This window comes from Silene latifolia, chromosome 9 (genome assembly GCF_048544455.1).
Source record: "Silene latifolia isolate original U9 population chromosome 9, ASM4854445v1, whole genome shotgun sequence".
Taxonomy (NCBI): domain Eukaryota; kingdom Viridiplantae; phylum Streptophyta; class Magnoliopsida; order Caryophyllales; family Caryophyllaceae; genus Silene; species Silene latifolia.
Window position 1 is genome coordinate 170,977,992 of NC_133534.1, and position 72,089 is coordinate 171,050,080.

The window sequence follows — 72,089 nt, forward strand, 5'->3', positions numbered from 1 at the left end:
AGTCGCCACCAAGCATTTGTGGGATGCTTGGAACCCGTTCGAAATCCACTTTATACCTCGGTCAAATCGAAGCACAAAGCAGCGTTTGACATAGGTACTAAAGATAAGGAAATCGTCCCTCTTTAGCATCCTATCTCTAGAATGACTCTCGTAAGCCCTGGATAAGGCCGTCCACTATCCAAAGTTTCTGAGTAGGAGGTGAAGGTACGTATTGGGAAGCCCTTTAATCAGACACCCAATCCCACCTGCGGTAGCGGCCTCTACTGATCGATCTTGGTTGGTTGAACGCAAAAGTTGATAAAACGGTTTAAATGCATGAATGCACATCCAATAATTTAAACCTAACATGTGAGAGCTTTCTAAGTTGGTTGATTTAATCCAAGTATCAAGTATAAGATGTTGAGTTGGACTTATGGTTGATTTGCATGTGAGACGGGAATTAAACATCCATTTACCGTATTAGGTTTATGGTGCATAACGTGATCCATTTGTCTTAGTAAAGCATTTAGCAAATGTGATTTTGAATTAGCAAATAGTCATCTTATCCGTCCTATATCCGGGCTAACCGGAGTCGGGATCGTCCTAGACTAATGCTGGAAGGGGAAGAGACCCTGCACCAGGCAGCCATATGAGGCGCGAGCCTGTTGGCGATGCAAGGGGGTCTCCCCTGGTTTTGAAAATGAGAAAGAAGGGGCCTGTTTAGGCGTGGGTCAACCAACGGTTGTATGCCGTGTTCTGACCTTTAAAAAAACGTTTATAAAACGTATTGAAAAATGGGTATTTGACCCGATTTGATTTGAAAGGGTCGTTTAGACCGCATTTGTTTATTTGAGGAACGAGACTCGAATAATCATCATTATTTTGATAATATTCGGTGTCGGGTTCGACTTTGAGAAACTTGACATGAATAGTTTTGAAAATAATTATGAACTAATTGTTTTAAGTTCATTTGAATGTAATTAGTCAATACTCATCATCGTACCCGGGTTAAAATCCGGCATGGTATGTAGAACCAAGGATGACTTTGTGTTGGTGACTAATATGCTTGTTTTGAAAATGTAAAGAAATGATAAAAGGCTTTAAAATACCTCCCAAAAATGAAATAAAAGGCTTTAAAATACCTTTTAAATGTTATTAACCAAATATTATCACCGAAACACGGATTTAACCGTCATGGTATGAGGAACCAAGGGTGAAAAATGTTTTATGGTTAAAACAAATGAAATAAAATAAAAAAGGGTTTGAAAATATTTGAAATGGTAAAAACCGATTAAAAATATGAAAATGAATTAAAGGGAAATGACGACAACAAACACGGTTGAGTTCTGACCTGGACACCCCATTGAGGCGCGGGCAAGCCGGCGAACTAAGGGGCTTCTGTCTCAGGCCAAAAATCAGTTTTGGCTCGTTTATTCCATGTTTTGGTTCATGTTATGCATGTTTTAGCATGTTATAGTCATGAAACGAATAAAAACATGATAAAAGAAGGATTTTTACACCCTCATACTTACATGCTTGGTTATGGCGAGTGACCGACGTAAGTGTAACAACTCGTTTGGTCGGAAAAAACTCGGTTTAAAACCGTTTTGGTAAGTAAAAAGAGTGTTTTAGGATTAGTGACGGTGTAATGGTCGAAGTGGTCGGTCAAGTGATTTAATGCACGATGACGGTACCAAACAATGTGTAAGGCTTGTATTTTTGATCGGTAGGTCGTAAATACGCGTCGGATTGTGACTTAAGAAGACGAGTCAAGAATTTTAAGGGAGAAAAGAGGGGGCGGACACTCGCGTAAGTTCTCAAATGGGGGCATTTGAGGGGTATTTATAGGAAAATGAGTGATTGTGTGAGTTTTGAGCGACGTGGCCACCTGGGCTGCTCAAAGAGTCGCGAGCCACGTCGCGGTTCTTCGAGTTGTCCGGTCACTTTCACACAAGAGCAATCATGATTTGTTCTATCCGAGGATTTGTCGTCATATGTTTGGTACTTGACCATTCATAAATCCGGGAAATCTTAGCATAGAAGGCTTTGAATGTTTTTTTTGTGGTTGACTTGGTTTGACTCGTTGTTGGAGTCGGGATTTGAAATTTTGAGTCAGTTTTTGGTCCGGTGTCACTTTTGACTCTAGTTAGTGTCATTGCGACCCCGTCGTTGTGCATTAAACACTCCAGGTATTTTTGAAATGTTTTATTTTCGAAATCATTTTATGTTTTCCGACGTAAAGTTGCACACAAACTGTCGATCAAACGCTGCGATTTCAAAGCATGATATAGTCCGATAATCATCGGGTGTTTGTTGGAGTCTCAGCAGATACTGGGTATCTACAACGTCTCCATATGTCGCATCATGTAAATTCCAGTATCACGCTCGACAGAGAAACTTTTATTCGGAACATACTCTTTGGCTACTACAAAATATGTAGCATGCAGCTTTAGAATCATGGAAGAAAGCTTTGCACTTAACTGTTTCTTCTGTTAGACAAAAGATAATGCCAAGCAAATAAGTCCAATATATAAGAATTAAATAAGCCATTTAACATACTTATTGCCAAACGGTGTGAAAACATATCATATATTGAACATTGACATTAAAATCTACACAACCTGGATCACACGGGTGTATAATTTCATACAAGTTATGTTCAATATCAAAACAATGAAGAAGTGGGCTGGGTGCAACAATAGGGAAAATAACCTTCATACAAGCTACCGCGGATCCGCCTAATCCAACCCTCAACCCTTTCCTTACTTTTCATACATGTAGAAGACTGTTTAATGCACATACTCTGCTTTGTCATGTATATACACAGTTGTTTAATAAACATATGTTGCCTCAACCCTTTCCCTTCTCACTTTATCGGCCGCAAGACCGAAAGACACCCTAGAGGGGCCGAGTGAACCCTTTTTTTGAGGACGGGATTAAAGGTAGAGGGCCGGGTATCCTAAAACGGGACGGGAAAGGGTTGAGGGTTGAATTAGGCAGACCTCTATCTTTAATGAATGCAGATCAAAACTAAGTAAAATTATGTTGCAAAACAATGGTGAAGAGCATAACACAACTTCATGAATACAGATCAAAACTAAGTAAAATTGGGAAATGAAAGAGCATTGGTCAGAAAATCAAAAAAATAAATATATACATATATATATATATATATATATATATATATATATATATATATATATATATATATATATATATATATATATATATATATATATATATATATGTCAAACCAACATTGCATAACAACTTCTATAATCCAAAATGCCAAAACTAATTACATAATTATTAGTAAAGCCTGACAAAAAGGAACATTTAAACCTTAACATTCAATACCCTAAGTGCCCTAAGTACAAATACAGTATGTTGGCCAGAAATTTGTACAAACTTATGATAGACCTACGTCAAATCAACGACTTCAACATAAGAGAACCTTCAACGAGCTAGTAAGGGTGTTGCTATTGCTTTCGCTTCTTCATGTGACAAAGGTGGCATATCCCGCAACATCTCATCAACTTGTTTAATTTGGCTGTCATTAAGTGGATTAAGATGGGTGTTCTGAAAAATATTTCTTCGTTGGTGAACATGCATGACGAATTTGGCTGCCATATTACCCGACATAAAACACTTGCATCTTTTGGAAATTAGTCTACCACGACTACGCACTATCCTCACGCCATTAATATCATTAAATCGTAAAGTTTGCAGGTAAGCTACCAGAATACCAGGTGAATACGGGAAGAAAAGAAAGAGTTTAGCCCACAATTTACAGACACTGGCCATGCTTGCCCTATCCGAGCATTTATCAAGTTTATTGAAGATTTTTGTCACAAAATCTGCATCAGTTAAGACATCATATCTTGATTGTTTGCGAAGATCATTGAACTCCATTTTGGTAACTTGACCAAGGTAACTCAAAGAGTGTTTCTCTTTGACATAATGTTGGATAAAATAATCTTGTTCTACTTCCTCGCGATTGACTACCCAACCTTTGCACCAATTTTCCATATTTTTTTTTTCTGTATGCAGAATTGAAAAGAGGGAATACTTTTAAATGGAGGAAATATGTAAAACTTTACTTGGCTCAGTATAATAGTTACTAACTTTAGTAGCTTTACTCACAGCGCATATGCTACTTAGTATGCATTGTTTGAACTTGATATTTAAACAATTTCAGTAGAAAATCAACAACAAACATCAACAACAACATGGGAAATCAGGGTTTGATTATTGCGTAATTAGGTTAATTAGCAAAAATGTGAAAACAAGACTACGAATCTAAGAATCTGCCATATAAGGACAATGAATTACCTAATCAGCAAAAATTTTGGAAGTTCAGTCCCTAATTTGATGATTTCAACTAATGTATGTAGTTTCTTAACTTCCCCAACCCTCATTTTCAAGTTTCCCCAATCTAATTCACGAAAACCCTAATTTGACAAACATAATTCATCATTCCGACTGTAACACATTAATGAAGGCTTAAATTCAACTAATATAATCGACAAATTAAAAAATTACAAAGACAAAAAGACAGAAACCCTAATTTCGCAAAAAAATAATCATGATAATCGGAAGTTTACCTTGTTGAATTACCAGGACCTGTTGCTGGAAAAAGAGTCGAAGAATTTGATCGTCGAGGAACTTGATCAAAATGTTTGTGACGATCGAAAGTGGAGGAAGGATCTAGAACGCGATAGTCGAAGAGAGAGAAAGGGAGATGAGTGAAAAACGGGAATTTGGAAAATGAAAATGATGGAAGGGTTTGGGGGGGCGTTAGTTACAAAGTTTTGTTCATCTGACCGTCAATTGTGAGTGATCTAATGGCTGTAAGTGGTTCTCATGATTCTCATTATCTTGATGGTTCTCATAGGATCCCAAATATATATATATATATTGGATCATGTGCGAACCTAAAGTTCGGTGCGAACTGTGCGAACTAAAAATCCCAACCGCTTATTCTCTCACATTTACACACTCCCGTCACAGTTTTCTCTCTCCCTCTAAAACTCACTCTCATTCTGTCTCATTACTAACGACGACGGTGATGGCGACGGATCTTCGACTGACCTTCGACGGTGACGGATCTGCGCCTGCTCTCCGACGGTGACGGTATATATTTTTTTGATCCTTAATGTATGTTTTCCCCCTTTTGCAACCCTAATTTTTCCTATTTTTCATTGTTGAGCTGCATTTGTGATTTATTTTTCCTTTTTCATCACTCTAATACAGGTTAAATTCTCATTTTCACAAGCAATTAGTTAAGTTAGGGCATCTCTAATTAGTTGGTACAACTGTTCTCTCTTCCTCATAGGATTCTCACTGCAGCTGTGATTTAATTTTCCTTTTGCATTTGTTTTTTGTATTACTGTATGTTGTGAGAAAATACTGGGCAAAATCGACATTGTAATTTACTTAGACTGAACGAAACAAAACAAAAGCGTCTATATAGATCAGTTTATTGCTGTGCATTGTTGATACAATTTTACTTCGAGTATTTTAAAAAATCTGATTGATTTTAACCTAGGTATTGAAACCCGGAATTTTTTTTTGTCAAGCTAGATATAATCCTTTACGTTGTTATATACACTCATTCGTCACGCTAGATACACCCTGTTACCTTTGTTTAATTCCCCAGGTTTCATCCCATTCTCTTTATGGTGTCTTGGGGGTAGCTAGATACAGTTTTTAATGCTTCTAGAAACACACCTTCAGCTGGCTATATACGCTTTACTCCGTTATTGATAGACATCGCTTACAATGTCGATTGTTGCCTTAATTTTCCTTTTGCATTTGTTTTTTGTATTACTGTATGTTGTGAGAAAATATTGGGCAAAATGGACATTGTAATTTACCTTGACTGAACGAAACAAAACAAAAGCGTCTATATAGATCAGTTTATTGTTGTCCATTGTTGATACAATTTTACTTCGCGTATTTTAAAAAATCTGTTTGATTTGAACCTAGGTAGTGAAACCCAGAATTTATTTTCTCAAGCTAGGTAAAATCCTTTACCTAGTTATATACACTCATTTGTCAAGCTAGATACACCCTGTTTGTTGGAATATGTGTCCTCCGACAATAATGCGATCACGAATGTTGATCATGATGATCACATGTTTAAATCTCATTATATAGAATACAATTGGGAAGTAATTTTGTTACTGTCAACTGGTCAACATATATCGGTAATGATTGGCTGACTAGAGTTTGACATTACTGTCGTGTGACGGTGGTGATCAGTTGACCCCCTAGGTCATACCTATAGGGCAACACTCTTAATTGATTATTTAATTAATCGTATAATGTTACGAGTTAATTAAATTACTTGAAAATTGACGGACGATTTTGGAAGTAAAATTTACGTATCATATTGAAATGTGATTAAATAAGATACGGTCTGAGTAATTGAATTGTGTCATTACTCGGATGAAATAATTGTTTAATGTAACAAGTAAATTGGATGAATTGTTATAAATACAATCAGTTGTAATTTATAAATGGTAAAATATTTTGGCACAAGTAATTATAAAATTACTAAGTCGATTTTTGTATGTGACGTATTTTTGATAATACGTTGATTTTTAATATGATCAAAATTACATAACAAATTTATGTCACATATGACATGTGACATGTTGAAAATTGACAAAAATAATATGGAATCCATATTATGTAAAGTGCCGAAAAATTGGAGGAGCATTAAGCTAATTAATTGTTTTATTTAGTGGTAAACACAATGATTAAAAAGCAAGCCTAGCCATGCAAGCCTATTGTTCATTGTGAAGAACAACTTTTCCATGCATTGGCTCCCCTAATGCCCTCCTCTTACACGGTTTTGAGAAGGCAAATGCTATCATTGTTTTTCTATAATTTTACCTAATAATATACTAAGTGTAGTGTATTATTCATTCATTCCATCCATCATCCAAAATATAATTTTAGAGAGAATAAAAATCCTCTTCTCTTTCTCTCTAAAAACCGAAATATTAAAAGTGTTAAAAAAATATTTTGGTTCAATTTTCTCCTAGATTAATATTATACTAGTACTTATAATATTAATTAGATTAAGTGTTAAGCCTTGGGTATAAAGCTTAGGGAGAGATCTTATACTTAGATCTTGTTCATCCATAAGGGAAAGCTCAAGATCAAAAGAGAAAGGTGATCTCTTTTGTGCCCTAATAACCGAAAATCCACAATGTAAGGACATGATTTCTCTTCTATTATATTATTTGTTTGCATGCATAAAATCCGTTTTAATTTTATGACAAATTAATTTAGACATATATGAGTATGTTAATGTGTATATGAATCTACATTTCCTTCAATTGGTATCAGAGCCACGGTTGTTTGCATGCAAATCGGTTAAAAGTTTTTCCGAGTTATAAGAATAACAAATAAAACTTGTTAAATTTGTGTTATTATGAGATATCACGAAATTAATCCATGCATGTTAATATTTCTGGTCCTAAAATGTTTTAGGATATTTTGGTTAATTTTTCGGATTTTTATTGTTCATATTTTACAATAATGACATTTAAATATGATTTTATGAGTAAAAATGTCATTTTTGGTCTAAAATTAGCTATACTTCGAATTTTAAGTTGATTTTTGGATATGTTGTCACATATATTATTTTGAGATAACCTGTAATGTTTCATAATTTTTGGACTTGTTATGCTCGAAAAATGGATTTCTCATTATTAAATTCGGATTTAAGTGAAAAATAGGTTAATATGAGTTAAATTTCGACTCTGGTCATAGAAAATTAATATGTTGTCACATGCAATTTTACAAGATGTGTGTAAAATAATTGGCTATAAAGAAGTCTTTTTGCATGATTTATGAATTTTTGAAGAAAAATAGCATAAATAGTGACATTATTAGTGGAAAATTAATAAAACGTAATCTATGACTTAGGAAAAACGTCTAATGTTGCATTTTATTATATTTTTCAGATCTAAAATTGAAAAGTTAATGAAAATAATTTTTCCATGTTTTTATGATTATTTTATTAAAAATCGATAAACCGCAACATTGTTTTTCCGGAAAAATTTCGAAATTTTTAACCTAAGATTTTGAACATTATGAGTGTCATGGATTTTTCCAGAATGTTCATGAATTTAAATTTCAAATTTTGAATTTATTTGACGTTTTGTGATTTATTTGAAGTTTAATAGCTTATTTTTGTAATTTTGGTCCATTTATGAACAATTTTATAAAATATGGGTTAATTATGGTCAAATTATTAGTGAAGACTAATTTTTGAGTCCTAAGAGGTTAAGGTAATTAACTTATGCATAAATATGAGTTTATGTATTTTTGTGATTGTAAAATGTTGAAATCACGCAAATTCGTAAAAACCGAGTAATATACGATATTGGCTAATTAAAGGCGATTTAGCATAAAATTGAGCATGTTCATACATATTATAATGCTGCATTTTCTTTATGATTGTCATAATTTTAATTTATGTAATTTTTGAATTATGTAATTTTACTTAGTATGGCCTTAGCTTCAATTGGTATTTCCCGAAATGTATGGGAATATCGATTCGGTTGTAATTTTATTGTGATCTCGTATCACCGTTTTGTAATTTAATAGATTTATTTTATTTTAGTTACAAATGTATAATAGGAAATTATGTAATTTATTATGTAATTTTATTCATTCCGGAGTTCCAAAAGACGGATTTCTTCAAGAATGACGATACATAAAGACGGTGTTACCTCGAGATGCGTGCCACAACCGAAGTTCAAGGGACCAATGGAGTTGGTTTCCGAATATGTAATAGTTAAATAGTTTTTCTATTTTAGGAAAGGCCATACTAGGATTTATTTATCTTTATGCTTGCATTTTATTTTATGTCACATGCATCGCTAAATCGCCATAACTAAACATGCATTGTCTTTTTATCGAGTTTATCGACCGTGTCAATTAGAATTATCGTAGTTCACCGCTTTAGTTCACTTAAAACGTGATAGATAATAAATTGACATGACCTCTCGCTAAAACTATCAATTGAGACATAGCCTTACCAAATAGTAGAAACCATGAAAACCTATTTCGTGAGGGAGTGCACTCGGCCACACCGGGGTACAAACCTTGTTACGTAGGGGAAGTGGGTGATGAATGTTAATCCACCGAATTCATGTTGATGAGGGATGTATCGGCCCCACCGTGCCCAAGTTAATGTGGGTTTGGATCATGGACACATTTATTCGAAATTTGGATTGAACTCAACAAAAGTATTTGATAAGGGATGTATCGGCCCCACCATGCCCTTGTCGATGTGTTTTGGGCTATAGATAATTGTTAATGTAATATTATCGACCAAGAGTTCTAAAAGTAGAATCGATTAAACGTTAATCCACCGAGTTGTATTGATAAAGGATGTATCGGCCCCGCCGTGCCTAAGTCGATATGAATTTGGGTCTTGGAATCATTTATCTAGTTGGGTAGAGGTCACTAGAAAAATGCATAAAACTTGTTTAAATCATACATTTTTACGAGTATTATTAAAACGACAATTGTTTTACTCCTTATATTTTGTTTTGTAGACCACTTCTTTTTCATAACAAATGGCAACATCAACACCAACTCCTAATGCTACACCACTCGCTAGTTCGTCTTGGCTCCGATCCTTTATGGATCGATGTAAACTTGAAAAGAATGGGTCAAATTTCTCCGAATGGGATGCCCAACTCAAATTAGCCGCCGAAGGTGACGACAAGCTTCGTTACCTTACCGAGGCCTCTCCACCCGAACCCTCCACTAGGTCCACCGCGGCCACTAGGGAAGCCTATGAGACTTACCAAAAGGAGTCCGCCGCAATGAAAAATGTCTTGATATTTGCGATGGAGGCGGACCTCCAAAGGAGAGCCTTCAAAATGGGCAATGCTAATGAGATTTACTCCAAACTTGTGACCATGTTTTCACAAACTCCGCGGATCGTCCAATATGAGGCGGCGCGGCATTCTTTGATCTCGACTTCAAAGAGGGCCAAAAGGTTAGCCCTCATGTGCTCAAACTCATGGAGCTTGTCGAGACCTTGAAAATTCAAAAGGTTGAAATCCCTAAAGAACTCATCGTAGATAGGATTCTACACTCCTTGTCCAAAGTCAAGGCATATGTGCAATTCCGGGTGAATTTCAACATGCAAGACAAGGATGTGTCTCTTGAGGAGTTGCACAAGTTACTTGTGCAAGCCGAGAGGGACATGGGGTTAAATGTGAACCCTCTCAAGGATGTGCTTAACATAAGCACAAAGAGTAAGGGGAAGTTCAAGAAGAATGGGAGAAAGGGCAAGAAGCAAGCTCCCACATTCACCAAAGCTAAGTCTTGTGAAGCTAGCACCTCCAAAGTCAAGAAGGGTCCTCTTGATAAGTGCCATTATTGTAATGGCATGGGTCATTGGAAAAGAAATTGTTCCAAATACCTTGGTGATATCAAAGTTGGAAAGATCACTCCAGTAGGTAAATGACTAACCTTCTTTTATGTTTCTAAATTCAACTATGGTATTATAATGCAAAGTTGTGATAATGTATCTCCCTTTTTATTGTAAATAGGGCCTCCACCAAGCAAAGACAAAGGAAAAGAAAAGCAAGCATAAGAAACCATGGAGAAGCTAAGGATAGCTTTTATGGAGCTTTGTTTTTCATTGTCTTATTTTAAGTAATGTTTTGGATTTTAGAACTTTAAGTTTCCGTGTTTGACATGGAAAAGTATTTTGGATAATGAGTTGTATTTTGGATAATGGTGACTTGGTTTGCAACCCAAGTCACCCGTTTTATCATTTATCCTTTTAATGTTCTAAATTTCATCTTTAAAATGCTTGCGTTTTGAAACATAAGATTATTCACTTAAAGTGATCTAATAGACAAATATAATGACGGGTTTCATTATATGTCCACATGCTTAAGGCTTGTGTATGATCATTTACGAAGCGATTTTGAGTCTATGAACTTTCTTAAAGGTATGTCAATCACCAAGTACACATATGAAATCAATTAGTCTATCTATGAGATAGTTCTCCTTATACTTCAACATCATTAATTTGTGTCTCATATGCTATCTTTGAATGTTTAGTGTATTTATTCTAAAGATAGAGTGGAAGAAAAATGAGGACACAACACACAAGGCAAGATAAAATTGTGTACTTGTGTATATGAAGATCTACGCAAGAGAGAATGATTTGAATGAAGGTATATCTATTTACATAGTATGCCGAATAGATGATATCTATGGTCTCTAGTAGGTTCTATATGACTAAAGAGACCAAGTGTAGTAATCATAAGAGAATTTGTGTAAAGATAACTACACGAGGAGACCAAAAGAAAGTTTTGGAAGAAAATGACTAATGTAAAGTCTTAATAAGTTTTTGACTAAGTTTATGAAGAATTTGACCAATAGTTTCAACCTTGAGATTTACTTAAGAGCCTAAATGAATCATAGTAACATACTAGTTATGATCGAGTTGCAAAGATTGATATACCGATGTCTTCAATGGCCAAAGTTTTAACCACGTAGATGTCATGCTTAACCTCACTATGAAATAGTTAAACCTCCTTCCAAAAGGGTATTTGCGAAGGACGTATTCTAGATATTGTTTATATTTGAATAATGACATTACCACACATCATTATGACATGAGTGTGTTGGGGATTTAAAATCCCTTTCCGTAAGGTTGAGATGAGACCACTTCAAAATAGGTATTTTGAAGGGATATGATGGGAACATATATGGTTCTATCTTAATAACTTGGCAATGCAATTTTATATTTCAATTCTTGAATAAATTTCGATTGAGAAGTAAATTTCGAAATGTGTAGAATTGAGTGGGAGTTAGGAAATTCTCATGTGAAGACATGGAATTTAGTGGGAGCTATCATCCTTGAATGTATAAAACTCATTACTCATTAAGGAATGACGAGCTAATACCTTCTTTCATAAAGAAGCATTTGAGTTTTCAATTCTGGATGAAAATGGACAATGATGAATCCAATTACATCAAGGGATGTTGGATTAGTGTTAAGAGATACACATTGTATCAACATTCGCATAGGTTATTCATATAGATGAAAATGGAATTACCATTGGAAGTCATGGTCGTTCATTGAACCTATGAACAGTTGATCTCATGATTATTAGTAACTAATGTTTCCGCCATTAGAATAATCATGTACATGTCCAATTATGAATCATATGCATAAGAGCATGATGATGGATGGTAAGCCATAATAGAAACGTCATGTATTCTCAAGAAGAATCCGATGAGCGATTTCGGTGTTTAACGGAATAATCCATTATGTGATAAGAGGTTGCACATATTGTAGAAAATCCGAGCACATGTGAGGATTTAAGAGAATCCCAATTCTTTCAAGCCTAGAAAGAGAAATGAGAAGTTTTTGGAAAGATGCTTGGTTAAATAAGAGGTTATTCAAAAATCAATCTTTCCTAGTTAAGCTAGGACTTGTGAGAATTGCTAAGCTAAATAATCTTGTCAATTGTTACAAGATTCTACAAAACATATACCTAGTGCATTGTGTGTGGATGAAATACTTGATCAGTACAAGTTATATATTATTCATCACAAATTCGTTCGTTATGTGATAGTCGATAAGAAAGTTCTTTCAAGTTAAAGAACCGATACCAAGGTCGGGAACCTTGATGTGTACTTGGTAAGATTCATGCTATGAGAGAGAACATGAATGTGAAGGAAATTGCAAGTGCAAGAAGTTTGAACACATGGACACATGGGATGTTAAACTTCTATTGCAATCAATAAGTGTTTACACTGACAATATACATCACAAGGTTGTAATATGATATTGACTACCCGAGTGTGATGTCGACATTTGTCGTTTGAGTTATTATTAACTCACCTTGTACATTGTTATATCCAAACGGGTTGTAGAGACAATTGAACCCCGTTAAAGTGAACATGGATTAACATTGTTTTTGCCCATAGTTACTTATATGAGGTGACGTCTCGAAGTGACTAGAGTGTGATGCGATTGATGGCAAGTTCAAGTGCCATAGAGTCATGTGAGATGACTAGTCGATCACATAGGCGATCGTTAGGAACATTTTGTCGGGCCTTATGACCGCTTATAGAGTTTGGCAAATTTATATAGCCTGGTCGTGGCGAGAGCTACTATAGTATTCAAATGAGTCGATTCTTTTGACTAAAGACTATTCTCCTAAGATGGCACGATTTCGATTAACTTTGATTTATGTTACTACGACCTTCGTAAATGGGGTCAAATGGGCATATTTTGGGTTATGATGGTGTGGCTAGTCGAAGGGAATGAGTGCGATAGGAATTGTCCACCCCTAGTCGGGGTTATAACAATATCTCGGGGCCACTCGAGGAGTAATGAATGGAAATGCGTGGCCACGCTCGGATGGCATCCGAGTGGATAAATCCGGTCAATCGCTTATTCTCCGGATCGAGGAAACCACTCTCGATATGATCACTTGCAAGTACGACCTGAAAGACACCTTGCATTGAGTGGGAGATAGTAATAGGACAAGAGAATTGGTGACGCACACTTGTCGAGGACAAGTGGGAGATTGTTGGAATATGTGTCCTCCGACAATAATGCGATCACGACTGTTGATCATGATGATCACATGTTTAAATCTCATTATATAGAATACAATTGGGAAGTAATTTTGTTATTGTCAACTGGTCAACATATATCGGTAATGATTGGCTGACTAGAGTTTGACATTACTTGTCGTGTGATTTGGTGATCGATTGACCCCTAGGTCATACCTATAGGGCAACACTCTTAATTGATTATTTAATTAATCGTATAATGTTACGAGTTAATTAAAATACTTGAAAATTGACGGACGATTTTGGAAGTAAAATTTACGTATCATATTGAAATGTGATTAAATAAGATACGGTCTGAGTAATTGAATTGTGTCATTACTCGGATGAAATAATTGTTTAATGTAACAATTAAATTTGATGAATTGTTATAAATACAATCAGTTGTAATTTATAAATGGTAAAATATTTTGGCACAAGTAATTATAAAATTACTAAGTCGATTTTTGTATGTGACGTATTTTTGATAATACGTTGATTTTTAATATGTTAAAAATTACATAACAAATTTATGTCACATATGACATGTGACATGTTGACAATTGACAAAAATAATATGGAATCCATATTATGTAAAGTGCCGAAAAATTGGAGGAGCATTAAGCTAATTAATTGTTTTATTTAGTGGTAAACACAATGATTAAAAAGCAAGCCTAGCCATGCAAGCCTATTGTTCATTGTGAAGAACAACTTTTCCATGCATTGGCTCCCCTAATGCCCTCCTCTTACACGGTTTTGAGAAGGCAAATGCTATCATTGTTTTTCTATAATTTTACCTAATAATATACTAAGTGTAGTGTATTATTTATTCATTCCATCCATCATCCAAAATATAATTTCAGAGAGAATAAAAATCCTCTTCTCTTTCTCTCTAAAAACCGAAATATTAAAAGTGTTAAAAAAATATTTTGGTTCAATTTTCTCCTAGATTAATATTATACTAGTACTTATAATATTAATTAGATTAAGTGTTAAGCCTTGGGTATAAAGCTTAGGGAGAGATCTTATACTTAGATCTTGTTCATCCATAAGGGAAAGCTCAAGATCAAAAGAGAAAGGTGATCTCTTTTGTGCCCTAATAACCGAAAATCCACAATGTAAAGACATGATTTCTCTTCTATTATATTATTTGTTTGCATGCATAAAATCCGTTTTAATTTTATGACAAATTAATTTAGACATATATGAGTATGTTAATGTGTATATGAATCTACATTTCCTTCACTGTTACCTTTGTTTATTTTCCCAGGTTTCATCCAAATCCCTCTACGGTGTCTTGGGGTAGCTAGATACAATTTTAAATGCTTCTAGAAACACACCTTCAGCTGGCTATATACACTTTTAGTCCATTATTGATAGTCATCGCTTACATACACATTTTCATAATTTTGTGTGTCACTAATAGTTCTATTTCAGTTGTTTCATATTCAAGTATGACAACTTGGTGCAATGGATGTGTTGTCAATCTTCTTGATGAGGATCAAGTATCCTTTCGCGACCATTATGTCACTGAAAAACAATCAGCTATGGGTTTCTCTTTTTTCTCTGTTAAAGGAAGTTATAATGCATAACCGTCACTATCAAGCATATCATTCCGTTTTTAATAATCAAGATCTTATGCATAACATCTTCTCTAAAATTGATCTTTACGAAGATAAAGCACATATGGCGCTCGTATGTCGAAATTGGGCTCAACTGTTTCTCATACACCCAAGTGCACCTGGTGTCAGCATGGCATATTGGCTTACTCTAGACATAAATGATGTGAATGGTGTTCGGATTATTCGTAGGGGTCCTAGAATAGTCTTTCAAACATGCAAATGTTTTCTGACGGAGGATAGGACTGCCAAATTCTTTCTGCATTTTCAGGAAGCAAAAATTCCATCTCAGAGTACTCATCTTAATGCTCTTGATGATGTTGCACTCAGCCAAGTGAATGAGTTATTGCATGCTTTAGCTGCTCCTAGTGAGGAACGAGATATAGCCATTGGCATTGCTGCGGACTTACTAGTCACTCGTCAAAATATATCTTTTCTTTATTTACCTTTGATGATGTATATATAGCCCACGTTTCCCACTGTTGTATCAGTGTAATTAGGGTTTTGCACGTTAAGGTTTTTAACGTTGCCCTTTTGGTAGCCGTTTACTTGTTTATTATTTATAATTCCGTTGTACTGTCAACCTTCTTAGTTTAACATTTTGGATAACATAAATTATCATGTAATCCTGTTCTTTATTTTCAATATCTATGAATTTGTTCTGTATTACCAAATACAATGTTCTTTTCTTATGAGTTTTCATTTAATTTTGTATTTGTTATACTTATGTCTCTTGTTACAATTTTATTTTGTTACATTTATTAGGATACCCGGTCCACCTATTTTTGATCATGTCCCCAAAAAAGGGTTCACCCGGCGCCCCCTTAACTAGATACACTTTTTGATTTTGCTAGACACACACCTTCAGCTAGCTAGATACACTTTCGTCACTTTCATTACTAGCGAGATCCGCTTTAGTCAGTTTCTAGATACACATCTTTGAGCAGCTACATACACTGTTTTGAGCTGCTAGATACACAACTACAAGATAAAGCAATGCAATACGGACATACAAGATAAAGTTTGCTAGATAGCCTTTACTCTGTTGATCTGTTTTAAGCTACATACACTATTTTGAGCTGCTAGTTACACATCTTCGGACAGCTACATACACTGTTTTGCTGGCTAGATAGACTTTACTTAGTTGCGAGATACACAAATTGGGGCAGTTACATACACTTTTCTGAACTGCTAGATACACACCTAAAGTTGGCTAGTTACACTTTAGCCAGTTACTACATGCACATCTTTGGGCAGCTACATACACTTTTGTTAGACCTATTTCTTTGTTTTCCCTCTCAGCCTATTTCTTTTTCGTTGAAAAGCAAATTTAGCTACAACATTAATCATTGTTTTACATATACAGAAATGATGGATTTAACGATCAACAATCATGGTGCGAGTACAAGCAAAGAACAAGCTATTACTGAGACAAAACTACCTAAGAGAACTACTAAAAGGAAGAGAAATGATGATGATGGTGGTGGTGGTGGTGGACAGTGTTTTTTACGGACTCGTATGTCTCGTAAAATGCTGATGTCATTTGTCAACAATGATTTAAGGGAAAAACAAGTATCTGATATTAAAGACATGGGATTCGTAGGCCTTCTCACTCTCAAGACAGATATGGCGCTGGGTGCTCTCGGTCATTGGCTTGTTACCCGCTTTAACTCCGTGTCTTGCTCTTACATGAAAGGTCAGTTTCATATAATAGCCGAAGATATTCATTTGACAACCGGTATTCCAATCAGTGGAAATGAAGTGCAAATAGCTTCCTTAAATGATAAGAGTGAGGAGTTTGTTGAGTTGAAGAGTAGTTGGATGAAACAATTTGATAAAGAACCGGGGAAACTGGAGACTAAGGACATCCTTAGTCTGCTTATCACGCAAAAGGAGGGCGGGGAGCAGTTTAAAAGGAACTTCATTGTATTTGTTGTTTCTACTTTTCTTATGGGTGTAAAGGGGACCCTTGCAAGCCTTCGAGTCCTGAAATGTCTTAAGGATGTTTCATCTATTCAAACGTTAAACTGGAGTGGGTTTACCAGAAAACAGTTTATTGAAAGTGTTGACTCATGGAGAATTTAGAAGAATGATTGGTTTGGAGGTCCCATCATGGTTTTCGTCTTTTGTTATTTAGATAGAGTGTGCTACAATTTTTTCTCAGTTCCTCACTTCTTCCCCTCCCTAGCCACCTGGACAAAAGTCAAAATTTCAGAGAGGCTTAAGAATGAGATGCAAGATGGGTTTGGAACAGGAGCTGTTCTTCCTCGGATTGTCAAGGGTACAGTTAAGGAAATAAGTTTCATTATTCCATCAGCAGTGCCCGAGTGTTCTAATCATCAAAAACAGAAGTCCGGCGACGAACTGAAGGCTTCCTCAAAGGCGGGTGAGACTGACAGTAAGCAGATAAATGCTATCAAGGTTCTGGCAGAATCTGCAACTATTCTTGCAGATTCTTATGCAATATTCACAAATTCTTTGGAAGCAGCCAAAGTTGTTCACCCTGACTCTAAACTTGTACAACAGCTAGCTTTAATGGATGAAGATTTTGGTGCATGCTGTCCTTCATCACAACCAACAGACGCCAACGCTGATGACACTGAAAAAGACAAAGAGAAGGAAGGAGTTTCTAATATAGATGAACATGACAGTGAGAAATCAAATCCATGGTCTAAGCTTAATGTTCAGTCATTTGAATCTGAGGATGAGTTGTGGGCAGCTGTTGTTAAATTAGAAACTGCCTTGGGAAAACAGCCGGTTAATGTTCAAAGTTATGTTACGAAGAAAGGAAAATCTTCTATCGGTTTTTGCCAGTCACAAGAGGAGTTGTGTGAACCGCTGAATTTGGATAAAACAGCTAAAGCTTCAACCTCATTCCATCGATCGCCAAGGTTTACACACCAGTCCCCTTTATTCAAACTTCAAAGTTCAGAAACACAAGAAGATGTTGAGAAAAAGGTACACGAGGATGGTTTACACATTGGAGATGAACATATGGAGAGTAGTGTTCTGAAGAAAGCAAAATCTGTTAACCTTTTGAATTCCAAGGCTCCGAATCCAGACTTGCCAAAGTCAACTTCTCCTATCCTTATGGACTCTCAGTCACAAAAGGAGTTGTTTGTACCGCTGAATTTTGAGAAAACGACACAAGCTTCAACCTCAATCCGTCGATCACCAAGGTTTACACACCACTCCCCATCAGCTTTTACACCACCTTCATTCAAACTACTAAGCTCGGAATCAGAAGAAGCAGAAGAAGATGTTGATAAAAAGGGACATGATGATGGTTTACACATTGGAGATGAAAATTGTGGGAGTAATGTTCTTAAGAAAGCAAAATCTACTAACCTTGTGGATTCCATCATGGTGCGTCTAAAGACAGCAGAATCTGCTGCGTCTGAAAAATTGCCAAAGTCAACTTCTCCTATTCTTATGGACTCTGAGTCACAAAAAGAGGAGTTTAAACCGTTGAATGTTGAGAAAACAGTAGAAGCTTCAACCTCATCTCGTCGATCGCCAAGGTTTACACACCACTCCCCACCAGTGTTTACACCTCCTTCCTGTCCATCACCTGATCCTTTGACCCCACCTGAATTACCACTACTTCTTAGCTCAGAATCACATGAAGATGTTTTGCAAAAGATTGTTGATGATGCTTTAAATATAAATGTAAATGTGGAGCCACTTGAAGTTGTACCACTTTGTTCTTTGCCCCCAAATGAACCCACAAATATACAAAGGACAAGGGCTAAGAGGGTTAGAGTTCAGACAGGAGCTTTTCGATCTCCTTTCCTTCAAAGAAGCATCAGACTTGACGGCAAGGTGAGTAAAAATGAGAGAGAAGCGCTGGACTATGTATTTTCAGAATTTTCTGATGACAGGTTTGTACACTCCTTCAAATTTGATGCTAGATACATTCCAAACAATTCTTCGATTCATATTTACAGTCATTACTTTTCTTATTTTCTTTTCTCATATCATTTTGACTGAACCATTATGTATGCAGTGAGATCCTATTCAAAATTGGTACAGACGTTTCAGTTACTCGGGCAGATTTGAAGATGCTAGTATCAGGTGATATAGTGCCTAAACAAGTGATACATGCCTGGTGTTGCGTGTTGAACAAATGTGAAACAATTGGAGCACATACTTCACCTTCTAGGTTGTATCTCCCACAATCTGCTGAAGTAAGTTCTCAAATTGGTGACAATTTTACGGGGGCAGCTTTGGTAAGTATTTACATGTTTAACTTTTTAGTATGGTTTTGTGATATAGACATTTTTAAGAACAAATATTATACAATTGCAGATCTTTGTACCAATAGTTTCTGAGAAGCCATTTGGAATGTGTTTCAACTTCCTTACAAAGAAGTTGGAAATCTTGCATTTGATGAGCCAGAAACCGTAAATTATGCACCAAGTATTGAGTCTAAGGTATGCGCATTTCAACCTACTTGTTTTTTGATGCTATCGTACTATATTAATATTATTTGCATTTTGAGAAATGTTTGAATTTATATATGTCATATGCAGAAAGAGTTTTTTATTAGATGTTTGCTCAAGAAAATGCCGTCTATAGTAGATGTCCGTGACATGAAGCCAGAGGAGATTATTCTGAGATCAAATCTTGGTAATGGAAGTGATACAGGAATTTATCTCATGCGGTTGTTGGAGAAATACAAAGGAGAAAGAAGGACTTGTGTTTTGGGTCTCCAAGATGTAAGCTGCTTTACATTCGTTTTCCTTATTTATTTACTACTATGTATAGGATAAGTGTAAATCAACCTTCCTTTTTCTTATTTGTAGAACAACCAAGTTAAGGTTTTTGGTACAAGAGCATGCTATGAAATGTTGTCTTTTGTTGGTAATCAAGACATCCAAAATCCGAGAAAGAAAACCAGAGGTGCCACCAAGGATACCCAGCAACGTCAATTGTTAGACATAGAAATAGTGGGTCGGGTAATCAATGCCCGCAAGGATGACAAGTAATTTCTAAACTTTATGATCTACATATTTGTTTGATTTGTGGTCTTAGAAGTTGTGCTAATTGTATTAGTTTGTAGGTATTTGGATGAGATTATCGTGGCCACAGAATGGATAAATGTCTGCCGAAACGCAATGAAAAGTTTGCAAAATCGTCATTGGATAAGGGATACGGTGAGTATATAAACATTTTTCATTTATATCTTATATTCCAATATGATCAAAAATTTGTAACACTATTACATTTGTAGGTGATTCACATGTTTGGTGTGATGTGTACATATAATCGTCCAGATATTCTGTACTTGCCTTCAACAGTGAAGGTAGGTATCTAAGCAATACATTTTGAATTTGTTTTTCAATTTTTCGTATTTAATTCATTTTTTTGAGGAATTATATGCCATCTGAACTATGTTCAAATTGAAAAAACAGATGTCATATATTTGTCAGTATAGTTTATTAACTTATTTTGTTAATTTGTCAGTATGCTAAGCCGCAATTAAAGGTTAATGAGGTAAACTTTGTTTGGTGCCCTCATCTTAAGATGCACTACACGCCAAAAGATGGAGCAACTATTGAGAAGGTAAATTTACTAATGTCCAAACTGTAATAATATATGCATAAAATACTAATTACCATGCATATCCTAGTTACTTACCTATTTAAATCATTTTGCTTTTATGTAGGTTTTTTTCACAATTGGCAAAGATAATAACCATTGGTTAGCTTGTGTGTCTGACCTCAAGGAGGAGAAGAACTATATTTTGGACTATCTCAAGAGATTTAGGAAAAATGATAAGAAAGCTGTGGAGGAATATAATACTTATGTGGAGGATATTGTATGGTCGCCATTATTTATTTCAATTCAGTCTAAAAGTCACAATCTAAAATATTCATTCATATTTTGTTGATTGTTTGTTGTTCACAGATAGTCAATGTTGCAAATCAGATACCCAGCAGCAATGGTTACAAGTGGCTCAAGGCCATCAGCTTGTTTCCTACTGAAATCAAGGATGTACCTCAGCAAGCAAACACATTAGTTTGTTTTATATTTTTGTTTCATTTTGCATAATGTTAATTATTTCAATATCATTTTCAAAATCATACGTTGTTTGAATAGTTTTGACTGCGGAGTATATGTGATGAAGTTTCTAGAAGGTGCAATGTTCAATACAGATTTATGGACGGACAAGAAACACTACAAAGTTTGTTTAATGGACTTGATAATTCATATATTTTTATCTTAAAATTTCTGACATTTTATCTTAAATTTCTGCCATTTTTGTTTTGCAGGACTTAATTGCTTATCGACGAGAAATTATGTTGCGGCTGATAAAATGGGAGAAAAACACTTCTCGAGTACTCCTTTCTCTATTTTTATTTTTATTTGTTTGATTTGTCATCTTAGAAATTACTAGATACACATGCTTGGGCAGCTAGATATATACACGTATCTGGGCAGCTTGATACACTTTTTTGAATTGCTAGATACACTCCTTAAGGTGGCTACATATACTTTTTTTGGACTACTAGATACACTCCTTCAGTTGGCTACATAGCCTTTTTTGAACCGCTAGATACACTCGTTCAGTTAGCTACAAACACTTTAGTCAGTCACTAGAAACACTTTTGTCTTAAAGTTTCTAGATACACCTCCTTACACATCCATAAGTTGCTTTAAAATAATTCAAGCTCATGTCATTCCTTTTTAAATCTCCAGGCGATTTTTCACAATGGTTGATGATGAAGATTATTGTATCAGTTTTTTTAATCAAGCCTCACTTCAAGGGATTCGACATCAGTTTCACATTTTCATTTTTCTTGCAATAGTGGTTTTGTACTTTGAAGAGGTTGATTAAGTTGGTTGACTATGTCTAGTATTTCGAACTTGAAACCAGGATAATTTGTTGATAGTGTATGGCGTAATACTTGTTGTTGATTAAGTTGGTAACGTTTCAATACAAGGGAAATATTTGTTAAGTTGGCTACTCTTCAGGAGGGAAATATTTGTTGATGCTCGGATTTCAATGGTATAGTTGAGGAAATAAGATTGAACATCTCTGAGCAGCTAGATACACTTGTTTGGACTGCTAGACACACTTGTTTGAACTGCTAGATACACTCCTTCAGGTGTTTTAAAAAAGGACGTTGGATACAAATGTCACCTTTGTAGGAGAATTCAGAATTGTGTGTCCATTTTTTCATCTAAGAATATGGAAAATTTAAGACCATAGAAACAAGACAAGCTTTAGCAGTTGGCTAAATTTCTAAAAAGAGATGACATGTTTTCCTAGTTTCTATACACAAGTATACAATGAGGCATTGTGACCATACACTTTTTTGGACTGCTAGTTACACTCCTTCAGTTAGCTACATACACTTTAATCACTAAACCTGATCATTCAAGCACGTCAGCCCATCTCCCTATACTTCACGAGTCCATAATCAGTAAAAAAAAAAAAACAGCAGCCTAAAAAAAACAAATAAGCGATTTGCGTGGAGTAATTTGAGGTTCAAGAGTTCATTGAAATGTTGTTGAATCCTACCTTTTGGCTTTCTCAATTTTTCGGAATCCTATATTTTTTGAACTGCTAGATTAACTTTTTCAGTTGGCTACATACATTTTTTTCGACAGCTTGTTACACTCTTTCAGTTAGCTACATACACTTTCTTGGACTGCTAGTAACACTCCTTTAGTTAGCTACATACACTCTAGTCAGTCCACCTCCCTATTGAACACAGCTTATACACTAACAACCTCCATACTCCACGAGTCCATAGTTAGTAAAAAAACAATAAAAAAAAAGTTGGAAGTTCATACAAAACCAGTCTTACATGAACCAAATAAACCAAAAACCCACTGAAATCAGTTTCAAGTTAGCATAACATTACAAAGAATAACACATACTTTTTTGAGTGACATCTACAAATCTCATTGAAATCAGTTTCAAGGGAGTCGACTCGGGCAATTTCTACTATCATGGTTACTCATTTCACCGCAAGCACGACATTTCCTCAGAGGCTTTGCATTTTCCAAGACTGCCTTTTCCTTGTTTGATGTTATCCTATTTCCCGATCCCTTATTCTTGCACTTCTCTGGTGGTAGAACAGTGAATTCAGTTGGAATTTTTGACCCAAGAAGCATCTCAATCTCAGCTTTCTTATCTTTTGACTTCCCCGACTTAACTGAAATAATCAACTTTTCATTGAAACTCCGGAGCAATTGAAATAGCGCATCAGAATGTTCCTCATTATCTTCAACAAGTGAGACTGTATTAAATACCTCCGACCATAATTCACTTATGTTGTTCTGGCGGCTTTCGATTGACACACAATCAGCTAGGACAGATTTTCCAACAACATTAGAAAGAGGGTGGGAGGTTGCAGATTTGCTCCATCTAAGTGCTAAATACTCTTTAGGTATATGATCAAATCCCCTATCTTTCAACACCCATAAAATGTGCCTACAGAGTATCCCGATTCTTTCAAACATCTTACAAGAACAACAAAACTTATTATCACTTAAATCAACTTTGTATTCCTTGTCTTTCTCACGATCAATTATTGAAATATGATCATTCTCACCAGTTGTGTTTGGTGATGGTAAATGGCCACAAGTATAACATGCTGCTTGGACTTCTACTTGGAAAATATAAAATATGACGATTGTGTAAAATTCAGAAGCTTGTTTTTCTAAAAGGAGAGGGGTTGTCAATTTTGGATAACAGTTCTTATCATCAGCCATTACCTTAGAATATTTCCATCTCTGAGCATCCATTGCTGTTTGGAAACGCATCCAAAACTCGACGAGTGTGACATGTGAATTGGTGAAGTTTCCAAAGAAGCTATTTTCAGACTCTGACCTTGGTGTTGTGCGCAAAATCCCGCCCAAATATGTGTCTCTAATGTAAGCATGAATCCAAAGAGCACGGTGTTTAAACATTTTCTTCAACCACTTGTTATCAGAAAGCTCATATGAGGAAATTATTGAATTCCATTTCGATTCAAATTCTTCTGGAGTGATTTCTACATCCCAAACAACTGAGTTTATTTCCTTCAAAAAAGTTGTGTCTTGGGAAATCAATGGACCAATCTTGTCAGGCAACTTCTTCATTATTTGCCACATACACAGTCGGTGGCGTGTTTTGTCACCAAACACACCTTTAACACCTTTTTTGATGCCTCTACATTGATTAGTTATTATAGTAGTAGGATAGCGATCACCCATAGCCGTTACAAAATTTTGAAACAACCACGAAAATGATTCTGCATTTTCGTTTCGTATCAAACCCGCTACAAAAGTAACGCGACCTTTATGGTTATCAACACCCGTGAAAGGGACAAACACCATTTTATATTGGTTGAAGTTATAAGTAGCATCAACAGAAACAACATCACCAAAAAGGGCATAATTTTTAAGTGATATTGGATCTGCCTATAAAAGCTTAGTTATTCTGCTTTGATCATCCACATCAAAGTCAAAATAGAAAGATGGAGACATAGCCTTTTTTTGCATGAATTTCTTTATTACCATATGGGCATCATATTCTTTGATATATTTCTTAACATCCCTTGAAAATTTTTTGAAATCTTGTAAAGAAGCACCCACATTTTTGTATCCTTTCACATACTGTTTGAACATCCTAAATGTTTGCACCGGACCATGGTTTACATGCGCATTATCCATTATCATTTTTTTGTGAACCAAGTTTAAATCCCTACATGGTTTCAGATGTATCATAGTTGTTAGCGTATTCATAGCATGTGAGTGAAGCTCAATAAAATCATAAATCTCATATTCACCCGTCTAAATTCTTCTAAAACTAACTTTAGCCTGACAACCAATTCGCGTAAGGGTCCTCTTCTTTTTTGTACCCTTGTGATTACTTTTGCCTTGTTTATTACACACACACCACTTGTGTGTAATAATCCCATCGAGCAATTTTGTTGAGTCTAACCTTGTAAGAAACCCACAAACCTTGGCATAATCCTCGTAAAAATGTATGCCTTCTTCCAAAGTTACAAAGTTCATCCACAATGCTAGTTTTAATTTTGCTGAGCATCTCGGCAATCCCACTATTTGATTAACGAAAACAACTTCTGGGGTGGCTACAACAACAAAAAAACAAAAGAAAATGATTGTAATTTTATCCGTTATTGATGTGACCATAATTAGAGCACATTTAGTCCCCGAATTAGCCTTGTTCCCATGCTTTTTAGTGCATATTTGGGTCATTTGTTATCTTTAGTTATTTGTTTTGCATATTCATTGAGGTTTTGATCCCTTGGTAGGAAAGGAGTACAAACCTTGCATTTTCATGGCAAAATGAGGCTAAATTGATTGAATTCAATGACCAAGCATCAAGGAGAGACAAGATTAGAAGGCCTTTGTACATACTATAGTAGATGGGCAATGATGAGAAGAGATCCTTGCATCCCCGAGGAAATCCTCAAGGATTTTATGAAGAAAAAGGAAGAAAAGAAGAAGGAAAGAAACTGTCTGACAATCCGTGCGGATTGCCCTGAAGACGCCCGTCCCCCACTGACAATCCGAGCGTCTTCCTCCAGAAGACGCCCGGGCAAAACCTCCAGAAGACGCCCGTCTTCACCCTCTGGACGCCCGTCCAGGAACGCCCAAATCCGCCCGTCCCGTGCTAAAGACGCCCGGATTCCCAGACAGTTCCATTTCCTCTTCTACAAGCTTCAAGGAAGGATGCGCATCTTTTTCTAGAGACCGGAGTCTCCCTAGAGACCGGCGATTCCTCAACAAGGGACTTAATTGTCATTTAAGCCCTTAGTTAACCCTAATTCATGTACCTAATCCCCACTATAAATACCCCATTAGTCTAATTAGAAGAGCATGTTCTTCTTAGCAATCTTTAGGGTAGTTAATATCAATCAAATCTCTCTTTAATCTTGTAATCAACAATTAATCAAGTTTTAATACAAGTTTTATTTCCTTAATCTCTCTCTTGTTCATCCTTTATTTTGGGTAATTGAAGATTATTTGGGTTATTATTGGGAGATTGACAACCTTCCAATCAAGCATCAAGTACTTCTTTTATTCTTTGCTTTATTATTGGAATCATTAGTAGGTATAATTCTCTTAATCCCTTTTTTATTATTGTTAATCACTTTCATTTATTCATCATGTTTTACTTTGTTGGTATGATTTACAACCTTGCTAGCATGTTCAACATGATAAATGAGTGAGTAGTTTCCTTAGCTAGGGTTAATGGGTAATTAGGGGAAATCAACATGGGGAATGATTCATGCTTAATCTAATATGTTTTCATAATTTATTTGCTTGCTTGTTGTGATCTCAACTTATGCACATGTTATGTTTGATGAAATGTGAGCCTATGAATCCTTGCATTTTTTACCCATCACCTATCTTTTCAATGAGACTTGTAAGACATAAACCAACTCGAGTCTCATTAGACTATGCATATTGTTGAGTAGGGAAGATTAAGTCGACTTGTAGGTGTTGTACAATCTGATCGATTCGGCTCCGGGACCCAAACTTTCCTAGGATTGTAAGACATAAACCAACTCGATCCATCACAACAATAATTGCTTGCTTATAATTTGAGAATATGTTTGTATGATCAATTCTCATGAATCCCCTATGACCCCATGACACCCTAGTGCTTTTTATCAATTGTTTACATCCCTTTTAATTCATCTTGCTTGTTTACTTTCATTGCTATTTAGTTTAGTGACCTTCTACTTCAAACCCCAATTGTGACACCCTTAGACACCACTAGTTTCAATAGAAATCTCATCTCAATTCCCGTCCCTTTGGATCCGACCTTTACTTGCCTCTTTACTAATTGTAGAGTTTTTTGTGAAGTTATAAATTGTTTTTTGGTCTAGGTGCTCTTGACGACAAGTACTGAAAACTAATCCCTCACTAGGGATCACGAGCAAAAATGGTGCCGTTGCCGGGGACGGTGTTAACTTGATTTAGATTTTCTTGTATTGTTATTAGTTGTGTCTTTCTTTACCTTGGGGAAGTAAAACTCCTCAAGGATTGTTCTAATTATTTTCGAGTTGATTGATATTTTGCATGTCTAGAAGGTCACAAGGTGACTTGTTACCCTTTGATCACGAAATTGAAAGAACTTTGACAACCAATAGAAGACTTGCTAGGAGAACTTTGAGAGGTATCGGTGAGGTTGTAGATATTCAACCAAACACTATTGATTTCATCAACCCTTTTGCAAGAGAAGGTGAGGAGAACCTAACACAAAATCCAACACAAAATCAACCCACAATGCCTAAGTTTTCATCACATTCCGTACCCACCGAGGAGAACCTACCCAATGGTACTCCCACACCACAACATCTAACCGGAAATTTTATTGCCAAATCCGCATTTATCCAATTAGTCGAAAGAAGCCAATTTGGGGGGATGCCTAGTGAAGACCCTCACTCTCATATGGAGACTTTTTGTGACTATTGTGATGCAATTTCTCAAACCAGTGTAACTCAAGACCAAATTCGATGGGTCTTATTTCCTTTTTCTCTAATTGGTACCGCGAAACAATGGTTGAAAGGCCTTGATAAGGCTACTCTCGGAATTGATTCTTTGAAGAAGTTGGCTCTAGCTTTCTACAAAAAATTCTATCCACCGGAAAAGACTAACATGCTAAGAGCACAAATTACGGGCTTTAAGCAAAGAGATGAAGAATCTTTGTATGAAGCTTGGGAACGATTCAAGGGAATTTGTCGCTCATGTCCTCACCATGGACTTAGCGAGTGGTTCTTGGTACAACAATTTTGGAACGGTCTTTATGAAGATTCAAGGAACATTCTCAACATGGGATCAAATGGAATGTTCACCGAAGTTTATGACAATCAAACTTGGAACAAGATTGAGGAAATGGCGGTCCATAACTCACAATATAGTAGACCCCGCAAGGCTACTAGAGGAGGAAAGCATGAAGTGGACTCCATTACTCAATTGGGTGCTCAACTTAGTGCTCACATTGATACCATCAATTTGAAATTTGAAAAAGCTATGGCTAGACTTAAAGAAGCCTCAAAATCACCAAAGCATCATGTTAATGCCATGACGGCATCTTCATCAATCCCAAGTGGGATATGTGAGAATTGTGGAACTTTGGAACATGACCAAAGTGAATGTAGGGGAACAAATGAACAAGTGAATGCTTTCCAACCATACAAGAGTGGCACCCCTTATTCAAACTATTACAATAAAAACACCAAATTCCATCCAAATCTCTCATACAAAAGCCAAAATGTTCAAAACCCTCAACCAACATACACCCCACCTCCCATGAGAAACCAAAATCAAAGACCCTTTTACAACCAAAACCAAGGTTACCAAAATCAAACTCCATACAATCAACAAAATGACCAAGGTTTTGATGTTCCAAAAGCGGTCCTACAAATGCAAAAGAATCAACAAGAGTTTTTCACTCAAATGCAAAAAGATAGTCAAGCAAAGGAAATCACCATCAACAACATCCTAACTCACACCAAAATGTTGGAAACCCAATTGACTCAACTAGCATCTTCAAGCTCACAAAGACAAAAGGGGCAATTACCACCTCAAAGTAATCCCCCAAGATATGAATCGGTTAGTGCCATTCACTTGAGAAGTGGTACAAGGTATGAAGCACCGAAGAAGCAAGTTGAGGATGAAGTTGTGGAAGCTAGTGACAAAGAAGAAATTGTGCAAAACTCCAAGGATGGAGAACCATCAAAGAAGAAATTTCAAAGAAAAATGAAGACAAGGTCAAGGAGAAGGAGCCCATTGTGATTAGACTTCCTTTTCCGAGTCGTCAAGCTAAGCCCAAATTTGATGACCAACTTGGAAAATTTATGGAAATTGTGAAGAATTTGGAAGTCTCAATTCCTTTCACGGAATTAATCAATCACGTGCCGGCCTATGCGAAATACATGAAAGACATCCTCACAAAGAAGAAGTCGATCCGGAAGCTTGAGACTATCGCCTTCACTAAGGTGATTAGTGCAATCCTTCAAGGGAGTTCACCTCCAAAACTCAAAGATCCGGGAAGCTTCTCAATACCGTGTACCATTGACGACACCACGATCAACAAAGCCTTATGTGATCTAGGGGCTAGTGTGAGTGTTATGCCGTACTTGGTGAGTAAAAGGTTAGGGATGGGAGAGCTTAAATGCACCAATATCACACTCCAAATGGCCGATAGATCGACAAAGACACCATTAGGGATATGGGAAGATGTTCCCGTAAGAGTTGGGAAATTTTTCATCCCGGTGGACTTTGTCATTGTTGACATGGAAGAAGACTCCAACATTCCAATCATTCTAGGAAGACCTTTCTTACACACCGCGGGGACGGTGATTGATGTGAAGCATGGAGAGCTCACTCTAGAAGTGGGAGATGAGAGCATAACTTTCAATCTTGACAAGACCATGAGAGCTCCCCGTTTGCATGAACCATGCTTTATGGTTGATCATTATAGCCGGAAGGATGATAGGAAGAAGTCGGAATTCCAATGGAAGAATAAAATTGATGATGCTCCATTCAAAGAGCAAGTGAATTATAACAAGGAGAGCTTTAAAAGCTCACCAAAGTCAAGCAATGAAGAGGATGGCCTCATTGGCCAAGACAAGAAAGTGGGAGAGTTGTCTCTATCAACTCAAGAGATCTTTAGTGATCAAGTAGATGAAGTTTGTGGTCTTTGGGACGATGAGTTTGAAGGGATTTTCAATCCCTATACCGGTAATGTTATCGATCAAGACCGACATGAAGCACAACAAGAGCAAAGATCTATTGAAGATCTTTATCATGACAATGAACAAGCTTTTGACTACTTCTTCAAGGTATTGAGCAACATCAACAACACCTTGGACATGCCCCCATGACATCTCACTAAGGATGAGAGTTTGGTGGAGTCCTCCCTAAACCACCATTTGTAAATATTTCTAACTCCCTAACTTGTATTTTAATTCCTACATTGCATTTTTGTCGTTTGTGGATTTTTATGCTTTGATCAAGGTAATTATCATTTTTGAGAAAAGTGAGGGAGGGACTAATGATTTTATTGATGTGTAGTGCTTTAGCTTAGTGTGGGGATAGCATTTGCCTAGGCTATTCACGCCTTAGTAGTGCCCCTACAATGAAGAACACGGGATTTGAAGAATGAAAAAATGACACGGGATATGCAAGTGCACGGATGGAACTGAATCCGGGTAAAACAGGGAGAATCCGAGCGTCTTCATGGGAATCCGCTCGTCTTCAGTAAATCCGAGTGTCTTTGTCAAAATCCGCCCGTCCATCTGAGCTGAGAATTTGAAATTTTGGGACTGTCGAAGAATCCGAGCGTCCTGGTAGAGAAGACGCTCGTCTTCAGAAATCCACCCGTCTTTGAAGGAAAGACGCCCGTCTTTTTGCCAGTGTAAAACAAGAAAGCTCACCGTCTCAGAATCCGCCCGTCTTCAGCAAAAGACGCCCGTCCTGCAATCGATAAATCCGAGCGTCATTGCTGAAAGACGCCCGTCTTTAGGCGAGAATCCTGAACCCATAATAGGCAGAACCCAAGCGTCCCGACGGAAAGACGCCCGTCTTCCCCTGCAGTTTTGAAATTTTCGGGTCTTTTATATACCCCTCCCACATTCATTTCTTCATTCATTCATTCAAAACACTACCATAAACCCCAAAACCCCAAAAACCCTCATCCTCTCCATCACCAAAACAAGATTTCCTCAACCAAATTCAACAAAATCAAATCCAAACTTCCTTTTAACAACAATTAATCACTCCTCTTCCAACAAAAATCAAACCAAGCACCAAAATATTCAACCTTTGAGTCGATTTTTGAAATTACAAAGGCAAAGCCTTTCATCTTAAAATCGATTTGGGTATACTTGGAAATTGAAGATTTTCACTCTTTTCTTGGTATTTTCATCAATGGCAAGAACAAAAGGATCAACAAAGGCACCTAAGGCAAAGGCACTCTCAACAAGACAAAAGTGTCTTCAAGCAAAGAAAGCCTCATTGGCTATGGTGGTAGCTAGTTTAAACTTGGAAGTTCAACAACAACAACCTCCCTTGGAAGCAACAACATCAACAACTCCAGAAATTGCTCAATTATCAAACTATCCGGAGGTAATTTTCATTTCTAACTCCCATAGGGATACATTTGCCAAGTATGCTAGAAAATCCTTTCTACCCACCAAATTCATTTGTGAAGATGCCTTGAACAAATTGGGTGTCCTTGAACAAACAAAAGCCTTCTTTGAAGCCATGGGGTTGGGAAAATTGTTTGCTGCAAGAGAATTGACATACCCCTCCCTTACCTTAGAATTCTTAAGTTCTTTGAAAGTAACTAAGGTAGAGACTAGAGAAAACATTGAGTTCCGCCTTGCTAATGTGAGTAGGCGTATCACCTTTAATGAATTGGGTAAAGTATTGGGTCTTAGTGATTCACCTAGTTATTACAAGAATCACGAAAAGTATGACCCCTCTCCTCTTTGGGAGGCGATTTCCGGGAGGAAATTTGAGAACTATCATGCTAGTCGCGCTCTATTAGTCCACCATCCGGGCATTAGAGTGTGGCACAAGGTCATCGGGAATACTATCATTGCAAGAAAAGACATTAACCACTTTACCAAGCCCGATTGTGTTCTACTTGAGTCGGCCTTAAATATTGGAAGGGAATTCACCAAGCCTTACAATTCTCTAAGGCTTTTGGTGGAAAGATGGCTAAATGTTGATTGTGGAAAGCAAGGCACCACTTTTATTGTAAATGGAGGTCTAGTCACTCTTTTGGCTAAGTACTTTGATCCAAATTTCAACAAGGATAACAAGTATGTGGCGAAAAAAGGGGGTCATCTCATTGACATGGATACCATGATTAACAAGTATAAGTGGGTTACCCATAATCCTCTTGACACCAAGTATGGGTGGCTCACCAATGAGGCTAGATCTTTACTTTGCCTTCCAAGATATGTCGTTTGAGTGTCCATCAGGCCAACTACCTTCTTCCCCTCTCAAAAGAAGCCGAATACATCATCCGCCAACAAAGGGGTAAAATCGAAATGCCCTCCTCCTCCATTGTCACACCACCCTATCCATTCAAGTATCAAGAGTTCAAACCCGAAGGTGTTGAAGCAAGCAAAGACTACATGACTCTACTTATGCAAGAGATGCACAAACAAGATTTTAAGGATCGGGAAGATGCTTACTTAGCCCAATATCCACCCCTCCTTCATTTAGCTAGGCAAGGACCACTTGATCCTTCATGTCCTTTGCCTAGTTGAGCGGATAGGGAAGTCTTCTTTCCAAGTGCATCTAGGGGTGAGATACCGGGTGACGATGAGGTTGTCGGTGATGAGGTTGTTGATTAAGACATTGATGAAGAGGTAAATGAAGAAGAAGGAGATGATGAAGAAAATGATGAAGAAAGTGATGAAGGAAGTGAGCAAGGAAGTGAAGAGGGAAGTGGTGATGAGTCCACTTCTATTGAGGAAGATGATGATAATGATGATATGGTGGAAGACTAGCAAGCTTTGGAGGCTCCTACCCTCTTGAGGTTTGTCTACTTGTTTCTTTGTTTTATTTATTCTATCTTGATCATGGTTGGAGAGTCCTAGCAACATAGAGGACTAACACCTCGGCCCCATTGAGGTGTTCTTATTTCATTGTTCTCACTTTTGAAAATCCAAAATGACAAATTAGTTTCATGCATTGCATATTGTGTGCATGAACTACCCCCAACTTTAGGACATTAGAAATAATGTCTATCTCGGTTTGGGGAAGTACGTGCATACGCAACGGGAGGTAATCTAAATTACGCTCTCCGTCATAAACAAAAACCCATGCATCATGTAGTGTAGTATAATATAGCTTGCATTTAGTGTAGAAATCATGCATCATGTTTGCATAATTTCCCATCATTTTGGCCATTGAGGACAATGCCCATATTAGTGTGGGGATGGGGAATTCTAACTTAACTTTTATTCAAAAAATCCAAAAAATCAAAAAATTTCGAAAAACCATAAAAAATTGAAAAATTGAAAAACTAAAAACAAGTTCATTTCCTTTGTAGTGTAGTTATGTATATATTACTGTATATATTATGTTTGTTCTATCCTTGTTCACATTGATTGACTACACCACATCTGAGACATGAGGATCATGAAGACCGCATGGTATGATCTTTCCAATCTCCTTTTTCCTCTTTATGTTAATGACTATGTGGCTTTATTTTGATTGATGCGGTATAACAATGTGAACTTAGGACTTGCATTTAGTTTATATGTCATATTAGTTGGTAGAATCATATGCATTAGGATGTATATATGCTAGTTGCATCATGGCATGTAGTTTGCATGTTAGAAAAATTTTGCGAAACCGTCTACTTGGGAAGCTTGACAAGTGTATATAGGCCCTAGTAGATGCTTTTTCTTCTTAAGTCTTTGCTTGTTAGAATACTTGTAAAACACCCTAGGATGTGTCATGCTAGTATCCTTTGACCCATGGATTAAGGCCTAGTCAAGAGTACCTTGTGGTGTGATAACTCCTTGGCTACCGTTTATTCCAAGGTGACCCGTGAAACCATGCAACCATCATTCATCCATGTTCTACCATAAATTTTGTCATCAAAGGGAATGGGCACAAAAATTGTTTAAAATTTGAGTTCAAAAAATGAAATGAAATGTCAAAAAGTTTGCAAAAATGCATCAAATGAAAAGAGGAGCAAAAATAGACTCCTAAAGCTTCAAATATAAGGCACCCTCACTACATATGGGGTGACTTTGAAAATGTTCAAAAAGAAATGCAAAACGTTGTCAAGTATTGAAATGCCAAAAATCAAAAGAAATGGCAAAGAAATTGTTCTCAAATGTTATATGCCACAAGAAATTGGGGGGAAAATAACAACAAAGCAAACTCCCAAATGAAACTCAAATACTATCGATCCCTTTATCCATCGTATCCATTTTTGTGCATGGTAGAGAGGGGACGACCCTTCTTCTTGTCTAGGCAAGAGGGGGAATTCCGCGATCCTCCAGTGTTTCTAACACCATAGGGAGTCTATTCTTGACAAAAGCATTTAACGATTGAGGACAAAGGTACCCTAGCTTGACACAACTTGGAGGTGATTTATTGGTATCCTTCTAGGCTTAGTAGTTTGAAGAAATTGCATCTATGAAGGAGTGTGTACCCTTGAATTGCTTCCCTTGTAGATAATTTCCGCCACTTAGATGAGAAAAGTGGCTATTCTTTTGTAGATGCATCCATTACTTGATTTTGTGTGCTTAATGTTTGGATGTGTCGCCATTTTGGCAAGACCCACATTGCCTTGCAAGAAGGCATCCTACCACATGGTTGTCTTGTTGTGAGTTGAAGGGGCGGAGTGATACCCGCTAATTGTCTCATATCGGCTATGTTATTAGGTTAGTTTAAATAATGGTCCTAGTCTTTATCACCTCTTTACTCGGGACGAGCAAAGGTTCGGTTTGGGGATATTTGATGTGACCATAATTAGAGCACATTTAGTCCCCGAATTAGCCTTGTTCCCATGCTTTTTAGTGCATATTTGGGTCATTTGTTGTCTTTAGTTCTTTGTTTTGCATATTCTTTGAGGTTTTGATCCCTTGGTAGGAAAGGAGTGCAAACCTTGCATTTTCATGGCAAAATGAGGCTAAATTGATTGAATTCAATGACCAAGCATCAAGGAGAGACAAGATTAGAAGGCCTTTATACATACTATAGTAGATGGGTAATGATGAGAAGAGATCCTTGCATCCCCGAGGAAATCCTCAAGGATTTTATGAAGAAAAAGGAAGAAAAGAAGAAGGAAAGAAACTGCCTGACAATCCGTGCGGATTGCCCTGAAGACGCCCGTCCTCCACTAACAATCCGAGCGTCTTCCTCCACAAGACGCCCGGGCAAAACCTCCAGAAGACGCTCGTCTTCACCCTCTGGACGCCCGTCCAGGAACGCCCAAATCCGCCCGTCCCGTGCTAAAGACGCCCGGATTCCCAGACAGTTCCATTTCGTCTTCTACAAGCTTCATGGAAGGATGCGCATCTTTTTCTAGAGACCGGAGTCTCCCTAGAGACCGGCGATTCCTCAACAAGGGACTTAATCGTCATTTAAGCCCTTAGTTAACCCTAATTCATGTACCTAATCCCCACTATAAATACCCCATTAGTCTAATTAGAAGAGCATGTTCTTCTTAGCAATCTTTAGGGTAGTTAATATCAATCAAATCTCTCTTTAATCTTGTAATCAACAATTAATCAAGTTTTAATACAATTTTTATTTCCTTAATCTCTCTCTTGTTCATCCTTTATTTTGGGTAATTGAAGATTATTTGGGTTATTATTGGGAGATTGACAACCTTCCAATCAAGCATCAAGTACTTCTTTTTATCTTTGCTTTATTATTGGAATCATTAGTAGGTATAATTCTCTTAATCCCTTTTTAATTATTGTTAATCACTTTCATTTATTCATCATATTTTACTTTGTTGGTATGATTGACAACCTTGCTAGTATGTTCAACATGATAATGAGTGAGTAGTTTCCTTAGCTAGGGTTAATGGGTAATTAGGGGAAATCAACATGGGGAATGATTCATGCTTAATCTAATATGTTTTCATAATTTATTTGCTTGCTTGTTGTGATCTCAACTTATGCACATGTTATGTTTGATGAAATGTGAGCCTATGAATCCTTGCATTTTTTACCCATCACCTATCTTTTCAATGAGACTTGTAAGACATAAACCAACTCGAGTCTCATTAGACTATGCATATTGTTGAGTAGGGAAGATTAAGTCGACTTGTAGGTGTTGTACAATCCAATCGATTCGGCTCCGGGACCTAAACTTTCCTAGGATTGTAAGACATAAACCAACTCGATCCATCACAACAATAATTGCTTGCTTATAATTTGAGAATATGTTTGTATGATCAATTCCCATGAATCCCCTATGACCCCATGACACCCTAGTGCTTTTTATCAATTGTTTACATCCCTTTTAATTCATCTTACTTGTTTACTTTCATTGCTATTTAGTTTAGTGACCTTCTACTTCAAACCCCAATTGTGACACCCTTAGACACCACTAGTTTCAATAGAAATCTCATCTCAATTCCCGTCCCTTGGAATCCGACCTTTACTTGCCTCTTTACTAATTGTAGAGTTGTTTGTGAAGTTATAAATTGTGTTTTGGTCTAGGTGCTCTTAACGACAAGTACTGAAAACTAACCCCTCACTAGGGATCACGACCAGTTATAACCTACTCAAGCTTATTAGACAATACAATAATTAATAAAAAGCTACAATTTAATACCTGGTACATTGTTGGAAGAAAGTTCATGCGGTGCATTAGTGACAAGTAACTGATCTCCTTGTGAATTACTTGAAGACGCTTGGACATTTGTTGATACGTGCATATTCTATACACTTTATTTGCAGTTTTGGCACGTATTTCTATGCGTATTTGATAGCTTAAGGCTACTATTTCTCCCGAAACGGTTTACTTTGGAATTTCTATGATTTATTGTAGGAATGAGCGGAAGTAAGCTAAATCAAGCTTAAATCGTCCTCCAGAAGCAACTTTATGGAAACTTGGAAGATGGGAGTTCGTTCTTGTTCACCTCGGGATGTGTGCATGGAGTGAAGAGGCTGATTTGACGAGAAAAGGATGTCACTGCACAGCATAGCTGGTCGATCGACTATCTTGCTCAGTCGATCGACCGTGGAAGTTGAGCAGAATAGTCAGCACTGTATTGGCTGGTCGATCGACCGTGCCACTTCGTCGATCGACCAGGTTTCGAAGCTGGGATTTATTTTACGTATAGACTTTTAAAAGCCCACTTGTAATTAACTTTTGGGAGAAACGGTTATCAGTAGTACGCAGCAGTAATTTAGGGTATGCTTTTCATTATTCAAGAGCAGTAGTTTAGACCTAGTTTTGGAGAGAAGGAAGTGAGACGACGGATTCCAATTTCAATTACTTTGTTCATTAATTCTTTAGTAAGCTCTAATACAATTTCCTTTACTTATTTCTTATCAATTTAATTCTTGTTGTTACTAGTTTATATTCAAGCAATTCAGTTTTAATCTTTTATCTTAAATTCAATTTCAATCATGTCAATCTTATTCTTTGCCTTCAATTTTGCAATTGTTATAGTTTTAATCATGCATAGCTAATTATCTTGATTGGGAACGAGGTGAGCCATGGCGTAAATTAGTGCTGATTTTGTTAGTATGGTTTCTTTCGTATCGATCTTATTACCTTTTGATAAACCCATCTTGCTAGATTGAAAGATTAGTAGGTTAAGTTATCATTAGATTTGGAATTTCGTTTGAGCGAAAGCTTTGAGAAATTCTAGGGAATTAGAAGACCGTAAGGTTAATTTTGAGCATTGATCGAAAGGCTTGCTCATATTTGCTGAGACCGTATTACAGGACCTCTATACCTTTTTGACCTGACCTTAGCCATGGTGAACCAAAGTTCCTGATCTCTCTTTTATCATATTTGAGAAACTTCTTATTTTGTCAATTAGTATCTAGACTCAAACATATCGAAAACCCCCATTTAATTGTTACTTCAATAGATTAAAAATAGCAAATAGAATTGATCTTGTCTCTCTGTGGTTCGACCCTTACTATCACTAGCTATAGTTTTTGTTCGGATTTATAAATTTAACTTTGATACAAAACGACGGTATCAAATTTTGGCGCCGTTGCCGGGGAGACGGTGTAATTCTGTTTGCTTATATTTAGTTTATTTTTCTTGTCTCAAGGAACATTGGTTCCTTTAGGCCGTTGCTTACTCCTGCTTCTAGTTTTGCTTTTGCACAGTTAGAAGACAGATTTTTGAGAGGAAGGCTTGAGTACTCTCAGTTTTGCGATCATGACTACAATATATGACAATCTTCAGCCACAAGGGCAGCACGTTCCAAAGGGATACGAATTACCCACCCCTACTACTGGTCACTTCGAATTTCGTTCCTCCTATATCGATTTAGTGGAGCGAAATCAGTTTGCTGGTCTACCGGACGAGGATCCTTTGAAGCATATGGAAATTTTCACAGACTACTGCTGTTCCATACCTGTACCGGCTGGGGTGACCCAGGATGAAGTAAAGGGGATGATGTTCTTATACTCCTCGAAGGATTCTGCGCGAGATTGGTACCGCTACCTTGATTGGGTAGCAGCTGGAGTCACAGATTGGACATCTCTAGCATTAGCTTTCTACAAAAAATACTTCCCACTTGCAAAGACTGATGCCTTGAGAAGTAAAATTACAAATTTCCCGCAAGGACCTGATGAAGGCTTTTGTGAAGCATAGGGACATTTCAAGAGTTTGGTTCGGGCTGTCCCTCACCACGGTTTCCAGCAGTGGTACCTTTGCAACTTATTCTACAATTCCTTATATGATGACTACAAGGTTATCCTGGATGCAGCTGCGAATGCATGGTAGGTTCCAAAATAATACTGGTCAGAATAAAGGTTGGAACACCATTGAGGAGATGTTAGTCCTTAGAGGTGAGTTTGGGAGTTCGCGTGGAAACTCGCGAAAGCAAAGTGATGAAATAAGTGCCGTTGTGACACTCATTACTTCTATTACTGCCCGGCTCGAAAAGCTCGAGACCTCTGAAGCTTCCAAGGAAAGAGTTGAAATTCCTGTCCATAACTCAGATGAGACCGCGGAATTGAGAGAAATAATCCGAGCTCTTTTGGTTCAAGTCACGAAAATAGAAGAAGCTGGGATTGAATCTGCAAAGAATTTTGTGAAGCAGTTGGAGAATTTAGAGGCTAAGCAAGTTGCCAATTCTTCAAGCAAATGTGAGGGGCCAATTGAAACCATTAATGCCATTAATCTCCGAAGTGGCCTTTCTTATGATGGTCCCGATAAGCCAAGAGAAGACTCGGGAAATGATGAAAAGAAAAATTTAATTTCTGGTGCGAAAACGAACTTTATTGCCAGTACCAGCGGTCGATCGACCAACAACAGCAGTCGATCGACCGGAATCCCTGATGAAAAAGTTTCTGACCAGAAACTAATTGAGCCCAGCACATGTGGTCGATCGACCAACACTATCAGTCGATTGACTGAAGTTCCTGACGAAGGAGTTTCTGACCAGAAACTGTTCATACCTAGTGTGATTGGTCGATCGACCGAGCCCAATGGTCGATCGATTGGGTCTCCAGTGCAGGACATAAATCCGTCAATTAATTTGCAAGATTCTATACTCATTGATGATTTGACGGAGGTTTTAAACTTACGGAAGCCGAAGGTTGCTGATCCTACGGCCAGTGTTGCAGTCCCGTATCTGGAGCGTTTAAAGAATACTAAGCTGGAGCGCAAGTTTGGTAAGTTTTTGGAGATGGTCAAGAATCTTGAGGTAACCATTCCTTTCACTGATCTAATTACCCAGGTACCCTCTTACGCTAATTTTATGAAAGACATTTTGAATCGTAAGAGAAATTTTCATGATGATGGTACTGTTGCTTTTGTAGAAGAATGTAATACTCTTTCGCAAATTAACATACCACCTAAATTAAAGGACCCGGGTAGCTTTTCAATTCCCTGCACTATAGGTAACCACGAAATTGGAAAGGCCCTTTGCGATTTAGGGGCCAGTGACAGTGTCATGCCATATTCCGTTTGCGAAAGGCTAAGTATTGGTAGACTTAAGGTGACCGATATTACCCTTCAGATGGCAAATAGATCGACTCAGAGACCTTTAGGAGTCTTAGAGGATGTACCCGTTCGAGTGGGTAAGTTTTTTATTCCTGTCGATTTCGTTGTTTTGGACATTGCGGAGGACAGTCAGATACCTATTATTTTAGGTAGACCATTTTTACATACAGCTGGGGCTGTAATAGATGTCAAATGCGGAATTATAACCTTAGAGGTAGGGGATGACACCATTGAGTTCAGTCTTGCTCGTAAGGCTACTGAACCTGCTGATGATGATACGTGTTATTCCAATGATATTGTTGACAGGGCTGTTAATTGTAACTGGAGGGAATCCTTAGCCAAGGATCCCTTAGCTGATCTAACCCGTTTAGATGAGTGTGCAGATAATACAGCGGTGAATGCTGAGGAGCTAGATGTTTTGGTAGCCTCAATGGAAAGCTACGAGCTCACAGAGGAAGAAGATGAGATGCTCATAAGCCTGGCCAACGAAAATTTGGTAAACACTTGCTATACCATTGAAGCTGATTCTGCTTATGCTGTAGAGGTAAAGGTGCCAGAGCGTAAGCCACTTCCTCCTAATCTTAAGTATGTTTTTCTAGATGATATAGAGCAGTACCCAACTATTGTTAGTGCTAAGCTTAATGATGACCAGCTTTCTGCTTTGATATGTGTGCTTAAGAAAAACAGGAAGCATTTAGGTTACTCTTTGGATGATATTAAGGGCATCAGCCCTGATATTTATATGCACAAGATAGAACTGGAGGAAGGCCACAAGCCTTACAGACAGGGTCAACGCAAGTTGAACCCGAAGATGCAGGAAGTTGTTATGGCCGAGGTGATGAAACTACTCGATGCAGGTATTATTTATACAGTTGGCAACTCCAAGTGGGTTAGCCCAGTTCAGGTAGTCCCGAAGAAAGGAGGGACTACCGTGGTTAAAAATGAGAAAAATGAATTAATACCAACACGAGTTGTGACAGGGTGGCGGATGTGCATTGATTATAGACAGTTGAATGCCGCCACCAAGAAAGACCACTTCCCCCTCCCTTTTGTTGACCAAATGACTGAAAGACTTGCTTCTAACAAATTTTTCTGTTTTCTAGACGGATATTCAGGGTTCTTTCAGATCCCTATTCATCCGGATGATCAGAGTAAGACCACTTTTACCTGTCCACATGGTGTTTTTGCATACCGCAGAATGCCTTTCGGATTGTGTAATGCCCCAGCTACCTTTCAGAGGTGCATGATGGGGATTTTTTCTGATTATATAGAGAACATTATGGAGGTATTTATGGATGATTTCTCAGTTTATGGTAATGACTTTGATCGTTGTTTAGGTAATCTTGATAAAGTCATGCAGCGTTGTATTGATGTTAATCTTGTTTTAAACTGGGAAAGATGTCAGTTCATGGTCAATGAGGGAGTTGTGTTAGGGCATCTGATTTCTGATAAGGGTATACATGTTGATAAGGCAAAAGTGCAGGTGATTGAGCAATTGCCTCCTCCCGTGAATGTTAAAGGAATGAGGAGTTTCCTTGGTCACGCTGGTTTCTATCGGCGTTTTATTAAGGATTTTTCAAAAATTGCTAAACCACTTACACAATTGCTCCTTAAGGATGATGTCTTTGAGTTTACTGATGAGTGCCTTTGAGCTTTTAACAGGTTAAAGGAGGCTCTATTTTCTGTGCCGATCATTCAGCCGCCTAATTGGGACCTCCCATTCGAGATTATGTGTGATGCCAGCGATTATGCGATTGGTGCAGTTTTGGGACAGCGGAAGAATAAAGTTTTGAATGCCATATATTATGCGAGCCGAACTCTGGATGAGGCTCAAGTCAATTATTACACGACTGAGAAGGAGTTTCTAGCTGTAGTTTTTGCCTTAGATAAATTTCGGTCTTATTTGTTAGGTTCTAAGGTTGTTGTTTATACTGACCATGCAGCGCTCAAGACTCTCTTTCTTAAGAAGGATGCAAAGCCGAGGCTTTTGAGGTGGATACTCCTTTTGCAGGAGTTTGATTTGGAGATCAAAGATAAGAAAGGTGCAGAGAATGTGGTGGCTGACCATTTATCTCGTCCGCAGTTGACAGAAAGGGAGGATTCGTTACCCATTAATGATTCTTTTCCTGATGAGAGTCTGTTAGCTATTACTAATTCGGGGTCTTATCCACCTCCGTGGTTTGCTGATTATGCTAATTTTGCTGTGACAGGTAAGATACCACCAGAGCTTTAATGGCAGTAGAAGAAGCGGTTCACTTATGATGCTAGACAATACTTTTGGGATGATCCTTATGTTTTCAAGGAATGTGAAGACGGTCTTATCCGGAGATGTGTGCCTCAATGGGAGGTGAAGGATATACTAGAAGCTTGCCACTCTTCTGCTTATGGTGGTCACCATGGTCCATCCCGGACTGTGGCTAAGGTACTCCAATCTGGTTTCTATTGGCCAACTTTGCCTGCAGATAGTCGCAATTTTGTTGCTGAGTGCGATGCTTGTCAAAGATCGGGGAATATTTCAAAGAGACATGAGATGCCACAGGTAGGCATTCTAGAGGTTGAGATTTTTGATGTCTGGGGCATTGATTATCAAGGACCTTTTCCGAGCAGTCAAGGTAATAAATATATCCTCGTAGCTGTAGATTATGTGTCCAAATGGGTAGAAGCTATCGCTACTCCCCATTGCGATGCAAAAGCCGTGATTAAACTGTTTAAAAAGATTATTTTACCTCGTTTTGGTGTCCCTAGGGTTGTCATTAGCGATGGTGGAATGCATTTTAAAGAGAAAAAACTTAGTGCTTTATTGACTAAATTCGGTGTCCAAGATCGTAGAGGTTTGGGGTATCATCCCCAAACTAGTGGTCAGGTTGAGATTTCTAACCGAGAATTGAAAGAAGTCTTAGCTAAAGTTGTTTCTAAATCACGGAAAGATTGGAGTCTTAAGTTAGATGATGTCTTATGGGCTTATAGGACCGCGTTTAAAACGCCAATTGGGATGTCACCATACCGATTGATTTATGGTAAGACATGTCATTTATCTGTTGAGTTGCAGCGTAAGTCTTGGTGGGCTATTTGTGATTTGAATTTGGATCCTAACCTCTCTCGTGAGAAACGTATGACACAGCTAAATGAGCTGGAGGAATTTAGGCTGCTGGCCTATGATAATGCTAGGATCTACAAAGAGAAAACAAAGCGCTGGCAGGACAAGAGAATCATTAAGCGCGAGTTCCATTTTGGAGATAAGGTACTTCTTTTTAACGCTCGTATCCGTTTATTTCCTGGTAAGCTGAAATCCGGGTGGACTGGCCCTTATACGGTCACAGCAGTTACAAAATTCGGATCAGTTGAATTGGAGACCTCATCTGGAGACCGATTCAAAGTGAACGGTCAATACGTGAAACACTATCACGGAGCAGACGAATTTGTTGGGCAGGTCGAAGTACTGTACTTTGAACCAATTTTAGAAGCTGCAAATTGAGGTAAAAAGGTCGTGCGGGACCTCTTAAACCAGCGCTAACCGGGAGGCAACCCGGCTTGTAATTATTTGTAATTAGGAACTTTACAGCTTTATTTCCTTTAATTTGCATTAGAAGCTTTAGTTATTTCATTTTAATTAGCATTCTCTTTTGTGGAAAGATGTGCGCCTTTGAGAATTTTTGCAGGAATTTATTTTATGCAAAGTGCGTAGGGTGATTTACTGAATGTTTATGAGAGAAAGACGGGAAATTGAAGTGGAAAAATAAATTTTTGACGTATTTGAGATTAATTGCCAGTACCTGCAGTCGATCGACCAAGTTCAGCAGTCGATCGACTGAAGAGAAAAAGGCAGAGGCTGCTTCATAAGGGAGATTGGTCGATCGACTAGGTAATATAGTCGATCGACCACCACGCGACAATCAGAGAGCTGTATAGGGGAAGCCTGGTCGATCGTCTTGGCCTGAGAGTCGATCGACCCCTGCGCGAGATCAGAACGCAAGTTAATAAGGGAAGTTTTACTTCTTTTCTCATTCATTCATTCATACTCTTTCAATTAAAAGAATAGAAAAAACCTTTGTTCTTCCCCTTTTCGCGATTTTCCTGCCAATCTACCCTTTTACTTCGATTTTTCTTGCTCAAATTCCTGAGTTCTCATCAAAGGTATGTTTCTAATCCTATTTTCTTCCTTTAAATTCGACTCTAGCTGAATTTTTATGCCCAAATTTCGAGCATTGTTACCTTGTATCGAAAAAAAATCGATTTAGGGAAAATCGATTTGGGGTTGATTTCTTGTCGAATTTATGCTTTAATTGCCTTTGCTATCCTTTTCCCCTGATTTTCGAGACATCTTAGCAACTAGGAGATGCTTAAATCCATTTCCCCCAAATTTTCGAAACCCTAATTTCTGATTTTGTTTAGGGTTTTAGAAATTGACATTGTTAAAAGGTTATGGGAAGCTAGTTGTTGATTTGTTCATTTTGTAGGAAGCAACAATGACAAAAGGGAAGCAGCCGATGTTCAGTGGGCAGTCCAGTCAAGGAGCTGCTAAACGGCCGCGGGGTCCGCCATTAATGATCGAGGACACTACGGATAGTCTACCTGACTATCCGCAGGTTACTTTCTCTTCCTCAACTCAGCGTGCTAAATTCATTAACATGGTCGAAAAAATAAAAGTTCAGGCCACTCGCTTTCTTCATAGGCCAACTTTAGAGAAACTAGGGTGTCTTGAATCTGTCGTGTCTCTGCTAAATGGGACAGGGATGTCGGGACTGGTGGACATGGCTGAGTTCACCTACTACACTCTTACCCTTGAGTTTTTCTCATCTTTTGCTTTCGACCAGACCACCTTTGAAGCTAATAGGAGTAGTTCTTGTATTTCTTTTCGGCTATTCAATGTCACATACTCCTTGACATTGGCCGAATTTGCTGGTATTTTGGGTCTTTGTTTCGAGGGTAACACCTCGGAACCTTCTGACGTGCACAGGGTAATGTGGTCGTGTATCTCTGACTGGAACGGCCCTAAGAGGACGGGCACTTCCGTCCACTTACCCTCTTTTCGTTATTTTTTCCGGCTGATGGTTAATACCATTTTTGGCCGCAAGGTGTCAAATAATATTAATACCATTGAATTGTCTATCTTGGCGGGCTATCTGAACATTGAAAGTCGGGTAGCCCGTATCTATAACATAGCTTATTTGACCGCCTCTCACTTTCACACTATAAGTGAGGGCACTTTGGCCACTATTGTATATGGTGGGTTGGTGACTCGTATCGCCAACCGTCTGGTTCTTCTCTTCCCTAGAGAGGAGGCCCCTCTTGACCCTGACGCACGCTTCATGGACCTTGAGTACGCCAGGTCTGTGAAGTGGGTCGATAGTCGGAGTCGGTGGAAGATTGATTCTTCCATTTGCGATTCCATCCATGTCCTTGGCCTCCCTCCCATTTTGCCCCTTACCACTGTTTTGGGGTCAACTCGCCCGCCCTTGCCTAGCTACAGGCTCCCAATTAGGGTGGGCACCGCTACTGCTAGCACCTCGAGGCGAGCTCGTGCCTCCTCTTCACAGGTCCCATCCTCCTCCACTCCTGCTCCCACGGGTTTCCCGGCCACTTTTCGTCCCCCTACACCAATTGTTGTCCCTGCGGTCATGGACCAAAGGGCGATGTCACGTGTGTTGGGTGACTTGTGCAGGAGCTTTGATCAGTACAGGATAGACATGGCACTGGCCATGTACCCAGTTTACGAGGAGTACGCTCGGACGGGGATGCTCCCACGAGGTCCCTGGACTCACCCGTCCTTCTTTGTTCCACCGGTGGGCGGATACCCTCCGCCTGCTACGAGGTCTACTCCCACCACTACTACTGCCGCTGCTGCCGAGGTGAAAGAGGAGGACGACTCGGAGTCCGAGGAGGAGAGTGGTTCTGAGTATGACGGTGGTGACTAGATGCATTATGACCTCCCCTTTTTTTTTGGCTGGTTTGGGGACGTCGTCTTTTGTGAGTTTTCTATCCTTTTCTTTTAGTTTCCTTTTCTTTTGTTGTTGCTTATATTCTTCCCATTATTGCTGTTGATGCTGGTGATTTGCTCCTGAGCACAATGAGGGCATTGTGCGTTTTGGTTTGGGGAGGGTATATGCATATGTCTTTTGCATCTGCATTTGTTTTTTATTGCATTTCAGTCACACGTTTATTACATTTCAGCTTGCATTTGTTTTTAATTCAAAAAAAAAAAGAAAAAAATTTGCAAAACCCACCAAAAATTCAAAAAAATCACGTTTACTTTCGCATTTAGGTCGAGTCGGAACGGAAGGATTTCTTTGATGAGTTTGCATTACATATTGTCTCATTGCCCTTTCCTTGCACTTTGAACATTTCCAAGTATGTCACTTGCATAGTCTACGAGTTTTTGTTGGAATTTTGCTAAACGAATAGACTTGACTCAATATTGGCAAGCTACTTAAATTTCTAAGGATAGAGCTTAATAAATCGGTGACATTCATGACCGATTTCATGTAGGAATGAGAGTAGTTTCTCCTTATAAGTCATGTCACATTAATTTGCATAAGCATGAGTCTAGTCTACTTGATACCTATATGCATTCGGGTCCGTGGGTTGTTGACACATGTGGTAGAGGTTCCTCTTTCTCATTTTACCCATAAACCTCACAAAGCCAAATTTGCCCTTTTTGTCCCATTTAGCTACATACTAAATTTAGCCACCCTAGCTGAGCTAGTAAAGGTAGTAAGTCGGGAATGTTGTCTTGTGATTTGGCTTTTATTATCTTGTTGGATGTTTTGTTGGGGAATGAAGGGAGGTTATGATTTGAAAAAGAATGAAGTGAAAAAAAAAAGAACTGAACTGGCAGAGAGTAGTAGGCCAGCAGGGGTGGTCGATCGACTGGGTCTGATGGTCGATCGACTGCCCGTACAGGATTTGAAAGAAAAAAAAAACAAAAGGAAGTCAGAAAAGAAAAGAAAGAAAGTGAAGAAAAAAGAGAGAGAGAGAGAGAGAGAGAGAGAGAGCGAGAGAGAGAGAGAGAGAGAGAGAGAGAGAGAGATCACATGTTTCAAATGATTTTCGGATGGTGATTTCTTAATTCCCATGTGCTATTCATATTATTTGAGGAATTGTTATTTTATTGGAGAATTGTGAGTCTATGCTCGTGATATTTGAGCATTGGTGTTATTTTTGGTAAGTGGAAGTAAGAAGTGGATTTGCTTATAATTTGGTTTAGTGGTTATTAGCTCGGCTTAACCCCTCTTTCCCAAATTCATTTTAGCCTCTTTTTACCTCTAGCCTCACAATCTCAAATCGCCTCGGCATGTGTCATGGTCATTAAATGGTTGGAATGCATATGCACGGTTGTAGAGACTTTATTCATGTTAGATTGCAGGCATGTTCTTATGGGTCGTAGATAGGTGAGAGTCTTATTTTTTATCACTCTTCTGTCTTACACAATATATCTTACCTTGTACTTAAATGAGCGAATGAGCGACCCGTGAGAGTCCAATATATACGAGTCTAGCAAGGTCGAAGGTTTAGCAAATTCTTCATGTTCAACTCGTTTGCATTTGACAAGATACTTGGATGTTAATAGCTGCATTAAATTGGTTGGGCATGATGGTTTGTATTAGCTCTGAGCATGAAATCCGTTCCATTAGAGGTTTTTAGTCAGGTCATAGTGCTTGCTTGGGGACAAGCAAGGTTTGGTTTGAGGAGATTTGATACGTGCATATTCTATACACTTTATTTGCAGTTTTGGCACGTATTTCTATGCGTATTTGTTAGATTAAGGCTACTATTTCTCCCGAAACGGTTTGCTTTGGAATTTCTATGATTTATTGTAGGAATGAGCGGAAGTAAGCTAAATCAAGCTTAAATCGTCCTCCGGAAGCAACTTTATGGAAACTTGGAAGATGGGAGTTCGTTCTTGTTCACCTCGGGATGCGTGCATGGAGTGAAGAGGCTGATTTGAAGAGAAAAGGATGTCACTGCACAGCATAGCTGGTCGATCGACTATCTTGCTCAGTCAATCGACCGTGGAAGTTAAGCAGAATAGTCAGCACTGTATTGGCTGGTCGATCGACCGTGCCACTTGGTCGATCGACCAGGTTTCACAGCTGGGATTTATTTTACGTATAGACTTTTAAAAGCCCACTTGTAATTAACTTTTGGGAGAAACGGTTATCAGTAGTACGCAACAGTAATTTAGGGTATGCTTTTTATTATTCAAGAACAGTAGTTTAGACCTAGTTTTGGAGAGAAGGAAGTGAGACGACGGATTCCAATTTCAATTACTTTGTTCATCAATTCTTTAGTAAGCTCGAATACAATTTCCTTCTCTTATTTCTTATCAATTTAATTCTTGTTGTTACTAGTTTATATTCAAGCAATTCAGTTTTAATCTTTTATCTTAAATTCAATTTCAATCATATCAATCTTATTCTTTGCCTTCAATTTTGCAATTGTTATAGTTTTAATCATGCATAGCTAATTATCTTGATTGGGAACGAGGTGAGCCATGGCGTAAATTAGGGCTGATTTTGTTAGTATGGTTTCTTCCGTATCGATCTTATTACCTTTTGATAAACCCATCGTGCTAGATTGAAAGATTAGTAGGTTAATTTATCATTAGATTTGGAATTTCCTTTGAGCGAAAGCTTTGAGAAATTCTAGGGAATTAGAAGACCGTAAGGTTAATTTTGAGCATTGATCGAAAGGCTTGCTCATATTTCCTGAGATCGTATTACAGGACCTCTATACCTTTTTGACCTGACCTTAGCCATGGTGAACCGAAGTTCCTGATCTCTCTTTTATCTTATTTAAGAAACTTCTTATTTTGTCAATTAGTATCTAGACTCAAACAAATCCAAAACCCCCATTTAATTGTTACTTCAATAGATTAAAAATAGCAAATAGAATTGATCTTGTCTCTCTGTGGTTCGACCCTTACTATCACTAGCTATAGTTTTAGTTCGGATTTATAAATTTAACTTTGATACAAAACGACGGTATCAAATTTTGGCGCCGTTGCCGGGAAGATGGTGTAATTCTGTTTGCTTATTTTTAGTTTATTTTTCTTGTCTCAAGGAACATTGGTTCCTTGAGGCCGTTGCTTACTCCTGCTTCTAGTTTTGCTTTTGCACAGTTAGAAGACAGATTTTTGAGAGGAAGGCTTGAGTACTCTCAGTTTTGCGATCATGACTACAATATATGACAATCTTCAGCCACAAGGGCAGCATGTTCCAAAGGGATACGAATTACCCACCCCTACTACTGGTCACTTCGAATTTCGTTCCTCCTATATCGATTTAGTGGAGCGAAATCAGTTTGCTGGTCTACCGGACGAGGATCCTTTGAAGCATATGGAAATTTTCACAGACTACTACTGTTCCATACCTGTACCGGCTGGGGTGACCCAGGATGAAGTAAAGGGGATGATGTTCTTATACTCCTCGAAAGATTCTGCGCGAGATTGGTACCGCTACCTTGATTGGGTAGCAGCTGGAGTCATAGATTGGACATCTCTAGCATTAGCTTTCTACAAAAAATACTTCCCACTTGCAAAGACTGATGCTTTGAGAAGTAAAATTACAAATTTCCCGCAAGGACCTGATGAGGGCTTTTGTGAAGCATAGGGACGTTTCAAGAGTTTGGTTCGGGCTGTCCCTCACCACGGTTTCCAGCAGTGGTACCTTTGCAACTTATTCTACAATTCCTTATATGATGACTACAAGGTTATCCTGGATGCAGTTACGAATGGTAGGTTCCAAAATAATACTGGTTAGAATAAAGGTTGGAACACCATTGAGGAGATGGTAGTCCATAGAGCTGAGTTTGGGAGTTCGCGTGGAAACTCGTGAAAGCAAAGTGATGAAATGAGTGCCGTTGTGACACTCATTACTTCTATTACTGCCCGGCTCGAAAAGCTCGAGACCTCTGAAGCTTCCAAGGAAAGAGTTGAAATTCCTGTCCATAACTTAGATGAGACCGCGGAATTGAGAGAAATAATCCGAGCTCTTTTGGTTCAAGTCACAAAAATAGAAGAAGCTGGGATTGAATCTGCAAAGAATTTTGTGAAGCAGTTGGAGAATTTAGAGGCTAAGCAAGTTGCCAATTCTTCAAGCAAATGTGAGGGGCCAATTGAAACCATTAATGCCATTAATCTCCGAAGTGGCCTTTCTTATGATGGTCCCGATAAGCCAAGAGAAGACTCGGGAAAGGATGAAAAGAAAAATTTAATTTCTGGTGCGAAAACGAACTTTATTGCCAGTACCAGCGGTCGATCGACCAACAACAGCAGTCGATCGACCGGAATCCCTGATGAAAAAGTTTCTGACCAGAAACTAATTGAGCCCAGCACATGTGGTTGATCGACCAACACTATCAGTCGATCGACTGAAGTTCCTGACGAAGGAGTTTCTGACCAGAAACTGTTCATACCCAGTGTGATTGGTCGATCGACCGAGCCCAATGGTCGATCGATTGGGTCTCCAGTGCAGGACGTAAATCCGTCAATTAATTTTCATGATGATGGTATGTTGCTTTTGTAGAAGAATGTAATGCTTTTTCGCAAATTAACATACCACCTAAATTAAAGGACCCGGGCAGCTTTTCAATTCCCTGCACTATAGGTAACCACGAAATTGGAAAGGCCCTTTGCGATTTAGGGGCCAGTGTCAGTGTCATGCCATATTCCGTTTGCGAAAGGCTAAGTATTGGTAGACTTAAGGTGACCGATATTACCCTTCAGATGGCAAATAGATCGACTCAGAGACCTTTAGGAGTCTTAGAGGATGTACCCGTTCGAGTGGGTAAGTTTTTTATTCCTGTCGATTTCGTTGTTTTGGACATTGCGGAGGACAGTTAGATACCTATTATTTTAGGTAGACCATTTTTACATACAGCTGGGGCTGTAATAGATGTCAAATGCGGAATTATTTACCTTAGAGGTAGGGGATGACACCATTGAGTTCAGTCTTGCTCGTAAGGCTACTGAACCTGCTGATGATGATACATGTTATTCCATTGATATTGTTGACAGGGCTGTTAATTGTAACTGGAGGGAATCCTTAGCCAAGGATCCCTTAGCTGATCTAACCCGTTTAGATGAGTGTGCAGATAATACAGCGGTGAATGCTGAGGAGCTAGATGTTTTGGTAGCCTCAATGGAAAGCTACGAGCTCACAGAGGAAGAAGATGAGATGCTCATAAGCCTGGCCAACGAAAATTTGGTAAACACTTGCTATACCATTGAAGCTGATTCTGCTTATGCTGTAGAGGTAAAGGTGCCAGAGCGTAAGCCACATCCTCCTAATCTTAAGTATGTTTTTCTAGATGATACAGAGCAGTACCCAACTATTGTTAGTGCTAAGCTTAATGATGACCAGCTTTCTGCTTTGATATGTGTGCTTAAGAAAAACAGGAAGCCTTTAGGTTACTCTTTGGATGATATTAAGGGCATCAGCCCTGATATTATATGCACAGGATAGAGCTGGAGGAAGGCCACAAGCCTTACAGACAGGGTCAACGCAAGTTGAACCCGAAGATGCAGGAAGTTGTTATGGCCGAGGTGATGAAACTACTCGATGCAGGTATTATTTATACAGTTGGCAACTCCAAGTGGGTTAGCCCAGTTCAGGTAGTCCCGAAGAAAGGAGGGACTACCGTGGTTAAAAATGAGAAAAATGAATTAATACCAACACGAGTTGTGACAGGGTGGCGGATGTGCATTGATTATAGACAGTTGAATGCCGCCACCAAGAAAGACCACTTCCCCCTCCCTTTTGTTGACCAAATGACTGAGTAACCTAAGTAATACTCCCTCTATCTTCACAATCATACATTTTTTCATATTGACATAAACACATCTTCAACTACCTAGATACACATAACTTTTAAAAGCAACTTGTTTGGGGTCTCAATTAGCAGCAAAAATAAAATAAGGTATTGCGATATATTAATTCCCTTCCCCCCTTCAAATTAAATGTAAAAAACATTGGTTTGAAGACACATTCTTACATCTACAATTAACTAAAGTGAGCTCAAATACAAAATTAAGCTCCAATAACGTCTAATCCCTGAATCCAGCAGAATAAAGTAAGTTCGGACTACCTAGATACACATAACTTTTCACAATCATACACCCGTGAGATCGAAATCACTGAGTAACCTAAGTAATACTCCCTCCATCTTCACAATCATACATTTTTTCATATTGATAGAAACACATCTTCAACTACCTAAATACGCAAAACTTCTAAAAGCAACTTATTTGGGATCTCAATTGGCAGCAAAACTAAAATAAGGTATCGCGATATATTAATCCCCTTCCCCCCTTCAAGTTAAATGTAAAAAACATTGGTTTGAAGACACATTCTTATATCTACATACATACACATCTTTAACTTGCTAGATACAAAGAACATGCGGCAGTACTTACCTATAACTTCTGCCATTACCGAATCTTCTTCTTCAATTATTACCATCTGAAATAAAAAATCGTTCTTGTTAAATTATTACCAAAATCAGATGGTTTTATCAACAAAGAAACTATAATTTTTTTATCACAATAATGTTAATCAAGTTATGAAATAACCAATCAACAATCAAAACGGGACAAAATACCATCTTAAATCAAAAATCAGCAAAACCTAATTGTTTCAAGTTAAAATTGTTAAGCAAACCCTAAGTTTTCAAATTGGATTTGTTTCGAAATCTGAATTAAAACTTATCTTGATTGTATTTGAGACGATTCAGAGGTGCAAGAATGGAGTTTGATTGATGCGCAACAATGGTACCGGAAAGAGAAACGAATAAATCAAGATGCGCGTTTTTTTTATTGAATCAATGGTGTCTGAAGAACTGATGAGATTTTTGAGTCTTTTATTGGGTTGGTTAGTTCGTACGGTTCGTACTGAAATTTAGTTCGTACGTAACCCCAACCCTATATATATATATATATATATATATATATATATATATATATATATATATATATATATATATATATATATATATATATATAATATATTTGGTAATCTATCTTATAATATTAATCTGACCACCTAATAGAATATGTAATTGTATGGATGAGTGGCATGTGGATTTTCATGATTTATTGGTGTGATGCATGCAAGTATATTTTCATGATTTTTTTTTTGCCAAATGGGGTTATTTGGCAAACTAATTTGTTTTTTGGGGTTGGTTTCAAACTATTTGGGGTCAATGGATCCACATCATCGGTTTTAATTTTCTTTCCAGTTTTAGGCAAAACCGCCGACTTAACCAGCGGCTTCACCTCCTCCCCGGACTTTTGCCATTTCTGTATTTCTGCATTGCTATAAACCGCTAGCTCAACCAGCGGCTTCCTTCCCTGCTTAGTGCAAGTCACAATACACAATCCATGCCTAATTACATGTAATACCTCACCTTATACAATCCATGTCATTCCAAATTACACAAAAACATACCAACCAACAATTTCCATGTCATTCCAAATTAAGTCACAAAAGTTGCACAAACCATTACACAATCCATTGAATCCCAAACGAATCACAAATTAGTACCTTTAGATGAATTTATGATGAATTGAGGTTGATAGAGAAGTAATTGATTGAGATTTGGTAAAAATTAGATGATAATGATTGTTTTTTGGATAGTTAGGGTTTGGGTTTTAATTGGGATTTTGGAGGAAAAGTAGGGTAAATGCTAGAGTAAGAAGATCTGCGTTTTTTTACAAAAATGAAGTCTGGATTTTGGGGGAAACGTTTGCCACATTTACAAAGATGAAGCCGCTGGTTAAGTCAGCGGTTTTGCCCAAAACTGAAAAAAATAAAACTAAAACCAATGACGTGGACCTATTGACCCCATATAGTTTGAAACCAACACCAAAACTCAAATTAATTTGCCAAATAACTCCATTTTGCCAAAAAATTCTAATTTCATTGCTATTATCAACTAGAGGTACAATTGCTAGTTAAGTCAATTCCGGTAAGTTTTGCACCTATCGTTTATGGTTCTTGATTAATCAAAATATATGGTATAAAATTGCTATAAGATGACCCTGTTTGAATAAGAAAAGAATGAAAAGAATCTTACGAAAGCAATAAGGCACGTTTGCATTAAGTACGTACATTTACTACTTCCAATTATTATATGAACTTAATCTATATGATAACTAACATTGTGAATTGGTCAATAAATATTGTATTGAGGTGTCAAGTATCATATTCAATATCTACCTAATATAAAAGCTAGGTTTTTTAGAGAGTTTTTATTGGCTCCTAACTTTTAGGAATTGAATTTTGTGTGTGTGTGTGAAGGCCCCACTCCCCACGTTCTTTGGTCTAATTAATTGTTCTCCAATTTAATTAGAGTTTGTTGTGCATTTCATCAAGCATACCTTATGTTAAATGAACAAGAATCTATTAGATACTGGAACTCTTATATTTACCTACTTTGTTTTATAAATCTTTCATTCAACATCAAAAATTTACAACAAATTCCCTAAAAACAATACAACGAATTAAAATATTATAAATATTACAAATTTAAAAAAAAACAAAATGAACTGAAAAAAATAAAGGAGCTGAAAAAATTAAAAATAAAGAAGGAACTGGAAAAAAAAAGCATTTTTTATGTAAAATTTCGCTTTTTTTATGTTAACAATTTCACATTATTTACAAAGTGGAAACTTAAAAATATGCTAAAAAAACCAACAATCGTAAAAATAGAAGAGAGAACAACAAAATAAAACGGAGTAATAAATTTTTACAATTACCTATCAAAAATAATAAAATTTGACTTCATTTTGTGATTGCATGTGAATGAACACAATCTCTACAGATGAAAAAACAAAAATTAGAAACATTTATTTTCTTCAAAAATTAAAAACATGCAAGATGTTGAATTTTTTGAAAAGGGTTTTTATGTATTTCATGAGAAAGATGAAGTAGAAAGGTAAGATGTTGTAAATGAAGTTGAGAGGAAGTGGTTTTTCATTTAGGGTTTATTGTTAGACGATTAGGGTGAGAGAATAAGGGTTATTAGGATTTTGTAGATTAATGTTGGGATTGGGCTTCTAAACTACTCCATTTATTTTTAGTTTTTCTTTTGGGCGTGTCAAGTATTTTTTTTTGGCTATGTAAATCAGCCAAGTGAGTTTATTGTTTTATAGAATAATTGTGAAATATTTATATAAATAACCTGTTTTATTAGTTAAATATATATTATAACGTTGTAAGTAGCAACCCCATACAATTTTACGCGGGTGTGAAAGGTAAATAACGTCATTTTAATTTAAACCTCCACACTTTTATATAGGATAGTCCGTCCATATTATGCGATTATTTTACAACATAGTTACTCTACTTTTCTTTAGGCTTTTATTATTTACATTTTTTTTTACCATTAATATTATAATAAAAATTACATATAGCTATTTCCTTCGGCTTGATCATTTGTTTACGGTTGCTTTAGGTACACAAACTATTGTCTTTATCACTACTCATTTATATGCTCCTGTATTTAATGAAAGCGCCTATTATTACGACCCGTACATTTTTTGCACGGTTTAAAACTAGTTATGCTATATTCCAAGCCGAACTTTTAAATTTTGGCAATAGAGTTATTATATTTATATAATTATAAGAGGCGAGTGAGTTGTTTTTAACTACTTATCTTCTATAGGTTTGGTGTTTTCCTATTATGAGTGGCATTTACCATCTATTTTAATTAGCTGGCTCCGTTTATCTTGGTAATCCTTAAACGGAATTACTTTTTTCACATACGAACTTTACTCTTTCACATACACTTTTTCATTACTTTTTCATATCATACCCTTTTTCTAAACCTAGATAATTTGAGTCTTATATATATTTTTTCCCTAAAATCGAATCCAATTATCCAATTAATAATATGTTTTGGTAAAATTATTAGGATTTGTTAATTAGTGAAATTAATTGTTTACATGTCTATCTAATTGTTATCAATGAAAGCGGCGGCGTGGTTCTGGGTGATGGACGGTTGTTCTTGAGGTGGTGCGTGAGTTTTTTGCCCTTGATATGATTGAATGGTGCGCAGTACTTCGTAATTAGTATCGATACAAATGTGAAGTTGGCTTGACCACCGACAATACTTAAAACCATTTTAATTCTAATTTCTTCAAATCATTTTTCACACGAATTTGTTGGCTCACAAGAATTCATTTCACCATGTCATTCCGTAGTATTGTATACTCCTAGCAGATTAGATTATTCTGCCAAACATAACTATGCCATTCCTTCTTTTCTTTTTCTTTTTTCTTTTCTTTTCACTTTTTAGTGAGGTTAGCCGGAGGAATTTTGGCTGGCGATTGGACTGCCGGAGTGCCGAACTGAGGTATTGTTGGTGACGAAGGGAGATGAAAGAAGAGAGAAAAAAAATCAATTGGACAAAGTATTGAAAAAATGATAAGGATAAAATTGTAAAAAACGTATGTGAAAGAATAAAATCCGTATGTGAAAAAGCACGTCTCTTTTTAAATTATATTTTGAACATGGAATCCCATACATGTGGTAAAGAAGATTTGAAAAGAGACATATCATATAATTTTGGGCCTGAAGTTCCAAAAGATTTATATTATAAAGATGAGAGATATGTCCATATTATAACTTTGGCATGAAGTTCAAAGTTTTAAAGGTGATAATTTAACACCACCTCATCAATACAATATATTCATATTGTGTAAGGATAAGTGGCCAGAAGTCCACATGTAAATGCTAGTGGCAAGAAGTTCACAATTTTAATTTTTGAGCGGCATTTGAGTTTCAAATGAATAAAGCGGTCTTTATTAAAGGGTAAATGATGTCTGAATTGATTCTTTTTCACCTGAAGTTGAACAATATAATGAAATCAAAAATTTGATCTATTCCCGAAAGTGAATGTGACATCTCATAAAAACTCTGCCGGTAACAGAGATCGAGAACATGACATTATGATAAGCCTAATGTTGTGGCCTACATTGTGGCTAATAATGTGGCATTTGATGAGCCTAGTAAAGAAGCCTTAATTGAGCTTCATGATGTGGGCTTCTTGAGCCAAAATTTGTTCATTGAAAGAAATGACAATATCTCATGAAAGAAATATATCATAAAAGTCATATGAGACTCATATATGCTCAAAGTTTGATATGAGAAAGGAAAATTTATTTATGGGGTTGAAATTTTGACATTCATTCTATTGCCAGAAGTTCATAGTGTTTGTAAATAATGAAATTATGACCCGAAGTTCATAGTATTTACATATACAGAATTATGACCTGAAGTTCATAATGTTTACATATATTATAACTGTGGCCTGAAGTTCACAGTGTTTGCAATTCACATTTCTCATATGGTGATTACATTTTGAGTATTAAAACAAGAATAAACTCGGGGTTTATTTAATTGGATGTCAAAGGCATTTAAAATTATGGCATAGGAGATTTAATAAATTATAATTTTATTGGAGGGAATTATGCCACTAGTAGTGGTCAAATACGGGGAGATGATGTTTATTTTGAAACACTAATATTCCCATCGGAATTGTTCATTTATTTCATTCTTGAAATAAAAGGTGATAATAATGTGACCAACATATGATATATTATGAGGTAAATTGTCGAAAACTACAACTAATTTTGAAGTTGTTGAAACCTCTATAGTTAAGGGAATAATTAATTTATAAGTTGAATTATGATCAATTTACATGTATTATCATGCTATACAGTAATACAACACATTAAAAGTATGTGATAATATAAGCATGAGTGTGTCATCATTGTATATGTTGATGATTATAATTGTTGGTCATATGAAAATACTTTAAGAGGAATATATTCCTTATTGGAATTAGAGTTGTTCATGGGTCATACCACCCAATAACCCGACCCATGCGGCCCTTATTTTTAGCGGGCTTGGACACAAAATTTTATAAAAAAATGGGCCGTGGGATGGACAAGCCCGGCCCGATTAAGTAAATGGGTCGAACATGGACAAGAGCTTTTCCAAACGGGCCAACCCGCCTGGCCCACTAAAAATATAAGATAATAAATTTTCAATTTATTTTTTTATATTAAATGTTTTATATTATAAATATTGATTTTTTTAATGAAAAAAAATAAAAGCAAATTTTATTTAATAAAGTCGAACCTAAACCGTTGTCTTTCCAAATATCGCCATGCTAAATAAAATTTGATTGTCTTTCCAATAAGCGCATATATTCAACACACCGCTAATTACCTTGTATTGGAAGTTACAATAATGTATCACCATCCATATATATTATACACCTAACTTCAAATTTCAAATCAAGGTATGAGATATAAAAAGCAGTTTAAGTTGAAGTAATTCTATACCGAATAAGTAACTAACCGTTAAAGTTTAGTGTTACGGTCATTAGCCCATCGGTCACCTGACTTTTGACGAAAGGGCGGGTAAGGGCAAGGATAATTGGCCCACAATTCCGAGTTTCTGACCCGGCCCGCCCACTATAGGACCATGGGTACATTCCTCTTCAAACATTGGACAATTATGTATAAAGCTAGGTTGTGGTTGCTTTCGAAGGGAGGGATATCCTCGTCGGAGAAGATGATGGGGTTGCTCAAATCAGGAATGTCTTTTGTCATGTGAGCTACCACTTCTTCAGGTGAGGAGGTGGATGGTACCGTCAATCTTCCTAGTGTTTCTAGTAAGGCTTGACAGTGTTCGAATGACGTGGCTATCAGTTGCCAGATGGATATTTCGGCTTTAGATTTTTGTAGTTGTTTGAGAATGGAGTTTTATGGCACCCTCGGTTGGCCGTCTATGTCCGGGATGATCTGGTCGTTGATCGCCGGCGCGTTGCTTGTCTTAGGATTTGGGTTTTGGTAGGGGCGTCCAGATCGGGTAAGGTGATCGATTTCCTTGGTTTGCTTTCCTTTTCCCTGGACAATGTAGACGTCGTCTACGTCATTTCTCCAAATGCCGTTGATTTCAGGGTCACGAGCGAACCTTGAGGGAGTGTTCCTTGGTTGGTAATTTCTGTGGGGATAATTTTGTGAGGGTGATTTTTATAAGGGTGATTCTTGCGGGTTATGTCAGAGGTGCGTGCCAGAATGGACGTGGAGGTGGTCCTCCTTGGAATTGGGAGTTTTGGGTGCTTGTTGGACCCTCCCTTGGATGCGGCATGGGTGTTGGTGGGTTAAAGATATGTCTGACGTACGCATCTTCAAGCCGAGTGATCCTTTCAGAGAGACTGGCAGTAGCCTTCTCGATTTGGTGAAACATGGCAAGCATGGAGGCGGTGCTGAATATGAACATGCCGTCTGGGGCCTCATTTCCCAAAGCATTAATTTCGTCCTCACCAGGCAAGGTAAGGTGTGAGCAATCCAGAGTTGGTTCATCGTCTGAAATGGCATGGATTCCCAAAGGGTTTGTTTTGTTGTTCGGTTCTGTAGGTGGAGGTAGGGGTAGTTCACCCTTATCAATCATGTCTTGAATGGCGTGTTTGAGCTTGAAGCAGGTTTCGGTGTCATGGCCTTTGCCTTGGTGGTATTGGCAATAGGCGTTCGGGTTCCAAAAACGAGTTTTCTTCGCTTCAGGCGGGTCTAGAGTGGGCCCGATTGGTTGCAATTTCCCTTGTTCCATGAGCCTCTTCAGTGTAACACCCGCGAGTTTCCCATTTTTAGCATTTAAAATTTATTTAACCGTTCTATTGTTTTATTTATATTTTATATTATTTAATTTAGTTAATTTCGTTTTAAACATAATTTTTATAAAAGTTACATTTTTATAAGCTTATATATATATATATATATATATATATATATATATATATATATATATATATATATATATATATATAGAGAGAGAGAGAGAGAGAGAGAGATTGGATTTGGTGTTTTTGGTTCTTATGGTGAGTTGTGAGTTGGGTGAATCTCAGCCATTAGTTTAAATTAGAGATGAGTGGCCAAGATTAATCTTAGTTGTCATATAAAAGCATTGTTATTTAGTTTATTTTCTCTTTTTTTTTTCTTTTTCTCTCTCTCTCTTCTTTCCCTCATTTACTCTCTAACGATTTCTCTCTCTAATTAATTATCCACATTACTGCAAACCGTTTATATAATCATCACAACTGCAAAGCGTTCCTCTATCTGCTATTATTATTGTGTTATTCTTCTTCAACTGTTCGTCTCCTTCGCTTTTTTCTGCCGTTTTCTCTTCGTCGTTCATCATCTTCCTTCCTATTGAAGGTAATTTCATGTCATGTTCCTCTTTTATTTTGTTATTTTGTTTTATTTCATGCTTTTGTATGCTTTTTTATTCGTTTTTCAGTGTAATTATTGCTAGGTTTACTTAATCGAGTACTTTAATGTCGTTATTGCGTTTATGCAGTTTTTTCATTGTAATATTATGCTGCATTTTTGAGTTTCTGATTTTTTCCTGAACTGATTTGCATGTTCTTAGTCGTTTCTGCAGTTTTCTATAGTTTTGAAGTGATTTGCATGTTCTATGTGACGCGTTGTGTTGAGAACTTTACTATTGTTGTCTCTGAGACTTTAGTTTTTGTGTTACTCATTTTGTTATTCTATCGCTTAGTTTGTTGTCAAGTTATTTGTCATGTTTTAATTGTTTAATGTGTTTTTCTAGGGTTTTTGTGTTTGTTCGTGTTGTCTTCACTTTTCAAAGATTTACATTTATTCCGTTGTTATACTTGGTCCTATGGTGTCATTGCGGTAGCGCTACTTTTCTTTGTCATTGTAGTGTTTTTCCTGTGTTTAATTTCTTGTTTTTCTTTTCCTGTTATTCTCATTATTCTAGTGGTTTTGTTTGTTTGGCTTTGTTTTGTTTGTAGGTTTCAGCATCACTAATGGACTTAGTTTGTGAGGGATGGGCAATAAATATAGTGAATGAAGATAAATTGTTATTTGCTAGAGAGTTCGCTACTGAAAAGAAAAAAAAATTGGGATGGTTATTGGACGATAAGACTGATAAGTGCTTTGAAGTTAATGTACGAGTTCATCGTCGTAATCAATCAATGTCGGCAGTTTTAAATAGCCAGGACCTAATGGAAAGAGTTTTCGATTATGTAGAGACTACTTTGGACAAGAGCAATATGTCTCTTGTTTGTAAGAAATGGTCACAAATGTTCCTATTTCATAAAAGTGCGCCCGGTGTTCACGCCGAATATATGAAAGTTATAACAACAAGTCACAGTCAAGGTTTTAAGATTTTGTCAAGGGGCTCGACAAAGAGTTTCCAAACGATGCAAGTGCTATATGCTTGCAAGTGAGCCATCAAAGGCGGTGTTGCATGCTTGCCGAAATATATACGATCATGACAAGATCCTTGATGCACTGTATCCGAACGGATCGAGTCTAATTCACGAGTACTTTGACGCACTCAGGGACTTTCCTTCTGCTTATGATCTTGCTCACCAATTGTATTATAAGTCAGTCGATGTTGTTGACGTTGACTGACTTTTTATGTTATGTCCTGTATTTTCGAAAGTACATTTTGGTTCTTTGTGGGAAAGAATGTATTTTGGGTTTTATGTAATTCGAAACCGTTTCTGGCTGTAATTTAGTACGCTATTTTGTTTTTATGAAGGCTTATGTATGCTGTATGTAATTTTGAATCTGTTTTTGACTCTTTATTCAAAGAGGCTTTTCTTTTGATTTTCTTTCGTGTTTTTGTTTACACATCCATCATGTTCTTTTTGTGTTTTCGCTGTTGTTATTTGTTTTACTAATTGTTAGTGTTCTGTTATTCTGCTGTTACGGTATTCTCATTCTGGCATCATTATTAAAAAAGTCTAGCTGAATACCTATTTATTATTGAAAGTGATCCTTATCTTTATTTTCTGGATAGTAATGCAGAAAATGAAGTTAAGAATCAAATCCACCGCTTTATCAAAGTCTACTCAACCGTCATCATCAAATTCTCCTGGTCCGTCTCCATCCAAATCCCGTGTCACATCTCCATCAAAGAGCACTGCTTCTCAGAGAAGGAGTACTCGTAGTCAAGAAATATGTACAACCGAACCACCCAAGAAAAAAACCAAACGAAAGGCCGAGACCCAACTTGCGAAATTGTCGTCTAGTCCACCCAAGACTAGTAGTAAGTTGGCTGGCAAAGTTAAGCATGAGAAGGGAATTGTGGTAAGTAGCAAGCAACCTCAGTGGAGTTCTTGAAATATCCCACTTTGTATGTACTCATCATGTATTCTACTTTTATTTTGTTGTTATTTAGCTATTAATATGTTACTTTTCGTGTTATTTTTTGATGCTCTCTGTTATTTTGCTATTATTCTCACGCTTTTGCTTATGTTATCTTAAATGTTTTAATGCATTGTATATTTTTTCCCCTTTTGTGTGCACAGTCTTGATCCATTTACTAGTCTTTGTTTACTGCTTTTCTTTTCAAAGTTATTGAAGCCCTCACCGAGGAGCGGAAGGAGGTCATTAGGGAAATGGGATTCGGGGGTTTACTTGAGTTGAAGCTTTGTTCCCTCCCCCATATCATGTTCCGGGAGTTTATATATGCTTTTAGGAGTGGGAAGTATTTTGAAATATCTGAAACGGAGAAGTTCGAGTTGATTGCAGATGATGTGCACGATGTGTTTGGTTTACCAAATTCAGTGCGAAAGTGGATTTGGTTATTACTTGGGTTTCCTGTTCTCACAGACGCCAAAGAGAAGCTTTGAAGCGTGCTTGGCGTGAGAAGTATGGTATCGCCATAAAAAAGTGGGATACCACTTAACAAAGTTCTGGAGACCCTGCTAGAGTCTCTGGTTGCGGACGATGAGTTTAAGAAGACTTTTGTTCTGCTTGCCATGTCGTGTTTCCTTGCTCCTGTGTCGGGTTATGTGCTTGATCTTAGACTTCTAAGCGCTGTGGAAGATGTTTCTAGGATCAAGGAACTTAATTGGTGTCAGTTTGTCTTCTCAGACTTGGTGACTTCTGTGCGTGAAGCCCTTATCGGGAGGAAAAATATTCGTTGTAGTGTAGTGCTGTTGGCTATCACCTATTTTCACCGTTACTTCTTTAGCGGTGATCAGGTGAATAATGAGCTGCCGCTCATTAAACATTAGGATTTTAAGTCTTTCAATGAGAGGTTGCGGCGTGAGGCGGTGCTTTGGTGCTCGGCACCGGGAGCGTTCGACGTTGCTTTCCCATTATCTCGCCCAAACATCGTTGGCTCGGTCAACGTACTCAACGTCGATGTCTTGTTCGGATCTACCGATGATATTCTTACGGATGAGCAAGTACAGTCCGCAGCGGTCGACGTAAGCACCTGTTTGATTGTTTTTAAACGAATCATTCTAAAATGTTATTCTGTTATTGTCCTCAAGCATTAGTTGTCATACTGCTATTATTTTACTATTATTCCACTATTATTCCTCAGTTTTCCTATTGTCATTCCACTGTTATTCTAATTTTCATTCCAAGTGTTACTCCACTGTTATTCTACTGTTATTCTACTACTACTCCACTGTTATTTATTCTCATTTAGTGTCTTTGTTATTCCTTTGTTATTTTATTACTTCACTGTCATTCTACTATTAATCCACTGTTATCTATTTTGCTGTTAGTGTACTATTATTCCTCTGTTATTCTACTATTATTGTACTGTTTTAAGTAAAATTTTGGGATTTTAATTTGACAGGATGTTCATCAACTTATACTTCTTAATGAGAGGGACTCTCGATTTTATCTTGCCGCCGATACTTGGAACGGGCGGAACTTATAAAGTCGAAGATGATGAAGAAGACCCAAAGAGCTATGGGTCAAGCACTTCTTTGCTAAGTTGCCCACCAAGTAACCCGACGAGTGCTAAAGAAAGCACAAACAAACAATCGAGAAAAAGTTGGTTGTGAAGGGTCCGAGAATTTGGTTGCCACCCCATCTTTCTTCACGGATCAAGTTATCCGTGTCTTTGAATTAACGGGTAAAGCATGTATTGGCTATGCAAGCGGCCAATAAATCGCGATCAACTGTTCTCAAGAACCAGACTTCCAAAAAAGCTAGACATGAAGATGTCATCATTGAACCCCATCATTTAACCTGTTTTCTCAATTTTATGAGGAGTGTGTCGGTTTCGGATGTGCGGTGACTATATCTGAAAAGAAGGGTGTAGGCGAAAGAAGGGTGTTGAACATAGTCCCGTCATTCAACAAAGTGCAAAGGTGGGGACTCCACAATTGTCACCACTCGGTTTAGATTCTATTACGACGGATATCCAGTGCGACATTCGGTTTCGTTATGGAGAGCCACCGTGATGTCGGTGAGAAAGTAGTTGATGTTGGGGATATTACCATTGACGTGGAGGATGTTAACAATGATGTGGAGGACATTAACATTCAAGTTGAAGACTATCTTGTTGATAATCCGCCAGAGGACGTGCCTAACACTGTTGAGTGTACACCGGTAGAGGTTCAAGCAACTCAAATTCCAAAGCCCGATGCTTGTTTGCACCGAGACGGAGGTGACGGATACCGTCTTGACATTCCATTGCGTAATGACACTCGGCATTCCACTCAAATTGGCGGTGAAGCATTCGTGACTCGAGAAGAGGAGGTAGCGGATGTGGTGATGTCTTGTCATGCGGACTTGTTGCTTGGGGCTGCGTCGAGATAGATAAATCGATAAACAGATTCCGAGGTTGTGTCGGAGGCTGGTATCTGTTGTTGGTGAGGCTGTCCCGGAGGACAATGGCGTTCTTTGGGTTGAATGCTCCTACTATCTCTGTCGTACAAGTTATTTGCGGCACTCTGCTGCACATGAGAGAGCTACGTTGTTGTCATTGTGCCTCGAAATTTCGGATGCACCTATGATTGTGGTCCTGTGGCTCCTGAGCTAGTTGTCCTGTCAAAATCAATGATAACTATGGGACATGTTTTCAACCCAATGCTATTGAAGCGGAAAGAGGTTGCAAACTACTGCTTCTTGAATGCTCATAACATTTCGCAAGGGTAAGCGCTTGTTTTTATTGTAAAAATTTTCGGCTTTCTGTTTAATATATTATACTGCTTTTTGTTCAAAAATATATTCATGTGACTCTTATTTTGCCTGTTTATTCGGTTTTGAAGGGAGAATCTTGTCACTTGGGGTGTGGACAGTTACCTGAATCGTGAGGATATGGAATCGATGGTTCCAGATACAATGATAATGCTTGGTGTTGTCAACTGGTGGTCCCTCTTTCTGAATGATACTTGTATAAGAGGAAGCCCAAGTCGAATTTTCTTTGGGATGGGTGCAACGTTTAGTTATTCTATCTTATCGTTTCTTTTACTTTATTTTTCATTTTTGCATCACGTTTCAACTCTTTTTCTCCACTTTTTGTTTAGTATCCATTGCGGCGACTTTGTATGCCGTCGAAAGATGATAAGGCTTCCAGGAGTGATTTATGTGCGGAAGTCAAATTGTCATTTACTGTGTTTGTCAATAACAACAAGAGAGAGTGTGATCTTACTTCGATATGGTATGTTTTCTCAGACTTGTGTGTTTTCTACTACTATTCTCTTGTTAGTCTACTATTACTCTGTATTATTCGATGTGTTTTTACGCTTTTTAAAAGAACCACATAATTAGTAACAATTTTTTTGGCCAAATATTTTCCCGCATTTTCATCCCAATTCTTTTGCATGAGCACTTTAGCTGTTTGTGCATCAATTTCATTTCGAAGAGGGTTGAATATCTTGATAATGTATTACAAGAGGCGATGTTTGCGATAATCAATAATCAACGTGTGTACGTTTGGTGTATTGTCAAACTAACGTAAGTCATTTATTGTGTTTTAATTTTCTCTTGGTGTTTAGCCTAGTTTGTTTAAGTATTGTTAGTAATTATGTTTTCTTTTTCCTTTTTAAAAAAAGGTGAACTTGATGTCGATTTCTGGTCCACAAAGGAGTTGCCCGAGGTGGGGAGGTAAAAGATTATAAAATTGTCAACGTCCCTTTTACCTGGCAAACGGCTGCGATTGAAAATTTGGACTGCGGTGTATATACGATGTTGCACATGCTCTTTTACCGTGGAACTGTTTTTTATTGTGACTTGGGTAATTCGATTCAAGAGCCCTCAACCGCTACCGAGATCGTTGCCTTGTTGGTGCTGTCGATATGAACGAGTCCGGGGAGATGTGTTGAAAAGTTTGGAGGAGTTGAACAAGACAAGAAAGGAAACCCTGAGTGTGCTTGAAGAGAGACGGCGTATTGAGGATGCGGAAAAGAGGGCTTCTCAAAGCGGTAAGAAACGTCGTGGTTCCGGCAGGTGAAAACTGTTGGTAAGAAGGTTAAGACGTCGCGACTGTTGTTGTCGAGCCCGTCGCTTCTCCTACTGTCATTGACAGCACTAAATTCTCTAGAAAGACCCCTACGCCGGCCGTCAAGTGGGAAGCAGGGGTGTGGATAGCCCCGTGAGTCCAAAGTCGGCTTTGGGTAGTCGTAAAAGGGGTAAGGCGAGACGACGGGTGGGTTGCTCTATGGATTGCGGGCCGGAGGACAAGAGGTTTGTTGCGGTGTCGGATTTGTTTCGGAAGAACAAAAAACAGTTCTCTAAGATGTCAAGGTGCGGAAGCAAGTGGTGGACTTTGTTCTTCGTGAAGACGCTCGCTTGAAAGAAGAGTATGTGTCGATTTTCATTTCTTTGATTGTGGTGTTCTGTTCGCTTAGTCTTTCTGTTTCCCACTTTGTTAGTCTGCATTAATCTGCTTATTATCTTTGTTATTTTTGTCAACCTAGCGTGTCGTCTAATTTCACTGTTAGGTCCCTTTGTTATTGACCTGTTATTCTACTGTTATACCACTATTATTCCGCTGTTAGTCCACTGTAATCCCACTGTCAATCCCGTTTTGTTATTCTCCTGTTATACCACTATTATTTTGCTGTTATTGTTCTGTTATTAAACTGTTATTCTGCTGTTATACCAATATAATCCCACTGTTCTCATCATATGTTATTTTTTGTGAATGCAGGGAGAAGTTAGTGTTGTACAACGACGAGGTCGGCGTGTTTTTGGACAAGGGGGATATTGTTTCCATTGTAGATGCAGCTGCTATGATGACAACAAGAGTAGTTGATGTTTGGTCGGTTCTTTTGAATTCGTTGGAGTTTGAGGAACGCTCAGAACCAAGCTCAATGTTTTTCGGAGTTCGTCATATGGTATTTTGTTTTTTCCTTTGCTATTTTGCGTTATTACCTACAGATTGACTCACAAGTATTGATATAAAGTTAACACTTGTGCACTATTTTTGGTTGTTTATGCTTTCTGTTTTGAAGGATCCTCTTTATTCACTCTTAGAGAACTTTGATTCCTCAAGTCCTCTTGACGGTCCGGGTAAGAAGCTGTTGGCATTCTGGAATGTGTTTTTCGATTCCTGCAATGGAAGATGTCGTCTGAACTCCGACCTTGTGTTTTTGCCGATTCTGTACAATGATCACTATTGTTTCTGCATCAACTTTTTGAATGAATCGATTGATATTTTGGACAACATGAGTCACGATTCCAAGCAAATAGCCGATTACAGAAGATTGGCCGAGATTGTGGCAAACTATATGCGTGTTTTTATGGAGGGTCATAATGTTCTGAAGTCTGAAGATTGCCGCAATTTCGAAATCGTTGATGTGCCTTTTAAATGGAAAAAGAAGGAACTGCTGAATTCGGAGTCGGGGTGTTTCTTGCTGTACACGATGGCGGAATATGGTGGAAGCGTGTTTGAGTGCAATCTTCACAAGAAGATTGCTCGTCAAGCTTCGTGTTGAAATGTCGGCTTCCCTGATCTTGGCGGATATTAATCTTCATAGGCAAGTAGTTCTTGACAAAGTGAAGGCTTGTGAGACTGGAAGGCCGAAGACGTTGGGTTTGGCGGCAGCAAGGAACAAGTTGCCGTGTGCCCCCGAAGTGCAACCTCAATCATCTCTTTGGTAGTGAAGAGTCGGCATCGTCATGAATGCGAATACCTTTGAATGTTGTGTATCCAGGGAAGTCAAACTAAGTTAGTGTAAATTGTGTTGTTAAACTATTAGTGTCTTTGTTATTGCACTTTGTTATTCGTATAATTACTAGTTTATTGTCTTTGTTATTCCCGTATTACTCTAGTGTTATTCCAGTGTGTACTCTAATTTAATTGAGTTTTCATATTACTTGTACTTTTTTCAAACACCATCCATTTTTACTCTAATCCCACTTTTATTCTCACATTATTCAGGATAATGAGCGTTTGTTGTCTTTGTTATTGCACAATTAGTCTCTGATTATTTTAGTCTAATTAAGCTTTCTTATTACCTTTGTTTTCTAAAAGCACTATCCATTTCTATTCAAGTGTAAATTTAGTCAAGTGTAAAAGCGTTGGTTTAGATCGTTTTTGCCAAATGTTATTCTACCATTATTCTGCACATTGTTATTGCGGTATTACTCCGCATAATAAGCAACTCTACTCATTGTTATTGTACTATTAGTCTACACTTATTCTACTGTTATTCCACTAGTTTAATTAAGGTTTACAAACACTATCCAATTTCTACGAAGAATATGCATTTTCTATTCAACTCAATGGTCGTTTTTTCTCAACTGTGATTCTATTGTTATTGCACCGTTATTCTTCTGTTTTTGCACTATTATTCCGCATAACAAGTAGTTTATTCTGCTGTTATTCCACTTTGTTAGTCCAAATTATTTTGTTAAAACTATTCATTTTTATTCAAGTGTAAATTTAGTCAAGTGTAAAAGCGGTGGTTTAGACCGCTTTTATTACACTCGTTATTCTACCATTATTCTCATTGTTATTGCAGATTATTCTGCATAATTAGCGCTTATTATGCTATTATTGCACTATTATTCTGGCAAAGACTTCTGTTATTCCAACATTACTTAAAAATAGTAGTAAATAGCACTTAAAGATAGTACTTACATAATAAACATTAACGTTCTAAAATATTAAAGCCATTATTTTTAAAGCAATAAATATTTTAAACATATTTAAAAGCAGCAGCCTTGGACCATCATCGTTAGATTTTTATATCTTTATTCTATTCTCTGACGCCTGCGCGCCGGTCCTTGGACAGTGCTCTCAACTTCCACCGACTCATCCTCAAAAGGGTTTTTGTATGCTTCCATAAGTTCCATGGCTTTCAGAACTAGTGTCCAATGGCCAGAGATTGAAATATCGGCTTCAATGTAATACTTCCTCAGAGCATTCACACCAGCAATGAATTGATTGTCCATGTCGGCTTCCATGTAGTTCCTATTTTTCTTTTCCTTCAACTGTCTACGCATACGTTCATTTTGAAGTTCAAAGAACCTTCAATCGTGTGCCTTTACACTGTCGACCTCTCTTATTAAGGCCTCTTCACGGGTTTCTGCTGCCTCTAAATTTGTCCTTGTGTCGATCAACTCTATCGTGAGGGACTCTATCGTACGTTTGGCTTCATCGATTTCCCCGCCTTGTCGGGACCTTCGGCTATCGTCGATTCGTCACTCATCCTGCAGCATTGGAAGTATGAAACTTTTTGCATTATAAAAAGATGTTTAAAATATTTCAACCAAATTAAAAGCAAACCAAAGCAGAAGAAAGAGAATTACCTTTTCTGCAGCATAGAATATAGTGTGACAGATAAGAAAAATAAACATCATAGAAAAATAAAGAATAGAAAGATAAGAAATTACCTTTTTGCAGAGGAGATAAAGTTTTTTTTTTGGAATGGACTTTTTCAGTGTGTGTGTTTGTTTTTTTACTCGAAGTAGCAGTATTTATAGGGGCTTGGGGAATATAAACAGTTTTTCTGTAATCAAGTATAGAAAGATAAGAAATTACCTGTCTACCAACAAAAAAAAAAGATAAGAAATTACCTTTTGCAGAGGAGATGCAGAGTTTTTCCTGGAATACAAACAGTTTTTCTGTGCTTATTCAGTGTGTGTTTGTTTTTTTTTTTAAAAAAACCACGCAATAGCAGTATTTATAGGGGCTTGGGGAATATAAACAGTTTTCCTGTAATTATATTAGATTAGGTTAGGTAACTGTTTTTAATAAAAACTGAAAAGTGGAACTGCTTTTTATAAATATTACTAATCTGTTATTATTCAACTATTGTTGTAGTGTGTAATTGCAGTTTTATTTTTGTGGGTGGTTTGTGAAAGAACAGTCAGATAATATTAACCAAAAAAATTAAAGTAACTAGTATTTAATTCTCATATAATGTATGTCTCACTTTATTATCTAGAAGATACATTTTAGGTTAAAATGTAATTCAAACAATGATAAATAGTAAAAGTCTTTGACATTTTTAGGCGAGGTCTTCATCGTAGCCGCTGTCTTTTGCGTCTCTTTTGTCTTTGTTAGTTCATGCATCTGATTCATATTCCTGTAATGTGTGCTTAGTATTTAGCAGCTACATTAATAGCAGAATAGCAGTAGAATAACATTAATAGCAGTAGAATAACAACACATTATATCAGAATAACAAGAGACTAAATATAGCGGCTACTCTGCTATTGTTGCGAACACTATCCATTTCCACAAAGAATATCCATTTTCTATTCAAAAATAACAACACATTAATAGCGAATAGCGTAGAATAACACAACAAAGAGCAGAATAGCGAGTAACACAGAATAATAGAGGAATAACGATCAATAAAAGGATAACATATTCCCGCAATTTTTGTTAGTTCATGCATCGATTTATATTGTTTGCAATTTTTGCTTAGTATTTAGAAGCTACATTAATAGCGAATAGCGTGGAATAACATTAATAGCGAGAATAACAACACATTAATAGCGAATAGCAAGAGAATAACACAACAAAGAAGAATAGAGAATAGCGAGTAACACAGAATAATAGGGGAATAACGGAAAATAAGAGGATAACATTAGAATAATAGGAGAGTATTAGTCCGATTCATACCTCTTCGATTTCGATTCTTCATCATCGTCATCGAAGGGGACTTTCAAAGAAATGGAAGAGTACAAGTTCTCTTGTTGTGGTTCACCCACTTCTTGCAGTTACCGCATCTTCGCTTCCTCTTTTGTTGCTTGGTCTTGGCCTTTTCTTTGGAGGACCTTAATCTTTTGCCACTGCCCTTATTCTTGGCCTTGTTTGGCGGTCGAAGGTCAATATCATTTGAAGCTGTGATGCCGAGAAGAGCCTTGATTTCCTGGTTTTTAGTTTTCGGTTCGATTGGTCTGTGATGTTCTCCCCGAATCGTGTCGTGGGGTTTTCTGCAGTTGTTTCATCTGTTTAACCGTAGCATAACTGTCCATCACCCCGACAGTTGTATAAATCTCAGACCAAACCTTTGACATCTCAGCTTTCTTGATGTCAGCTTCATCAATCTCTTCTATCACCTTTCCATTTTCATCTCGGACAATTGGCCTGTAGGATTTCTTTGTCCATCGAGCAAGGACATAAGGGCCAGGTATCCTGTGGACCTGCCTATGTAATCCCCTATAAAATCTAGTGCAAAACAGTGGCGGAAACACTGTCGAATGGGATTAAATACACAAAGATAAAAGTTCTAACTGTTACAAATTGAGAATGTATAAAATTCTCAAGGATAAAGTTAAATGGTTAAGTCTAAACAAATGCCACTTTTTTAAAAAGGGCGAAAATAAAATTCCTCAAAAGTGTTAAAACTAAAAACCATAAAAGAAAGTAGAAAACAGAGTAGGATCTGCAAACTGCTCGCTAGCTCACACAAAATCCCAAAAAGCTAATACCTGTCATGTTATAAACATAACAGCCACAATCAGTGGGGAGTAACTCGACGTTCTCCCAGCCATATCACATGATATAAATGTTACAGATGCAAATAATATATCAAAGTAAATTAAAATGTTATAAAACATAAGTAACAAAATATGATTACCAAATCACGTTAACCAACGTGCTGCATGCTTAAAAGCAAAATATCTCAAATGACAGAATGGAAATAAAATAGTTCAGGCTAGATTTTCACTTTAGCTATACTTTTGACACCGCAGCATCTTTACTAGTTTCGGGAACCCAGTGTCACGCTAAGATGACCAACTCCAAGCTCACTAACTAGACAACAAACTATAATAGGACACGACTTACCACGCAGTGCGAAGTCCCAGTCTAAGTACATGTACATGACTCTACGACGATCTGTACCTCCCGCAGGATACCCAACCATATAGCTGTTTTAGTAAAACCGTATGCCTTAGTTTATTATTCTTTGCCTTTACTTTCATTACTCCAAACTTAAAAATATCCAAAGTGATAT

At 37.5% G+C, this 72,089-nt stretch overlaps 2 protein-coding genes and 3 non-coding genes across 5 annotated transcripts; 1 reads left to right on the forward strand and 4 right to left on the reverse strand.

The window, feature by feature from the left end:
- Positions 1-20,457: 20,457 nt before the first annotated feature.
- LOC141598368 (uncharacterized) lies at positions 20,458-22,180 on the forward strand. Its single transcript, XM_074418136.1, has 6 exons — positions 20,458-20,523; positions 20,685-20,783; positions 20,887-21,039; positions 21,129-21,405; positions 21,494-21,559; positions 21,921-22,180. The coding sequence occupies exons 1-4, from the start codon at positions 20,461-20,463 to the stop codon at positions 21,270-21,272; spliced, it is 459 nt and encodes a 152-aa protein (XP_074274237.1). The 5' UTR covers positions 20,458-20,460; the 3' UTR covers positions 21,273-21,405; positions 21,494-21,559; positions 21,921-22,180.
- A 967-nt stretch (positions 22,181-23,147) lies between these two features.
- On the reverse strand, positions 23,148-24,551 carry LOC141601888 (protein FAR-RED IMPAIRED RESPONSE 1-like). The gene has a single exon (XM_074422197.1). It carries the CDS (start codon positions 24,549-24,551, stop codon positions 23,148-23,150), a length of 1,404 nt encoding a protein of 467 aa, XP_074278298.1.
- A 3,297-nt stretch (positions 24,552-27,848) lies between these two features.
- On the reverse strand, positions 27,849-27,955 carry LOC141603197 (small nucleolar RNA R71). The gene has a single exon (XR_012525089.1). It is a non-coding gene; the product is annotated as a small nucleolar RNA R71 (small nucleolar RNA).
- Positions 27,956-38,460: 10,505 nt separating this feature from the next.
- On the reverse strand, positions 38,461-38,569 carry LOC141604025 (small nucleolar RNA R71). Its single transcript, XR_012525851.1, has one exon. It is a non-coding gene; the product is annotated as a small nucleolar RNA R71 (small nucleolar RNA).
- Positions 38,570-49,424: 10,855 nt separating this feature from the next.
- Positions 49,425-49,533, reverse strand: LOC141603813 (small nucleolar RNA R71). The gene has a single exon (XR_012525661.1). It is a non-coding gene; the product is annotated as a small nucleolar RNA R71 (small nucleolar RNA).
- Positions 49,534-72,089: the final 22,556 nt, after the last annotated feature.

What these genes read in the sequence shown, in the direction of transcription:
- LOC141598368 (XM_074418136.1), top strand. Translation starts at nt 20,461, where the DNA reads ATGTTTGGTGTGATGTGTACATATAATCGTCCAGATATTCTGTACTTG. An exon ending in ATGGAGCAACTATTGAGAAG is followed by an intron (nt 20,784 to 20,886) that starts GTAAATTTACTA and finishes GCTTTTATGTAG; the next exon opens with GTTTTTTTCACAATTGGCAA. An exon ending in ATACTTATGTGGAGGATATT is followed by an intron (nt 21,040 to 21,128) that starts GTATGGTCGCCA and finishes TGTTGTTCACAG; the next exon opens with ATAGTCAATGTTGCAAATCA.
- LOC141601888 (XM_074422197.1), bottom strand. Translation starts at nt 24,551, where the DNA reads ATGGTGTTTGTCCCTTTCACGGGTGTTGATAACCATAAAGGTCGCGTT.